Genomic DNA, 72089 nt, shown 5'->3' with positions numbered 1-72089 from the left:
AAGCTTTCCGCCTTATTCGCAATTAAGAAAAGGCGAATTTATCATTCTTTGTCCTTCTAACAAATGCCAGTCAGTACAGAGTATTGCTATAAGATCCAGGCAAGTTTGTACTGATGTGTCCTTCAAACAAATGCCAGTCAGTACAATTCATATTTTAATATGGTTAATAATTCATATAATTAAGATTTCTTTCCTGTAAAGGTTTGTCAAACTCGTTAATTAAATTGATTTTTGCTTGAACAAATGATGTTTTAATGTTAATTATGCTCCAATGATGAAACTGAAAATTATTCAAGGTTAATAACATTCTTTAGTTCGATTGAAGTATTTTGCTGTAGTAAGGGATTTGTGACGTACATATGTACTAGAAGTGTAATACATAACGTTCTCATTAAATCAATTCGACAAGAAACATCGGTCCAATTTCAACAAAATATAGTCAAAATTATCTTCATCTTTATTCTCAATAAACCATATACATAGGTTTAAACAATAACAATCAAAACCAAGGAGTAAACAAAGACTCACAAAACCAAAGGACATTTACATTAACAGTTATAAATAATAAATAAGTAACAACACCAACTCCACTAAAAACCGGGAGTGAAATTAGATGCTCCAGAAGGGTAAGCATTTCCTGCACCGTATACGGCACCCGTCGTGTTATTTCTTTGTATAGTTCGGTAATGATGAAAGGTTATTATGACTGAGGAAGAACATCGGATATGATTTCTGATAGAAAAGACGCATCACTGCTATTTACCGTATACTTAAATAAAACATGCCCACTTACTGAAATATGATATTGCCTTGAACACAGAATAGCGCGACCAACATAAATGAATCACAATTTATCAAGGACACTTTCGTGGACCTAGACTACTAATTTACCAATCTTAAGGAATTTCGTCTGGATACTTGTGCATGCTTCTAATATTTAATTGGTTTTTTTTTCACATAAAATAGATTGATATATTTAAACGCCCGCACTTTTGTTATAAAGTGTGCAATTTCGTATATTAATATTCTGTACTTTTGTCAGATTTACCAATAAAAGTCATACACCTTTTGGGCTCAATTGACGTTGATGCATATTTGTTTTGTTTCATTTTATTTTAAGGACATGAATCGCTACTGCTTTCCCAATTACATGTTAAAGTACAGATAATTAATGTCTACGGTTTTTGATTGAGAATCATTTTTTACATATGCTATGAACCAATTTGATCAAAACCATTTTTGTCAATTGCTGATAACTTGGTGATTTCAATTTTCGACTCAGTTTACATAAACATAATCATTTGTCTTATTCCTAACTATTTCATTTGCCGTTAAATGTAAAAAGATAGTAAACTGTCAGCAGTGAAAATTTTAGTAGCAACAGTTATCGCGGTTGCAAACATGTTTTTGGACAGTTCTCCCCAAGGTCGCTATTGGGTATATCTTCATTAATAAGGTGATGAAAACATAAAATGGAGCAACAATATTAAATAGAGATTGTCTATATCGGTTGGTTTCGTTTTATCTATTTATTTGAACAAAGTTGCTTTTTATTTTAAACCATCAACAAAATACGTTATCGATTTAACTTTTTTTTCAATTTTTTAGAAAAGTTTAGAATTTAACGCCACAGAAATGCTTTAATTGAATGGAAACGTTTCAGTTATACAATGATTGAAATGATATAACAATGATTTATCAAATGTATTTATTCCATTCATTCACACAATATCCTTCATCAAAACTCATCAGTTCAATCAAAAGTACCTTCCTACTTTACAATCAGTCTGTATATATTATATATCATACCTTTACTAAACTATATGCAATTAAAACTTTCAATCATAAACACGTGTTTCAGGATCTCGATATTGACGAATTTAGGTCTAAAACCACTGACTGCACCTGTACTAGTTTTCTCATGCACATGTAATCAGGTTGGCAAAGTTATAATTGGTACCCTGAACATTGTCACTTACACGTCTTTGCAAAATGTGCTATTCAAAAGCAAGATTCACCATGAGCTCAAATTCATTAATTGGAACACACTTTCAAATACTGATGGACTCGGTAGAGGATTATACTGGGCAATTAATGAACATAACGCCAAAAAAGACATAGATATACTCTGTCTTTCCTAATTCGTAGTGGCTGTGATGTTCGATACAAATTAGACTTAAAAAAGAACTGAAAAGGACTATCAACAATACCCCGATCTTTGAAGTTATAAATGTTGCTAAGCAACTGACCTACCGATATGACAAAACAAATCCCGCAGATTAACTCACAATCAACTCCATGTGTATTTGTAAATCGTATTAGATAAATGAATAAAGTATTTACAATTCATTTGGAAATATAACAAGACGACACTTACCAATGAGATTAATCCTGAAAAATCATAGGTATGTACTATGCTTTTTTAAAATATCGAAGATGCAGATTATGGTCTCACTTCACTATATTGAATAAATGAGTTACATAAGTGTCATTACAGAGTTAACTGTAACTGTGGTATCCTTTTTGTATTGAAGTTACACGAACAATATCTGGGGCAATCTTGATCAGCTAGAAAATAGTCGGGGTATGAGACATTGAAACACATTTTAATGTAACCTTTCTGTTTCTATGTGTGAATATGAAAGGATGTACCAATAGTCATGTCTTCAAATATTTTATCAAATAAAAGTACAATCAATACCAGAATAAACTCATCATAGATACCAGGATTGAAATCTTATATTTACGCAAGACGCGCGTAATTAATGCTGTGTGAGATGCATTCAAAAACAAATTATAAAAAGTAAAATTTGCATGGTGTTATATAGATATGATCTTACATTTGTATTTTTCATTAATATATCGGAGTTCTTTGACGAACACTATCGATGTTCGTTAAAATCAAGAGTATATTTCATATACTGAAATTAAAAAAAAAATCCTTATGATATCAGCTCTAGCAAAACATCTCAATATTCATAAATTTAAAGTGTCGGTTGCTTTTAAGTGTATCATAGTAATACAAAACTAAATGATGTACTTCGAGTCGGCAAAGTACACAAAAACAAGGGCATAACATAAGCTCTATTAAGCTTTTAACCGACATAAGTTTCAAAAGTTCACTGAATAAATTTGAATCAGTAATTTGTAAATTAATCAATGCATGATCATTTTATCGTTTTTTAATATTCAAACTTCTCAAAATTGCAAGGTCGGTCAGGCTAAATAATTTACTGCTTTTGAATTGGGTTACCAAGCGTTTCCTCATAGTTATATACGCACCTCTCACATTTGTTATCCTTATGTTCTGCTAATAAAAATAGTGTGTTTGTATTCCTTTTACGTCAATTTGAAAAATTTGAAGAAAAAAAAACAAATGGGAAATATATCATAATTATTAATATGATTGACAATTAAGTTTTAAAACGCTGACATTTCAAGGAAAGCGGTTAATATATTAAAAGGTATATTTTAACCTCATCTGTGAGGTCTGATGACCTTGGCAAACTTTATACAGTTGTTGACTGGGTTCCAAGAAAAGAACTGTTTTGTTTGACCTTTACGAAATACTGTTATCTGAAAAGATGCTTCATCAGGTCAAAAAAATTAAAGGCTTTTGTCTTATAACACAACCAAAAACTGATTTTTAGAGACAAAAAAGGTACTTGAAATTGAGTCCTTTTTTAGTCGATCAAATGCTTGAAAGTAACGGTCATTTCCTAGATTTAGATATTTCAGCTTTACATCGGAAACCATACACAAAAGTTTACGATAAAAGCGACGATTTTGATTTCCTAATGTTACTTTTGTTTATGTTTACCTTTTTTGTGTGGATGTTCATTTGGCATTTTATATCACAAATTGTTAGCTGCGTCTACGTCTGTTTTGACGTTTTTGATTTCAATAACATAATCTGTGTATTATTGGTAATTTTAATATCAAGCCCGTAATTTCGTTACCACAAATTGCTTAAAATCTTTACTAAATTCCGTAATTGATAGACAGATTTAGTTTGTTTGTTTGACTGCATCTGTAGAAAACTTTGTTAAATCGGGATACCGCAAACTTATTTTTACAGATAGGCTGTTTATCGAGTGCGGAAGTTGACATACATATTGGTAAACTTATCGATTCTTTAATTAGCCTTATAATAACTACCGATTCAACATTGAAATTAGATCTTTGAATGTTGTTTTTATTTTTAAAAGTGCTTTAATTCCAGATTAAATAATATTGTTATATAAATATTCGCATTCACGGTTCTAAAATATATCGATACCTGTTATTTGACATTGCACACTGTCATTTATACTCTGACTGTTAATGACGTCTTTGTACTAAGTTCATTGAAAAAGAGGGACGAAAGATACCAAAGGGACAGTCAAACTCATAAATCTAAAACAAACTGACAACGCCATGGCTAAAAATGAAAAAGACAAACAAAAAACAGCACACATGACACAACATAGAAAACTAAAGAATAAACAACACGAAACCCCCAAAAAACTAGGGGTGATCTCAGGTGCTCCGGAAGGGTAAGCAGATCCTGCTCCACATGTGGCACCCGTCGTGTTGCTTATGGGATAACAAATCCGGTAAATAGTCTAATTCGGTAGGTCACATATATACACAGATATATACCCCGTATGCAGGTGCTGCTGCAATGTTGCTACTTAGAAATGGAAAGTTCACAATTGGAAAGCTGAAATCATCTCTTTTGTCGTAAAGTTTTGTTTTCAACCGACCCTCATTGTCAATTTCTAGATGTAAGTCAAGATATGAGGCCGACTTAACTGTATCTGTGGTATCCTTTATCTCCAGCTCGATTGGATAGATGAGTCCATCAAGCTTCTTGATAATATCAGTTTCAGAGAATTTTTTGTTGTTTGAATCAAAGTGGTCCTTTACAAAGTAGGATTTATCCCTCCCTAAGACAAGATACTTGTATCTACGTTGGCCATTCTTTTTTATAAAGCAACGCAATACCAACTCTTTCAATTTGTCTCTTAGTTTGGAATGTGGAATACTAGTGTAAAGTGTAGTAAAGTCAAATGTTTTAATACTGTTACAAGATGAAAGAGAGTTAGAATGTTGAATGTTAAAGGTGTTCTGATTGATATCCAACTTGAAGTTTCAGGTACCTGATTCTTTATATTAAATGTTATTGACTTTGAACTAGCTGTCAGTAACTTAGTAGTACTCTCAGAACTGTACTTGTGTCTTGTATGTTGTTGTAAAGCTCTTTTCATTTTTTTATATATAGTTTGATCATATTATAAGCTGTTTGGTTCGCTACTGACCCCGACGGATCCATAGAGGGTTATTAAAATCCATAGAATACAATTTACCTTCTATGCTCCGTAGGGGGTTAGTAGTTAGCCGTTTAAAGATTTTATCGCACGCTGGACTTTTTCGTTTGCGTTTCATTGAAAACAAAACATTGAAACACGAAAACATTAATAGAAGACGTCACCATTAATAGTAGATGTGACGTCATGAATTCCTATGAAATTTACCAAACCCTACGGATCCGTAGGGGATCACCTTGTGACGGCTATCAACAAATTAAAACGTGATAAGTTACCTGCTGTGCGATAAGATGGCCTGATGCACCACTGTTCCATGTTAGGTTGAGGTGTTAGCGCCCACAAATTTTTTTCACCCCGCCACATTCTGTATGTGCATGTCCTATGTCGGAAGCTTGTGATTCAGTGGTTGTTGTTTGTTACATCTTTGCATATTTGTTTTCGTTCATTGTTTTGTAAATAAATCAGGTCGTTAGTTTCTCATTTGAGTTGATTTATTTTTGTAAATTTGGGACCTAATATAGCTGACTATACATTTTGCTCTTTGTTGAAGGCTGTATAGTGATCTAAAGATGTTAACCTCTATGTCATTTACTCTCAGTTGCAGTATTGTCTCATGATTAATCTCGATTAAAATTTTATTTCTACAGGGTTTTGTGTAGGTATGAGGTAAAATGGGTTCTTCTGTATTAATTAAGATATGGAGGCACTATATTTTGAACACTATAATATAGGACGTGAGTTTATAATGCAAGTCCTCTTAAAACATATGTGTTGACTGTTTCGTCTACTTAATGAAAGGTAAACCATGTGTAACTATCTTAGTTGGCTTCAAGAATGTTGTAATTTAGATATAGATCTCTCTATGTTGGGAAAATCTTACAATTTCATATAACCAAAAATAGCAAGTTGTCAAACAAGTTTTAAACTGTATGAAGAGATCAAAAAGATACCTCGTTGACAAATTTAGTAATGCAATGTAAAAGGTAAAACCACATCGTCATCATTAATTTTGTCGTTCTTTCTTGATCATTTTCCTTGTATTTCATTAAATGATGTGTATATCTTAATAGTAATCAAAGGTACCAGAATTGTAATTTAATACGCCAGACGCGCGTTTCGTCTACATAAGACTCGTCAGTGACGCTCAGATCGAAACAGTTAAAAAGCCAAACAAATACAAAGTTGAAGAGCATTGAGGACCCAAAATTCCAAAAAGTTGTGCCATAAACGGCTAAGTAATCTACTCCTGGGGGGGGGGGGGTAAGAAAATCCTTTATTTTTGGAACATGTTTCGTTTAATTTTGTGTTGATATATTTATCTTATTTCAGCCTAATGCTAATTTTGAGCAAAAAAAAATGTACAAATAAATATGTTTAACGTAACATATTCAAGTTTTGTTAAATGAGTTGGTGATCTTCTTGTGTTTCTTACTGAAAGAAAAACTACTGATTACAAAAACTCATAATAATAAATTAACTGTTAAGAAAACTTTGTTTTTTTTAAATTTTAAAGCTTTTCCAGCTCAAGAATAGATCACCTTAGCCGTATTTGGCAAACCTTCTAGGAATTTTTGGCCTTCAATGCTCTTCAACTTCGTACTTTATTTGACCTTTTAAACATTTTTTTTATTCGAGCGTCACTGATGAGTCTTTTGTAATTGAAACGCGCGTCTATTGTACAATTTTAATCCTGGTATATATGATGAGTTTATTTACACATTGAGTATCTTGAAGGGGAATATAAATGTGTGTTGCTTTAACCAAGTGAACAATGTTTACGATCTCAGTGTTGTTTTTCTTTCTAAGATGTCATCTTACATTGATTGAAGAATGTTGATGTTTCCCTAGATGATGATTGATACGTATACAATGTGATCTATTTTTATTTTATTTTTTATTTTTTGTTGAACCCAGGGTTACATAAACGCGGTTTTTATGTATATTTGCCTGTCTAATATTGATGTATTTCAGATATTGACATTACCGTTTCAGACTTATATTCACCGAATTTATACTTCCACAATGTTGGAGATTATCTTACCTTGATAGGTAAATATTGAAATGTGATGCTTCTTATTTGTTAGTTGGTTTGTGGTTCAAAGCAATTTTGTCGACATCGTAAATTTTCATCTGAAAGAAAATTGTTGTTTGATGATATATTTAGTCTGTTTTGAGGTTTTATTTGTCATATGATACCGATTTCTTTTAAAAGAGCTTAAAACCACAAAGGCGTTGCAAGAACAGCTAAAAACTGTCTGTGCTAAACTTTGTCTAAAAAAGGTGAACCTTTACTTTTGTACAATTATGAAGTATATGATCTGGAAATATACACATTGTGACATTTAATTCATGCCATTGCAGAATACAAAGTAACCAAAAGCGAATTTAAAAATACCAACTGTTCATGACTTTTTTTATGATAGTAAAAATCCTGTTTTTCGTCAAAATTTAAGGTCGCTTAGTGACATTTGTGAAGGATTGATTTGTTTGAATTCGCTGTTGAAAGTGTTTCTGTGTGATGTCATATTTTAATAGCCATTGTCATTAGTCGTATAACATAGTCCAAACATGCAGAAAATTCGCCTGGAAAGTTAGAAAAACTAATTGTACAAGTTTATACGTGATTCTCGAACATGTTAACACGTTGAAAGTATCTAATTTAACCAGTCTCTTACCTTAACTTATTACATGTAACACATGGTAATTATTTTAATTATTTCAAATTTACATTTTTACAAACCAAGGTGTCTTGAGTGCATATACATAAATTTCCCTAAAAAGTTTTCAACTTTAAACGCTTGGTATACATTTTTCACAAAAAAAAGTGTCGTTTTTTTTTCTTTCTTGTCATGCATTTCATTTAAACACAATTTATTTTGTCCTTTTCCTATCTATTATATTTTAAAATGTACATTTGGATCCTCTTTAATATCTTAAAACAACTTCATTTTACATTGTTACTTTAATCCATTTTTCAACAAGAACGGCTGTTATTATTAAGGGTTCTACAGCGATAAGTTACATGCAAGAAGAATTGTATGTATAAAGGTGTGAGGTGTTTGAGACAAACTTTCAACTACAAAAACACATTATAGGCCACACCTGTGTGATACTCATTGTCTTGTGCATGACACGTGTAACTGGGTTTACCGTTATCGGTAACAAACATGTGACCATAAAACCACAAAAGGCCTACAGAGAACAGCTAGATGTGTTTGAACGAGTTACCAATTTCGTCTTAGTTCACATACAAAATTAACTAGAAATTCAAAGACAAATTACACTATTACACTTTTGCAAGTACCACAGCACTCGGATCTTGATTGTTGGTGTCATCGGGGACATAGTCCAGTTGATGAGGAAGACAAGAATGATACGGATCTTGCAAATAAGAAATTTATTTTTGAGTCGACAATCGTCAGATTTCAGGCTTGATACCAAAAGTTTTGTTTGAGATCATAACATGAAATGAGCTGTCATATTGACAGCAAATGGAGTTTTCTGTATTTGAAGGCACAACCGAGAAAATGAGATGCTTAATAAGATTTGCGCTAGATATAAACAAGCGTAAACTTTATTGTACATTCAAATATTGACAATTTAACGAACCTATGTTGAATTGCATATATTTTTAACATGTAAAATAAATGCATATTACATAATTCTACAGGATATGTAAACCAGTGAACATTTATATCCGCCAAGTTCGAAATTTTGTTATAAGATCTTTTTTGAAGAAGGGGATTTTTACCAAAAAAATGTTTGAAATTTTAGAATGGTACGAACAACTCCACGACGTCGTCCTTGCATGTAGACAATGCTACGTACAATGTATAATGTAATTTGTGTCGTTCAGTTATGTAATCATGTAATTCAATTGTAAATTTCAAGAAAATCGAACGGATAACAAAACAAAATTAACCAATGAAAAACCATGACACAGGGGCTCAACATGTGTGGATACAAAATAAATTATTGAAAAATAAATATTTTATGAAAATTGTCAGCAAAATACAATAAATTCGTAATAATCATTTAATACAAAGATGAGCAATAAATTTTCTCTCGGAAAAACGATTGAAACAGACATCTTTAAACTTGACTGCCACTGTTTGTACTTTCTTTTATAAAAAAAAAATAATGGCCAACGTAGCTTGTCTTATGGCGGGATGAATCGCACTTCGTTACAAATCACTTTTATTCAAACTAAATATTCCCTGAAACCGATATTATCAAGATAACATATTTGTTAAGTTTGTATAACGTGTTTTTAAACAAACAATATCCTCTTTTTGTCGACTTTTTTGTCTTTATTCGTATGAGGCTGGATTCATACAGGAACTTCTTAGGAAGAAAGTAAAAGAAATTACATTATCCGTTACCTTCACTTTCTGCTATTAAGATGATGTCCTCCCACTTCATAGTTCAAAGTTCGGTAAGTATGTTTAACACTTCTATCCCATCGAAGTTGAAACAAAGGATACAACAGTCTACCTACCTCATGTCTTGACCTACGTCTAAAAATCGACAATGAGGTTTGGTTAGAAACAAAACTGTAAGAAAATTGTGAACTTTCCATTTCTATGTAGCAACATTTCAGCAAGGCCTGTGTATATATCTCCAACTTGGTGTTGTATTTTAGGGCTAGTTTTTCCTATTAGGATTTCTTTGATAGAGGGTTGCTATCTACTAAACCAAAAGTTCAAAGAGTTGAAGTTGAAATTACCCCCGGTATCCCTTCGTTTATTTTACGGATGCCATCACAAACTTGTTGACCGTTATATAATATCTGTTTCACATGTGACGACGGATATGTTCCGATTGTCGTAGCTACGATCCCCCTTTTTCCCTAATGTGACATACCGAATTAGTCTGATCACCAGGTTCTTCCTTACATGAGCAAACCGGCTGGTGTCACATATGAAGCAGGACCTGCCTACTCTTCTGAGACACGTGAAATCACCCTTGGCCTTCGGTGGAGTTGGTGTTGTTCACTCCTTAGTTTCCTATGTGTGCTTTGTTTACTGCAGTATGTCTTTTTGGTCTTATTTTCTATTTTTGCCATGGTATTTTGGTTTGAATTTCCCTTTAGAGTATTTTATATAACTTCATCTTTTTATTGTATCTTAATTGATTAATTAATATATGACAGAAAATATATTCACCAGTACATCAAATTGTTAGGCAGTAGGTAAACAGGTCACCTGTGAGTCTTAACTATTTCGCTCTCCTAACATGAATCGCCTTTAACGTCTGCACTCTGATCGGACATGGCTGTGTTTTTACAAAAGTGGGTGGCACTGTCAACAAAATTGACTTCCTATCGTCATTTGCGACATTACCGGAAGTCCGAGTTGTCCAACTTAAAATATATATATATATATATATATAAGTTAAGAAATAATATGTACGTTAGGCGAGTTTTTAAAATTCTGGGTAACAAAATTGGTATACTTACATCTGCATTAGATATTTACAAAAAAAATTAGATATACATAGATTTATTTTTCTTGTGACAGGAGTTCAAGATGTACTTATTAATTATTTCAAAAGCGTTTTTACTTTATTTGTTTTTATATTTTCTTGACAAGGATGCGGTTGATAACAAAGATGAAACATTATGTAATTAGTTTAGTACTATTAGCCTACAGTCGAGTAGATCACCACCTACAATTATATGCATTTTAAAGAAGTCACGTGTATCATGTGATTTTATCTTTCATAGAATAAAAAAAATTCCGACATTCTTCCATGATTGACCTCGACCTTCATTTTACTGTATATGCAAATGTGTATACATAGTATTATAAGGATTTATATGTCACAATAACATTATCTTTTAATTTACGAAAGGAATGAGGATAACTTATTGTCCCTAATACATAAACTTCTTGTTTTTGGATATTAATATAAGATTTTAACAGACATAAGACAAAAACATTGTTACGTTCCTATAATCTGCCGATACCTTTATTTTTTTTTTTAGTTTGGTGTATACTTATTGATATATTAATTCTTCATCCATGATTATTGTGTTAGTTGTTATTTACTTTCAACTAGCTTTCAGTTGATGCGATTTCTCTCATATCTGTATCTTTGTGTCTTTTGTGTTTGTATTAGTTGATTTTGTCTTTGTATCGATCTTATGAGTAAAGCCATTTCTAACTGATTTTCATAGTATGCTCTTATGTCACAAGACTGTCCTAGTTTAAGTAAGAGTTGGCGCGCTGGCAAAAATGCCCGCCATATTCTGTATGTGCCTGTCTTTAGTCTGGAGCCTGTCGTTTTGTTGCTGTTCCGCGTAAGATTTTCGTTATTTTTTTAATTTTTTCATAAACCAGTCCTGTAGATTTCTCGTTTAAATTGTATCATATTGAGTCCTACTATAGCGTACTATGTAGAATGTATTTTGCTCAAGCCGTACGGTGAGTTACAGTTGCCAACTTCTTTGTAATTTTGTCTCTGATTGAGACATAGGTGTTTGCAATCAACTCACATCTTGTTATTTTCATATTTAAACTGGTGAAACAATGGTAATGAGACACCGTACAACAATACAATTATTCTCTTATTCTAGACCAGCTAGTACGATACCCGGTTGAAATCTCTAAACATTTCAACAAACACTACTAAAGAACCTGATATTAATATTAAAATACAACACAATCAAGAGAAGAGCACAACCAAACATGACTAACATGACCAATGAGCTTCCAAATTTTGATGAATAGTTTATAAACTATGAGTATAGAAATAGCAGTAATCGTCAGGCGTCAAAAATATACCCCTCTCTCTACCGATACTTTGATATATAAAAAATTACAGCAATTATTTGAACAGTATAGGAAGACCCGATCTTGAAACTGTAGTAAAAAATATGTTATGGGAAAACAAAAGAAACCAATTTAACTTATATTTTTAAACACTAGGCTTTATGTGTATTTTTCTTTTTCAGGAGGAGAATAAATTATCGATAGAAAATAATAACGGATTTCCAGAGGGGATCGACTGGGATGAAGTACGGGGAATTTAGACCACATTCTCTCCATTTTCCGGTGTCTTTTGCATGTATGTATGTCTTTTTTCCATTTATGTAGAAAATAGATATCAGTTGTATCGGATTAAGGGTAATGCGTTTAGGAACCGTGAAAGGTCTTCATGCTGACTGTTACAATGCATGTTCGTTTAAAAATTAACTGAGCATGTCGATCTAGTATAAAGCAGGGTACATTCATGTTCAGCAGTCACGAATGTATTATCCAATAAATCAAACAAAGAACATACATAAAAACTATTTTGATTAATTTGTGGTAACGAAATTCATGACTTTATTTTACTTTCTATTTATATAAAGACCCCTTACAACATCCTGTAGATGTTATTCAAGGATACTGTTTATTGTGAAGTGATGTCTGTGTACCTTCTTTTTTGTATATTAATTGTATTTCATTATGATTCTAAAAATAAATCATTGTCTTGAAAACATTTTGTCAGAGACTTAAAACCCATCAACCAAATCGGAAGTGTAATTACCATCCCTACATAGTACAAAAGGAGTAAAATTCAAACAAACCCACCACACAAAGTAACATCTTCGACGAATGACTGGTTGAAATTAATTCAAGGCTAAATCAATATTTCTAGTGTATGTTCATGGGTAGCTGAACGAAGAAATATAATAACTGAATATACATTGTCTATCAATAGTTTCACATGTAATTTAAATCATCGATTCAACATATGAGTACTTTATTTGACGTGGTTGCTGAATTGGTCTCATCTTCCTGACTAAGTTTTAGGTAGAAAAGGTGTTTTTATTGGGTTTTTTTTATATATCTGAAAATGACGACTCATCGCTATTTTGTCAGGCTTCATGTTGTGCAAAATTGTCAGAGTTTGTAAAGATTTAAATACCATTAAATCAATGTTGATATATATATATATATATATGGTAACAAAACGACCCGATAGAATTTCAAAATATAAAACGAGAAAATACGTCTTTCAATCAACTGTTAGAAAAAATGAACAAATTTGGAACCACGGGACGTGTTTTTGCACTATAAAACAAGAGGTGTTTACTGTGCATTGTCGTAGATAACCAGACTTATTTCCCTTGTATGGCTAAGTTTGTAAAAAGTATCAAATCAACCAAAACAGTCTTAATAATACTAATAGGACAAAATACATATGTTCCCCCAATTAGACAAAAGTCCTACAAATGAATTGCATTTCTTTCTAGAAATTTTCATTATATATTAAAGATCTATATTGACTTATTTCTGCTATTTTACCATCTTAGATTGCGTAAAGCACACACAAACTACCTTAATAACAGACAGGCTTATTCCACCATTAGATGGCATAATGTGCGTAAAAGACTATAATGAACATTATTATATCTCAACTATTTCTATTTTCCTGTTTCAAGGTTGTCGTCTGTAAAAAAAAAAAGGCGACTTAAAAGTAGATGTTGAAATCCAACTGGAAACTCATTAGTACAGTTTATAACTATACAAAAAAGAAATGTTTTATGACATTAATTTATGAACGCCTCAGTTCTGAGATATAAATACTATCATGTTAGTGACCCTCGTGATGTGTTTTTCCTCGGGTTATATTTGCATGACGTCAAACCACCAGAAATGATTTTTTTCTGTCATAATTGTCATAAATAATTAGCAAAAAATAAACAAAAAATGTAATAATAAATAACGAGAATCATACAAACTTCTCCACTTCTGAGAAAAGGAAGGTTAAACGCCTGTCAACATGTGAACGTTCCATAATAAATTATCTGGAAACTGGGTTATTATTGTATCCACCTGGATTAGTTCATTTATCAAAATGTTAATTAAAAGCATGTTGTATAAAAGAGAATGGGTTTTACCTTTTTTAGTTATTACAGTTAGGTATGTTTCAAGTAGTTTGTACATTTTTTTAAACTATTTTTGGTAATAATAATGATTTCTGCTTCTGTTTCTGTTGTCATTTTATCATTCGGTTTGTGTCACTAATAGTCCAGTAAATATGTAAAAATAAATGTAGAATTGAATGTAAAAACTCTAACATGAAAATAATTGAAATTTCCAATGAACTACTATTTACCTTTCGAATCCGACCTGGGAACCAGAATCTATACTTTCACATACTTGTACATACACAAAATTTCCGGAATCTTTAATTTGTTATTTCGGCCCAAAACACATTATAAATAAGACTGTAATTATTCAGTATTAGAAAATAGGTTAAAATGAGTGAGGAATCTGAAAATACATGATACAGTATAGATTATATAAAGGCAGTAGTAATATACCGCTATTCAAAAGTCAAAATTCGATTTTGAGAAAACAAATCTGGGTTACAAACTAAAACCGAGGAACACATCAACTATAAGAGGAAAACAACGAAACACTAAAGTTTACTATCAGAGTAACCAAATACTGGAAAAATGTAGCCAAAATGTTATAGGACAGATGGACGAATGGAAAGATGTTAACCAGTATTCTCCTTCTTTCAGAGAGGTGGTACAATTACTCGTAAGGTATGGAGAATCCCTTCAATTTTAGAGGGAAATGGTCTTTTGTAATTTATTAGTTCGTATAACCCTGTACCTTTTCCACAATTTATATGAAAAGATTCCCTCACCTTGAAAAATAGATTTATGCAACAAAATGCAACACAAGCAACGACCAAAAAAAACCAATGCGTTTTTATATATTATGAAGTAACTAAGCTTGAAATATGATCAACTGTTTACAAATAGATATTTCGTCATTAAAAATGATGCTATAAGGCAAAAATACGATTCTTTTTTTTTTTATTTTATTTAATTCGGAATTTTTTATTGATGTGAAAAATCTTCTTTTGTCATCTTAAATTACAAAAACCGATATTTGAACATAAAACTTGAAGCATAAACATTGTTTGTATAATATTTTGAATTCCTTTGCAGACTTTTGAAGACTTCATTGTCGTTTTCGAAATAAAGTGCTGAATTTTTTCAACAATTTTCTGCAACAATAAATGAGACTTCCTTATTCAATAACATTGTGCTTTATCACTTTTCGATTTGAACAGTTTCTGAATCCTATGCATTTGATTTGAACATTTATTGGATAATTTAAAATAATTCCTATTCATGATATTTAAGGACTAGGAAACATATACATTATTATCTATTGACTTTATCAACCTTGTTCGAAAAAAGACCAATGACGTAAGCATTATTCTTAATAATAGGATACACACTTCAAGACTTTCATATAAAAAAGGAAGACACAAAGGGATTGCGTATATTTTGTTCTATTTAAATCATAAAACTGCACTCGATCGTTAACGATTGTCAAAAGATATATATTTATCCCTTTCATTCCTCTTTATGATTGATTTATTGACGTAAAACATTTATACGTTCTAACCTTTTATTAGTTAATAAAATTATAAAGACTGTTTAGTAAATTATTGCTTTAAACAAAAAATATGAATGTATACCACTATCAGAATAAGATACAATATAAACAGCAGATAAAGACATAGGCAATGTTTTTAGTTTGATGTAAAGTAAAATTCAAGTACTCAATGAGTGAAATAACGACATGTATTACTTTCCAGGGTATATGTGATAAAGTAACCCCTTTATTTGCAGATAAACGATTTCCCGATACTTAAGTAAGCGGGAACATGGTTTATAGAGTATTTGTAATTGTCTTTGAACTAGCTCTCGGTCGCTGCGAGTACTCTTATTTCGATGTTGTGTGCGTATTGTTTGTCAACATAGTACCATCAAACTCAACCTATGTTTTCTATCCCAACTGTTGACAATAAGCACTGATTTTAGGTAGAATTCAAATAGATGTATGAAGATGTGGTATGGCTGCCAGATTGAAGCATGATTTCTTCAATTAACTACTTATAGTAAGCAACTTAGTAACCAAATATCTCCATTTTTTAAAGCTAATCAATTGATTGAGATCAGCAAAACATATACAAATGTGTCAACCAAAGTAGGCAAATGTCAGGAACAAGAGTACCCGACACCTGGTCTTACTCTTACTAAGAGGTCTAGAACCCAACACAGTTTATAAACTCTCACTATTTCAATGTGTAATTTGGCAGAAAAGATGCAAATTGGAATATTTAGCTTCCGATGACTGCGACTTTTCTACCTCAGGCATAGATTACCTTAGCTGGATTTGGCAAAACTTTTAGGAATTTTGGTCCTCAATGCTTTTCAACTTCGTACTTTATTTAGCCTTTTTAACTTTTTTGGATTCGAGCGTCACTGATGAGTCTTTTGCAGACGAAACGCGCGTCTGGCGTATATACAAAATTTAGTCCTGGTATCTTTGATGAGTTTATTTACAACCACTGGGTCGATGCCACTGCTGGTGGGGATTTATTTCCCCGAGGGTATCACCAGCCCAGTAGTCAGCACTTTTTGTGCTGACATGAATTATCATTGATATGGTTATATTTATATATTAAATTAACTGTTTACAAAATTTAGAATTTTTGAAATACTAAGGCTTTTCTACCTCAGGCATAGATTACCTTAGATGGATTTGGCAAAACTTTTAGGAATTTTGGTCCTCAATGTATGGCAAGCCGTTCTCGTCAAAACTATGTTTAAACCATTTTTCGAAAAATTTACACACTGAGAATTACAACAAAGCACACTGAGATTTTAAAACTTCAAAACGCACACTGAGAATTGAAAATTACACACTGAGAATTGAAAATTACACACTGAGAATTAAAAATTACACACTGAGATTTCATAAAGACGCACCGAGATTACAAAAATGAAAAATGCACACTGAGAATTGAAAATTACACACTGAGATTTCAAAAAGACACAATGAGAATAAATAAACTGAAAACACACACTGAGAATTTGAAATTACACACTGAGAATTTAAAATTACACACTGAGAATTTAAAATTACACACTGAGATTTGTGCGCACTTTTTATGCGCACATATCTAATTAGCATACTTAATCTGAATATATTACAAGCTTAAAACAACAAAGGGACAGAACTCGTTAGTCCTTCGATTTGGTCCCAAATTATTAATAAAAAAAAACTTTAGAAATACAAGAACAAGAAAAATACCCACTTACTCTTATTACAAAATATAACCAAATGGTGAAAAACTTGATTAAAATCATAAGAAAACATTGGAACAATCTGCAAAAGAATGCAGTGAAATTTTTACCCAAGTGTCTATTATAGCATATAAACGTAACAAAAATATAAAAGATTAACTAGCGAAACCAGGGAAACAGTTGGAACACTTTTGAAAAGGGACCAACGGTTTTAAGTAAAAAAAAAATCATCCCGATACACTGGTAGTAATGATCTGAATTATAGGCAACAAACTTATGAATATGAGCGATGTTAAGTCTTGAAATTTATTACGAATGTTGGTTGAAGGAATCGCATTTCATTATAATGACAAGAGTTCTTGAGATCAAGATATTAATCTGTTGAATTATTCATCTCCTGAATATTCATTAGTAATTTGCATATTAATCTCTGTGTGTATTTTTGAAATCTCAGCGTGTAATTAACAATTCTCAGTGTGTGTTTTTCAATTTATTTCATCTCAGTGTGTCTTTTTAAAATCTCAGTGTGTAATTTTGAATTCTCAGTGTGTGTTTTTTATTTTTTTAAATCTCAGTGTGTAATTTCGATTTCTCAGTGTGTTATTTTAGGTTTTTAAATCTCAGTGTGTATTTTTTTCGAAAAAAAAGGGTTTAAACATAGTTTTGACGAGAACGGCTTGCCATACTCAATGCTTTTCAACTTCGTACTTTATTTGGCCTTTTTAACTTTTTTGGATTCGAACGTCACTGATGAGTCTTTTGCAGACGAAACGCGCGTCTGGCGTATATACAAAATTTAGTCCTGGTATCTATGATGAGTTTATTTACAAATATTTTTAATTCGGCAATTTAGAAAAAAGTTAAGACACTTATATCAGGATTTGATTACCTAAGCCGTATTTGGCACAATGTTTTGGAATTGTGGGTCTTCAATGCTCTTCAACTTTGTTCTTCTTTGGCTTTATAACCAATTTGATCTGAGCGTCACTAATGAGTCTTATGTAGCTGAAACGCGCGTATGACGTGTTAAATTATAATCCTGGAACCTTTGATAACTAATAGAACCTGCCATCCTTTTCCAAACATAAATTCTCTTCAACAAAAATATACTTCATAGCAAATGGAAATAAAAGTAACAACAAACAATCAACTCTAAATATATTATCCAATCCGTTTATGTCAGATAGTATATCCGACATAACCTTCCAATCAACAGCAACATCAAGCATTAATTCACACTCATTTAACTGTTCATTTTTTTCAGTTCTGATGTTCCGATTAACCTCATCAACGAACTTACAAAAAAACAAGTCAGTACCAAAGAAACATTTAAGAATTAAAATTTTCAACTGTCAAAGTCTCGTATACTAAACACAAAAGTTAACTCAACTTAACCATATATTTTCATAGGCAAAGAACTATAACGAGATTCAAACATCAAAGCAAGCGAGATAATCCATGATTACCTTAACTATGATAAAGAACATAGTGATCGCAAAAAAAGACATTCATGGAGGAATGATTATTGCTGCTAAAAATCATTACAGATACTTAAAGCAAAGACATAGAATTGATGACTGGATAAATACATATAGAAGGGGAAAACAAAATACTCGTATGTGCTTTCTATCGCCCTCGTGATAATAGTTATCAAAGGTACCAGGATTATAACCTGATAAAACTGACGACCAATACCTGTACAAAACGAAGATTGAAATTAAAAAAAACCATCAGAATGAAAAAAAACAGAACCATCATTTCTTAATTGGGGCTACCTCAAACTGTCAGACATTAATTGGTCAGAAAAACAATAGCAATCAGACAATATCTGATAAGGACCGACCAAACTTTCTTGTAGATCATAGCTGACAATGGATTGGAACAAATTGTCGACTCAACAGCAAAGACAACACTCTTGAATATATGATTTAAAAGTTACCTCTTATACAAAATTTAAACTACGATACATACCATTACCGTCGATGGAACAACCCATAGCATGCAGACAATATCCAATAAGGACCGACTAAACTTTCCTTAAAATTCAAGCTGACAAAGGATTGGAACAATTTATTTATACTCAATAGCAAAGACAGCACTCTAGACTTGATACTTACCTTTTATACAAAATTTAATCTACGATACATACCATTTAGGTCAATAGGAAAAACCCTAGCCAGCAGATAATATTTATAAGGACCGACCGAACTTTCTTGAAGATTGTAGCTGACAATGGATTGGAACAAACAAATTGTAGACTGAACAACAAAGACAACACAATATATAGACTTAATATTTATCTCTTATACAAAATTTACTCTACGATGTCTAAATCTAAAACCCGGGTGAAAATACAAATCACAAGTTACTCAGCTCAATTTTTAAAATTGAAGTTTGAAATGTTCGTCAGTATTGGTTTCTTGTTGGGTTTTTTATTGGATATGGCGAATAGGTTTTTTGATGTATGTGTTAGGCAAATTTCGATTTCATATTTCAATCTTCACTACGCATTTGCTATTATTTTACACTTAAATATCATGTTCATAGTGAAATTTTAAAATATTAAGCACATTAATTAAGCAAATAAGAATACACTTTTGTTTTGTAGTTAGGGGTTACCGTTCTTTCAAACAAATTCATATAATTGAGGAAACCATTATGAATAAACTCATTATAGATACCAGGGGCCGTGTCAATGAAAGTGTCCTAGGATATGTCCTAAGATAGGTCTTAGGACATTATTGAGGATGGTCTTAGGACGTGTCTGAGACATGTCTTAGGATGTAAAACAAAGCTGTCCTAAGACAGTCCTAACTACGATGGTCCTATGACCATCCTAACATTTATTTATTTGAAAAAAAATATGTAGAAAATTCAATGACATATATTTTGTTGTATTTACTATATGTGTAAAGGAAGGGAGGATGACTCTTTTTTTTATGGAAAACAAGTTACGCAAAATATTTTTTTAACGTAACACTAGTAGATACGTTATTATACACGATACAAAAATATAAAAAAAATTGCATACAACAAAACTAAATAGTCACACAACTTTTTTATATGAGATATTCGTGCTACAATTTATGGTTAGTATGTAAATTAGTTTTGTCTTTTGGTCCCCTCGATTTCATGACATGTATTGAATAAGAATTAAGTAGAAGGAAGTAATTTTTCCCCCATATTTACATTAACATTGCACCGTTTGGTTAGTTGCAAAAAAATGTTACTCATGATGATAGTATTTTTAAGGCAAAAAGGACAGCACCATTTATTCTATATAAATGTATGAGCGTAACGATATTACATACTTTTTGGAGAGTTACTATTGATGTCCATTTCATATAATTTGTGTACAGAAAAGCAATTTTAATTTACAGTACAGTACTTCACCAAATGACAAGTCGGCAATACCTCAATGTATTTAGATATGTACATTAAGTTAGTTCAAGCACACCAACACACATTTCTTGTAATATGCTTATTATTCCAAAAAATCAAACTAAATACTATGATTGCTTTTTTTTTAAATCTGGAAGTATTTTAAATATCAAATTTGTCTACAAATTGAAAATAATGTTACACATTTGAATCTTTAACAAATATTGAAAATTTTTGTTTAATTAGTTTATTTTTTATAACATCATAATAGTTTAGTATTGTATTAGTATTTTTATTAATGAATTTATTCCATATTTGTTGTTTTTATTTCGTTTTAGGACATCGTAACTTTAGGCTGATCCTAAGACACCTATTTATATATCCTAACTTTGTGACCAAATTTAGGACATATCTTATTTTAGGACACCTTCGTTAACCTGACTTAGGACTAAGACATGTCCTAAGACCATCCTAAGACATGTCCTAGTCCTAGGACAGTTTCGTTGACACGGCCCCAGGATTGCAATTTTGTATTTTCGCCACACGCGCGTTTCGTCTACAAAACTCATCAGTGACGCTCTTATCAATAAAAGATAAAAGGCCAAATGAGGTACAAAGTTGAAGTGGATTGAGAACCAAAAATTCATAAGATTTGCCAAATACAGCTAAGGTAGTCTATTTCTGAGGGAGAAAAGCCTTTGTAGTTCAAAAATTCAAAGCTTTGTAAACAGTAAATTTATAATTATAACCATATCAATAACATGTCAACACAAAAGTGCTGACTACTGGACTGGTGATGAAATTATTGATATGTGTATTTACTATATATAGGGCGTCTCTAAAATTCGCTGGGGTCACATCAATCCCAACCTCTATTTCTTTAAGAGGGATAAAAGGATGGGACTCTATTTCTAAATTTAAGAAAGAATTAAAAAACGATAGTCTATTATGTAAAATTGAAACGTTTTATTTGTACGGACCAAGGAAATTAAATATAATCTTAACGCAATTGCGATGTTCCGCTTCATTCTTAAACAATGACCTATTTAGAGCTAATATTATAGATGATCCTTCTTGCCATTGTGGGTCCGATATTGAGGATGTCTACCATTACTTCTTCGTTTGCCCAAAATACACATTATGTAGAAAAACCTTACTCCATAACCTTAACTGGCTATCTGAAAACTTTGTTTTAGATACAAAACTATTAATTTGCGGACACTTGGAACTTTCGAACGAACAAAATATTCAAATTTTCAAACATGTTCAAAATTTCATAAAAAGGTCAACAGATTTCTTATACCTTGATAGAGCGTTATTATTACTGACACGGAACGTCATCATTGTCATCAATTCACAAGTCATCGTCACAGAATTATACGACTTTTCAAACTTTCTTTTTCTCTTTTTACTTTCTATCCTCTTTGTTCACCTATCAAAGCTAGTATTATATTGCATAAATTGTTTGTTTTATATACATGTCCATTATATTATACTATTATTGTAACTTTATATTGTATTATGGAGAAGACTTCATAAGTATGATTTACTTGTGTCTAATCCATTTTGCTTTAATTCAGCAAATAAAATATGTTTAAACTAAAAGGATGGGATTGATTTTGGGAGTTACAGCCTTCACCATTGAAGGTGATGCAAAACCAGTTGCAGTTGCTCACATGGGATATGCGAGTAAAAAAACCATTGGTACCCATTTACAAACTTTAACCAGGTGCTCCGCAGGGCGCAGCTTTATACGACCGCAGAGGTCGAACCCTGAACAGTTGGGGCAAGTATGGACAAAACATTCAAACGTGATACAGCTCTGAATTTGGATTGTGATCAAATTTTTGACATTACATGGTTTTTTTTTACACAAAACAAATGTCAAGTTTTACAAATCAATTAAAGATTTCTTCTTCAAACTTTTTAAATCTAAAATTAAATAGTTGACACAGCATAGGTTTCTGACACAGAATGAATGTGGTCTAATGAACTTAAAAGTTTTTTTTGCCTTTGAGCAATTCACTATGCTGTTCAATATTAATCCTCTCAAAAAAATGTTTGAAGAAATTTTCTTTTTATTTATGAAATCTGAAATGAGAAAAATTTAAACCCCCCCCCCCCCCACTTTTTTTCACATCCCCGTTTCCCTTTTTCCAAAACTGATATCAATTCAAATTTCTAATGGAGTTTGCAACAATAACTACTCTTTTAAATACATCATAAAATATTAAAATGTAAAATAAAGTGCTTGTTATCACTGAATGGTAAAGATTGGTTGGTAGTAAAAGTGAATATACATTGTTTATTGTATAAAACAATAAAAAAAACTTCATCAGCAACATTTTATATTGGCAAATTTCCAATGAAGTTATTTATATAAAGTTATTGGCAAATAAAAATAGAAAATGACATCATAGTCATGTCTGGCAAATGTCCAACATACATTATCTAAAAACATTTTAGATAAGATAAGGAAAAAAAGCTTCATCAGCAACATTTTATATTGGTAAATTTCCAATGAAGTTATTTACATAAAGTTATTGGCAAATAAAAATAGAAAATGACATCATAGTCATGTCTGGCAAATTTCCAACATATATTATCAACTACTATTCTATACAAAGAAAGATAACTCCAATTGAAAATTAATTGCTATTGCACAATATTGTGCAATTAGATATTTCTTGCTATTGTGCAATACTGTGCAATTGAAAATTTCTTGCTATTGCACAATACTTGATATGGAATCCTGATTTGGACCAACTTGAAAACTGGGCCCATAATCAAAAATCATATTTAGATAAAGCATATCAAATAAGCCCAAGAATTTAATTTTTGTTAAAATCAAACTTAGTTTAATTTTGGACCCTTTGGACCTTAATGTAGACCAATTTGAAAACTGGACCAAAAATTAAGAATCTACATACACAGTTAGATTTGGCATATCAAAGAACCCATTTATTCAATTTTTGATGAAATCAAACAAAGTTTAATTTTGGACCCCCATTTGGACCAACTTGAAAACTAGGCCAATAATTAAAAATCTAAGTACATTTTTAAATTCAGCATATCAAAGAACCCCAAGGATTCAATTTTTGTTAAAATCAAACTAAGTTTAATTTTGGACCCTTTGGACCTTAATGTAGACCAATTTGAAAACGGGACCAAAAATTAAGAATCTACATACATAGTTAGATTCAGCATATCAAAGAACCCCAATTATTCAATTTTTGATGAAATCACACAAAGTTCAATTTTGGACCCTTTGGGCCCCTTATTCCTAAACTGTTAGGACCAAAACTCCCAAAATCAAACCCAACCTTCCTTTTATGGTCATAAACCTTATACTAAAGTTATGGTGCAAAAACCAAAAATAATGCTTATTTGGGCCCCTTTTTGGCCCCTAATTCATAAACTGTTGTGACCTCAACTCCAAAAATCAACCCCAACCTTCCTTTTGTGGTCATAAACCTTGTGTTAAAATTTCATTGATTTCTATTTACTTATACTAAAGTTATTGTGCGAAAACCAAGAATAATGCTTATTTGGGCCCTTTTTTGGCCCTTAATTCCTAAACTGTTGGAATCAAAACTCCCAAAATCAATCCCAACCTTCCTTTTGTGGTCATAAACCTTGTGTCAAAATTTCATAGATTTCTATTCACTTTTACTAAAGTTAGAGTGCGAAAACTAAAAGTATTCGGACGACGACGACGACGACGACGCAGACGACGACGACGACGCCAACGTGATAGCAATATACGACCAAAAAATTAAAATTTTTGCGGTCGTATAAAAAGTCAAAGTGATTGAAATCACTCATGGATTGATTGATTGTTGGTTGCTTAACGTCCAGTGGCAAATATTTCATGCATATTCAGGATGAGAACAAGTTCACAATAAATACAATAGGTAGGTTGATACGATAGAGGCCATCCGGGATGATGGTCGGGGAAATTTGGACTACCACTGGAAAATGAGGGTATTTTGGACCCCTCAAAAGAGTTGTTGCAAGGGTTCTTAACGTGCAAAAAGCGTGGCACTCTCTTTACACGAGGCATCGAATTTAACGTCCCTTTCTGACCAGAGGTGACTGCGAACTTGATACATCCGCACAGCCAAACGGACGCTCCACTTCGGCAAGCGTTTTATTGTCGGTCGGGAGAAGACCAAGTGACCATATTTCTATACCCCAGTCACCCTTGGGGGGGGGGGGGGGGGGGGGGGGGGCAATCACTCATGGAAAGATTACAAGAGTAGTTGAAAAATTTCTTATTAAGGTATGGTGGGGGAAAATGAACATTAATAAAGCACTATTGCTGAAAATTGCATTATCAGCAGGTCTTTAGAAGGAAAGTGTTTTTCCAGTATGAGAATAAAATGAGCTCATTTAATAACAATTGCAAATCAAAAAATCTTCTTGTAAATGCTTCCATATATCATTGTAAGACATAAAATCTAGACTAACAGCTAAGAACTTTTAAAGTGACAACAAAAATAATCTAAATATGTTGTTTTGTGGCATTTTGTAAGTTAAAACATAGGTTATATGGCATTGAAGAATAAAAGAGAGTAAAAGTAGAGTGCCTTTTGATCAATTTTTAAAGTATTTCTCAAAAAAGGGCATTGAAAATGTACTTTTTTTTATCGTAAACAAATTAAAAAACTATTTTATTAAAATGTGAATTCTTTCTTGATTGCAAAAATATATATGCACTTCTAATAAAAATCTAAATAACTAAAATAGACATAATAATTGATGGGGAATAAATTAATAAACAATGGGTTGTTTTAATTAAAAATTTTAAAATTCTAAAACTGTTTCAAGCCAATTCCTGATGATAAAAAAAATAAGTGAACTAATCTAAAATGTTGATTAATTACAGATGATTATGGAAATTTGTCAAGTAAATTATAGGCCTTACTTGAATAGCTTTCATATATTCATATTTATATTAATATTTCATTTTTTTTTAAAAGATCTTGTTAATCCATTCATCATTTATCTTTCAGATATAATTTACAGAATCATTTTATGTATTGTAGATCAAAAGTAATAGGCAATAAATAAATCTATCATCTTTATATGTATCAAACATCTTATATACATTTGTGAATTCAATTATGAGGTCAAATATTTGTATATATATATTGAAGTTGTATATGGAAGGTTCTAATTATGTAAGACTGAGGTTGATAAGTAATGTGGTCAATTTGATTTACAGTTTAGGAGGTGAGGCATTGTAATTAAAGGTCCACCTTGTTTCTGATTGTTTGGTGATAATGACAGTTGTCAATCATTATAGTATTATATCAATACCCAATTACCTAACCAAAATTATATAAAAAAAAGCCTGCACATCAACACACCTTAGTTACATACATTCTTGGATGAACTGCTCCAAAAAAATGTCAGTTCATATGTGTATTATGTGCACATACATGAGAACTATAGGAAACTATATTTCAGTGTGAATTCATTTAGTAACAGTAGCTAACCTGTCGTTTTGTTAGGGAGGCCAGTGCCTTAGTAAAGATTTAGAACAAGTTCTAATCTTTCCAAAAATGATTCTTGTGTATTTTAATTATTTTTATCATTTGTTTTAGGGTTCATTTCATGGAATGCTAGATTTGGTTTGAAGTTAACCACTAGTTTGACTAATTTGGTAGTCTTTGGTGGCATGTTCGCCTGTAGAATGGATGGTGCTGGGATTTGTAATACAAACAAGGTCGAGCAGATGTCTCCACTCATCGAATATCTAAATATCATAAACGACAATATCTCGAAAAGTTTGAAGCTCTTGCAACAATATGTACATCTGATGGATGTTATTTGGGGGTTTATATAAAAGATTTTGAATTGAAAGTTCAAATAGTTTGCCTTATCATACAAATTTGCACTGCTAGTAAGCATATTTTTTCTTCAATAATAAAATAAAGAATATAAAATTTCACAATTATTGGTGTTTTCTTACAATTGTACATAAATAACAAATAACGAGACAACTGATATACTTATCCATGTTTTTTTTTTTCTTTCAATACTGAACAATGTATTTGTTGTTTCTTTTAAAATATTCTATATTTTTATCAAATGTATAAGGTGAGCCTACGCATTGTTGTAGTAATGGAAGATATCAACAGGCATAATAAAAAGAAACAAGCTACAATAAGTATTAACCATTTTTATTAAAATTCAAAACAGCAAACAATATTAACCAGAAAATAAAATTCTTTCCAAGGCACTCGTTACACAAGCTGCCCTAAATCACTTTCTCAAAGCTCAAGGTATAACAGCAAAAATATTGTCATGGAAATGATTTGTAACAGTATTGTTTGATTCTGAAGTTTTTTATCATTTAGATATATTTTATTTTACAATCATAAGTTTTACCAACCATATTTTTTGACTTTTTGAAATATATGATAATTTTAAATCCTATTATCATCTAACAAAGATGTCAACAGCTGTTTCATATTACTGGGTTGTCAAAAATGATCATTATTACAATTCTGTTTTACAAAGGAGTATGGACTATTCTATATAAATTACACATAATCATAATGAAGCAATATTGCTGTATGAGCCTGCTACAAAAATATTGCTGTCAAGTCAATGTTGCACATTATCCCATAACACATACAATCACTAAAATTGAAAAGGAAAATATTGTTGTCTTTATGAGCTACAATAATATGAACAGTATTTTGGACCATTTCTTAAAAAAATCATGGGCTCTATTTCTTTTACTGTTTATCTGGGTTTTTTAAACGAACTTGAACTATTTTCTTCAGACTATTTCTGCAAAAAAGTCAGTAAGTTCATACCTTAATTTTCTAAACATAATGAAACATGAGGCCTAGCAAGCATATTCAAAATTTAAATGACATAAAACCCTGTTTCTTTAATGATTAAAAGTATTTCTTGTTAGTTTGGTAAATACCAGTACTTATATGCAAGGAGTTATATATTACTGTTACATAAGTTTTTCAAACATGAAAAAAGCTTCAAGCAAATGCCTACACAGTCAATTGAAATAAGATTCAATAGTGTAATGTTTAATCTTAAAGGTTAAACTTAATACTATTCAATAATGCTAATTCTCATCATTTATATATGAAAATAATAATTTATTGCTGTATTAATACTGGGAACATCTGAACAAAATGTTGTGAGCAGTAGATTCTGTAAGCAAGTCTCAATAAATCAAAGCATAATGAATTGACAATTTTGTAATAAGACAAACATTACACATGAAGAAGATCAAATATATGAAAACAAAAAAAAACATTATTTTAACAAGAAATGAAACAATACCTTGAGCTAACAAATCACCTGGGTCCATACCAAACCTTTCTTTTAAAACCAATACAACAATCAGTTTATGAATCTCATTACCCGGTACTATACACATTTTTCAAGTTCACATAAAAATCTCCATAATTTAAATTTTTATAATTGTGTAACAAAATACTTAAATCAAATAAAAAAAAATACTGCCTTACAATCTAATACAGCTTTTTAAACCGTATGAAATCATTTTTTTTTTTTAAACATGAACTATTTATTTCAATATGAATCCTTGAAGCACATGCCACAAGTGATCATTGTATCAAGAAATAAAACACATTTATATTGGAATGTTAGTGTAATAGGATAAACAGTGAATTCAACACCATGGGTATGGATGTATACCATATCTTAATATAATAGTCTTAACATGTGAACTTGATTCAGACAAAGCCTATCAACAAAAGACCTCAAAATTAATGTTTTACATAAATACTTTGTTTCTACCAAATACACCCACTTATTCAGATAGTTATATACTATATTCTAGAATTTTGAAATGAATTAATCTTTTATTTTAGAATTGAATAGATATCTTTACACTTAACCAAAAATTTACAAGTTTGATCAGTTAAACTTGCATAGAAGGAGATATTTATCTTCAAAACTTGACTTCAGGTACAAATGTCATTTTAACCAATTAAATATCCTATGGCAGTATTTTAATAAAATATTTTTCTCTAACCAATACTGATGGATATTAATATGATAATCCTCAGTTTGCTAATAAGCCACTTTTGAAAAAAAAGTTTTCTTTGTACCATACTAGTTAAAAATTAAATAGAAATAAATTTGATTGAATGAAATTAATAGTTAGTCCTACAACTATTATTACTCTGACAGTATTAGACAAAAGCTGGAATAAAGCATTAGTATTTATGTGGAAGTGGTAGAAATAAAAAGTAAGACAAATTTAAGAGGTCTTTTAAAAAAAATCTTTTCAGTACTCATCAAATTCAATCTCAGTCCCTCAAAGGGAAAACATTTTTCAACAAATAACACCAATAAAAATAATAAACATGAGATTCCAACTATTTCTATGCAAATCTAGTATACAATAATAAATAACAACTAATATAATAATCACAGCTCTGCCTTAGATCAGGGTATTACAAATAAACACTCAATTTCTAAATAATTTGAGACAAATATTCATTTTCATTGATTTAAAATTAATGTTTTAAAAATAAGTACAACACTGTATTGCTTTCAATTAATTATTTTTGCAACTAAAAAATCAAAAATAGTTTTAATCTCTAAATTTATATAACACATGTTCTTCAAAACACTATTCAATTTCATATTTTACTCATATATAAATAACCAAAATCATAAATATCACTTGATTTGGACGATATCTTTACATTTTCAATTTTTACAAAGCTGAAGCGTAAATAATTTTTTCTTTGTTGAAAAAAAAATTATGATAAGTAAACAAGTTAAATGATTACTACATAAACAGAATGTCCTTATTAAAGGGACATATCCTACAGTTTAAGAGGGATCAGAATTTGATTTGGTTTTTTTGTAGAACATTTATAAAAGCTAAACATTAATGTAATTTTCCCCTATAAGCAGTAAATTTGGTCCAATTTTGTCAAAATAAGTTTAATCGCATCTCTGTCAAGTTTTGCAAGTCAAGTCAATCATTCAAGTCATATTAATCTGTATTTATGAAACCTTCCATTTCAACCTTTTAAACGAAATTTCAAACAAAGACTACCAGTCTTAAATATATTCCATGTATTGTAATTGAATATCAGTCAATAAACATTATACTGTTGTGAACAGTATATACAAAGAATCAATTGACCATACAAATTTACCCCAAACCCATTATAAATGTTATTTCATTCTACAGCAATAAAAATAAAAACATTAAATATTCAGAAAAATAAAAAATTTGATTGTCATTTCATTTTGAACAAATTAAAATAAATAAAAATATATTTAAGGCAAACAACTTTAAACATTTCTTCATTTCAAGAGAACGGATAGTGAGAAAATATGAATGTCTTTTGCAATTCTCACTTATACTTCATTTTATATTAATATTTTCACTTGATCTTATTTTTCTCTAGAAATATAGAAATTATGAATAAATCTTTCAACTGTTTTAAGATATATTTATATTTGTTGTTAATAAGAAAATTGTGGTAGTTTGTTATGGCTTTAATGTGATTTTTCCACTTTAGTTATTTACTACCAGTCTATAAACCCAAATTTTGTTTTTTTTTATTGAAAAATTTATTATGGTAAGACACCTATGTATGTCTATCTTATAATATCCTTTATTTCAAATTTGTCAGTTTTATATGTTGATGAATCCAAACTACACTTTCAAATATTTCATGTTTTAAATCACAAACAAAAAGTAAATGTAATTTAAACGTTTCCTTGTCAAATATTTCTAACACAAATTATTTATTGTCTAATATCCTATTGACCTTAAATATATTTTGATTTCATCATAATTTGTATTGCATTAATCATTATAAAATTTAAATCAAAACTGTATTGTAAGCCCTTTAAAATATCTCAATTTTTCAGTCACATGATATTTGATTTATATAAAGGCAAACTAATTCTTCAAATCAGTACTTTGTAACATGCAATATTTTCATGCACTTTGTAAATATACAACACAACCGTATATATGAGATCAACATTATTTACACCATTAAATGATTTAAATACAGTTTTATCAACTTCATTAAAATCAAATATCAACCCAGAAGAACAAAACTTTTGAAAATTCCGTTTCAAATTCTTTTATGTTTTTTGGTATTTGGTAGAACTTTGTTCTGTGTTAATTTTAGTAGCTAGTACAAGGATTTCTAAAGAAGTAAAGTAGAAAAAATAATTCAAACTGTAATTTTCATTAAATTCTAAATGAGGCCTTTCGACTTTTTAATGATGATAACAACGACAGATTCATATGAAAATACCATTTCAACATTCTATTAACACCCTGATCATTTGCAGCTACAATATATCTAGTTTATTGTGATAAATATTCACTTTTGTCATAAAAAGCTACACACTTCTATATAAATATTGTAAATAGTATGGCATCTCTAGTAAATAAACACACAACTCTACAAAAGTGCCAACCCTTCACATCCAAGCTGTTTAATTTATTACTGTAAAATGTTTAAATGAGTTCAAATTTTCAAACATAATAGGTTCACCTTTTTCAATTTTTATCTAAGAAGTTGTATTCCTTTAAAAATATATATTTCATCGCAAGATGCATAATGATTTTGCAATTTTCATTTTCTATAAAATTCAAAAATTTCAGACTTAAAGAGAGAAATAATTAAAAACAGGCTTTTCCTTAATTTAAAACACTTGTAATGAAGATATTCTTTACTTGAATCCAAACATATTTAAGAGTTAACCCTAATGAAAGCCTTTGCCAAACTGGTTCTATCTGTGATCATTATTATATTGAATACGTTTGATAAAATGGCATTTAAGTTAAAGAAAGTTGTAATGCAACTTACTTAAATACATTTGAATAAAACTTTGACACAAGTTGGGGAAATATTTTTCCTTTAATTGGAAACATAATCACTTAAGATTATCTGGTTATAAAACACTTTGAGTATTGAAGATGATGGTTAGATTTGAGTGTCAAACATTACAAAACAAACCAAAATGCTATCCATTCTGAAGTCTTGCAAGATATCTTTTAGGATTATAATACCCTATTGCAAAATTTTAAGAAGGTCAAAATGCAGATGAATTACAAATGGAAAAGCAGACATTTTTCAAATTTAGCAAACAACTTTACTGCTACAAAGTGACAGGGTTGGCAACATTATTTCTACATAGTAAAAAAAGAATGTCATAATAAAAATTCTAGCCATTATACTATAAAACAACCATTATATTATCTAAACCTGACTATTTTATTTCATAGATTATGGTAATGTGACTATAATATATATATTGTGCTCCTTCCAACAAAATACAGAATATGTGCATAGGTAGAATACCAAATCATTTTTAACAAGTAGAAAAAAACCTTGCATAAAATTATTACACTTAAAAAAATATTGCAACAAAGGTAGAGAAAATATAACATTAATGCTGAAACAATGGATATAGATATTTTAATTAACATACAGTAGAACTGTGTCTTTTATTGTGACTATGCTCAACTAAACTAAAAGCAGTTCTAAATGATAGTATATTTGAAATAAATAAATCAAGATGATTAATTTTAAAATATTTTATTTTTCCATCATTTTGAATAATAAAAACTTTGGATCTCACTTACAACAAAATTTAGTTCCGAACTTCTCTCAAATTCAACAGAGAAGTGCTAGACAATTAAATGCTCTTAAAGAACTGAGTAATATTATGCACAAGATCAAGTGAATTTGTTACATTAAAAGCCATTTAAAGTTTATATACTGAAGACAGCATCATCTATGAAATTTCAGTGTAATGATGAACAAAATTTAGTTCTGGGAGCAATTATTCTTTAACTTTTCTGATTAAAAAACAATACTTTTATTAAAAATTTCTTGCTATTTAGTAATACATATTATAGTTTTCTGCTTTTAAGATTTTCAGAATCAGCAATATACCGGATCTGTTCAAATATTAAAATAATTATTTTCTGGTCTATCTATGAATAATATTTTCATGATTATTCATGTATTATATTATCTATATAACACACCTAGATAATGCATTACATGTAATACTTAATTTTAATACAAGCCAAAACACAGACTTCTCTTACTTTTAAGAACTTATTTTCTCTTTTTCTAACCTGATATCAAACATGAGCATTTATATTTACTGAAATAATGATAAAATAAATGGTTTCTTAGAAATCAGTACTAGTTTTGTTTCAGTGGGTTTTCTGCAGCAGAAGCTATTTTTACATGGATATTCATCATATTTATTGAAATTTGGTTAATGAAACAAGGAAACCCATATAAATTCCAAACTACTTTATTTTCATTAAGTGGTGGCAAGATTTAACAAATTCTTTCGATTGCATGGCATTTACAGTTTTATTTTTTAATGGGCAGTATACTACATGATAATTTTGATTGATTCAGAGACATGCCTCTTCAATAAATACATGTTACTTTTAAACATAAATGGGCTAATCTCATATTTACTACAAAATCAACATCTACCAATAAAATAAACTGTTTATTCATTACTATATCTGTACAACAACTAAAATACTTGGAAAATTGGCATCTACAACTTGACCAACTGATGTCTAATTATAAAAATGAAAATGGTAAACACCAACTATGTTAAAAAAATTCAATAGAAAATAAAACAAAACAATCTATTTATATCCCCAACATATTAATTTGGATTGTTTAACCATCCATTTAATCCAAAATATAAATAAGGAAAAGTTAAATTCCTATTCATTGCAACTTTACAAGTTTGAATGATTATGTTATGACTGATAACAGATCCCAGATATACAAGATTTTCAACATATCTGATTTGTTTTCAATTCCTCAAACATATTAAGAGAAACTAATGTTAAAAAGGGGGAAAAAGAAGCCTATATGGCATTTATTTTTTTAATAGCACAAAATGTGTGCCCAACACAGAATAATACTGTTACATTATGAACTTGAAGACATAGTGATAAATATTAGAATGAAAGACTAGAAATTTGATGCACCATGAACAAGATTGATGAACTCTCTTCATTAACTGTGTATTTACATGTTTTATTTAAGTGCTAGTCTTTGTAAGAAGCAGCCAATTTAGGTAAAAATCAAAACATGATCAGAAAAAACCCACTGAGCTAATCATGTTATTTAATACTAACTATCATCCTGAGTTAAAAATTATTAGTCTTTCGTTTGTGTGTGTCTTGTAATATCAAATAACTCGGTTAGAAAATTGGTTAGAATGATAGCAAATTACAGAGTTATCTCCCCTTATTCGATCATTTCTAGTGCATTTCAACCAAATTGTATCTTCTATTACCAGAACAGAAAACAAAAATGAATGTTATTTTTGTGCATAACTACATATTATGAACTGAAATCAATGTCAATTTGGGTGGGGTTTTTTGGTCATGTTTTCACCACTGCCTGATTCTTAGGCAGACTGGCACTTAATCTTACAAAAGAGATATGGCACTTATACTCTTCAAAAATAATATATTGAAAAGAAATTAACTCAAATGCAAAGTTTTAGAACACAGAAGATATATTGTTATTTTTTATGAACAGAAATAATGTAACCACAAAATCTGTTTTCAATCTTTTATGCTTCAACAACATACTATGTGTTATTACCAAAGATGAAAAGAGAAATTATGGCAGTATTAAAGATATTTACATATTAATAAACTATATGATTACATGCCCTGCTGTATAACTTCATAAAAATTCTACTTCCTGCTTATTATGTACAAAATGATAAATAATACTATTTGATCTAAATAATAAACATAACTATAACAGCTCTTTCAGATTCATAACAGCAATTTTCGAAATATGTTCATTTTCATTTAAGACTCAATAAAAAAAATTTTTTTTTAACATCTGCTCATTCATATTTCAAGTTTTGACAAATTCCAATGACCCATTTCTGGCCATGGCCATAAGGTTGGTTATCTGACCACAGATATATTTGAATATGAGTTCAAACAACTCTTATCAATTGTTTATTACTATAAATTTTCCATAATTTTTAAATGGCTATATGAACATAAAGCAATCACCTTTCTAAGCTGCTGAATACAAAAAGAAGCTGATTCAATAAATATGCACCTGATATGAAATATCATTTCTAAATAACAATAACTTAATAAAACTAGTAAATTTACATCTAACTATGTTAGGGAATGATGAAAGACTATATACATACACTTTAAATGCTATGAACTATTTAAATTCTAAAGGCCAAAACACAATTTTATTATAATATCCTGATGGGCAATTCTACATTACTTGTTGATAGAATTAAATTAGTTCTACATAAACATGTGTCTATATTAACAGACAGTAAAACAGGAATAGATGCACAATACCTGAGAAAATATGTAAAAATTAATGGACTCCCTCCCCAACAAGTATTAGTCCAAATATCAATTCTGTTTTTGTAAAAGCAAATTTTATGAAGTTTTTTTCAACGATTATTTGTGAAGCCAAAGAAGAGAAAGAATGCGTCTGAATCAATTGTATGGATAATTACCTTTTTAAGGCAAATATTCCTATAATCAATAAATGAGTTTATTCAACTGCAATTTCGAAGGTTTACTGTTTCCAGAGGAAAGAAAACATAATAAAACCAAACATAAAAAGATTTTGCATGTATTTAAATTAATATGCATTATTTCTGAAACTGAATTGTCTTTTAAAATGCTCTTTACCTGATCCAGCTTGGTCCTTAGACAGGAAATACTGTCAGTGAGCATAGCCAATGTGCAATGTCTATATATGAAATCTTTAATAAAAAAATAAACCAATAATATTACACTCTGATTCAACATTTACCACTGGCAGGAACTTTAATACAAACTATTCATAATGCAATTCATGACATCATGCAAGTTATTAAAAATCTACAAAAGTGTTCTAAAATAACATCAAATAATATTAATCTTAACTTTGATTACAAAAATAAAATAATAATGGCCACCTAATGTTCTAATATCACAACCTACTAGTAATTTTCTGATCAGTATCTCTCATGATTATGACTGAACTTAATATCTACTATCACATAATATTTCACACATAAATGCCAACTGTTGACTATTCCTCTGATATTTCTATGTCTTATCTTTACCAGGAGATTCTCCTTGTTTGACTGTTGTCAAGGATTGTATATCTATTCCATATTTAGTCAGACAAGGGTTGTCCTTATCAGCTGCCTGGAGGGAACACCATTGTGCAGTTCTGGCCCTTCTGGTTAATTCTGACAATTCACTAATGCTTGCTGCTAAAGCAAGAACATCTGAAATGGTTAAAGTGCAAGATGAAATAATTACATAACATAAATGTGTCATAAGGATTTCATAACTTTTTGTAGTAGATCACAATCTCATGTTGATTTCCAGTGATGTTTTATGTCCTTATTTTATAAACATCCATGACTGCACATACACTTCCTCACAACAACACATCAATGTATGTATAAAAAAAAAAGTTTATTTATGTATTAGTTCTAAGATTTGAATAATTTCTGTGGGGTAGTTTTATATGTTATTCATAAAGGTATGGATTGTGTGAACATTTCTAGTAACTGCACATGTAAATAGTTACAAAATAGCCAAACCCGGATAAAAGTGTATGAACAATGTAATTAGGCCTATTCTGTTTTATTTTTGTACTATCAATTCCAAGTTTACTTTCCACAGCAGTCACTGAGACTCAAGAGTGAGAGTGAGCGAAGGTATTTCACTTCGTATCTTATCACCTATTTTCCTACGTAAATTCTAGGAGGAACCCCATTCCTAACTCTTTAAATATTTAATTTCCTTTGGGTCAGTGATCATGACTCCTTTCCGTACACATTTATCGGTTTAAATTGCATTCGTTTGCTAATATAATACGACGTTTATTGACAGAACGAGCTAATACTCGACGTCTTGTTTAGGTTCAGAATTCACGGAAGATACCCCCGGGAGGGAGACAACTCGAAACGATAATATGGAAGACTCCATTTCACCTGAAGGGGTGTTCTACGATATGGAATACATTTATTTTAATTTAAATGATGCATATGATTTAAAATTATGCAACAACAATAACCCTCAATAGCAGACATTCATAGAAAAGATCCCATGAGTTATAAATTAATTAATTGAGTGGGGAATCCAGAGCAACCATTCAATCTAAAACCCCTTGAAGTCAAGAAAACTATACGCATGCGCATAATTTCCAAAACAAACCCAGGGGCAAGATATATTAAATGTCTATTAAACGACCTAGATGGTTCTCTATTTCTTTATGGAAGTACAATCTCAAAAATCAGTTTCATAACGGTAACATATAAGAAAAACTCCACTTCAGTTCTTATATGACAGAAATAGATTTATCGGTATTCAGAGAACTCTGGCATTTTATCAAAACTGGGAATTCCCTCTGACGTGTTTCTAAATTTATAAAAACACTAAATATAAATACTGCTTAATTCTGATTTTCCGTGTTGTTGAAAACACGCATATAAGTCAAGGGAATTATCAAACATGAAGATTATGAAAAGAACATTATAGGAAAGTTGATTAAGTTCAATCCCTTTGTTTGTTTTTACCTTTTAAAGCAAGACAATCATAAGAATCTGAGATGTTCCTTCATGTTTAGAATAAAACGATTGACGTGAGGGCAATGCTCTGAGCCACCGGGATAAGTCTACAGATTGCTTGAAAGCAATCGTATCCCAAAAATCAGGAAGGCATTATAGTTTCATGAAATAAAAAATTTAATCAAGTGAAGATAGAGATATGTCACTCCTGTATGCAATTTTGTTAGTACATTGTATAATGCTAGACTCAGGAAGCAGGGCCAAATAATCTTGATGGAAATTAGATATGCCCATGCTATAATAACCCCCTACCATTAGTGTTCCTCTTAAAATGACCTTATCACCAGTGATATTGTTGTCTTTTTTCAAAACTACCTCTACCGTTTTTTATTGGGAAAAATGCATATTTTTTATTGAAATTGGGAAATATTATTCTAACCACATCTCCGATTTTTTGCTGACCTTTGCTGTCTTTTTTGCACTGTTTTTTCATGTCTATTTTGGTTGTCAGACATTTTCAACCTCGAAGGTACTTTTCGAAGAGGGAAAAAAACAGAAGCAATGATGGTACTTAATGCATTGAAAACTTCATGTGTTACAAACACCATGATGATTCTGATCAGAAAACCGTATCTCTAAAGTGCTTTATAATATCAAAATAATAACATGAATACGATATTTACAAACATTACTACCAATGCTATCACTGTTTGGGGAAAATGTAGACCTTTTTGGGAGGAATTTTAAGCCATTTTTTTTAGAAATTGGGAATTTTCTCTAGGGGAAAAGGCCGAATTTCGGCTGTTATTTGAGGCAAACAATATCACTGATCACATACTTTAATGTGTAAGACATGAAAAATTATTGAAGCTTGAATAAAGAGACAGGGTCAAATAATCTCTATGGAAATGAACTTTGGCAATGCTAATACATCTGGCTTTCAAATATCTAGGACTTACCTGAAAATGTTCCTCTTAAAATGATAAAAAAAAAAATGGGGAATGTGTCCATGGGATACAGATGATGCCCCCTCTGCGTATCAGATTATGAAGAGACAGACATCAACAACTGTAAAAATGAAGTTACCAAAATGTGAACTTAATCTGTGTTTTGTGGTAATAAACATTGTGTATAAGTTTCAAAACATTTGATTGAGGCAAAACTAAGTTAGAGAACAAAAACAAAACCAGATGCTCTGCAGGGCGCAGCTTTATACAACCGCAGAGGTTGGACCCTGAACGGTTGGGGCAAGTATGGACTAAACATTCAAGCTGGATTCAGCTCTAAATTTGTATTGTGATTAAATAGTTGACACAGCATAGGTTTCTGACACAGAATGAATGTGGTCTAATGAACTTAAAAAATTTGTTTTGCCTTTGAGCAATTCACTATGCTGTTGAATATTAATCCTCTCAAAAAAATGTTTGAAGAAATTTTCTTTTTATCTATGAAATCTGAAATGGGAAAAATTGAAATCCCCCCCCCCCCCCCCCCCATTTTTTCCCCCCCTTATTCCAAAACTGATCTCAATTCAAATTTCTAATGGAGTTTGCAACAATAACTACTCATTTAAATACATCATAAAATATTATTGCGAACCCAATTGAACCTTTCCATAGATTCACCTGATAACTACCTGTCCATTTAAACTTTTGGCAGTTCTATTGTCCCATCTAACAAATACAACAGGTATTGTTCTCTGTATAGTTTATTCACTCAGACCTTTAAATTTCTTCTAAGAGAAATCTATCACTCATTGATTAATCTACCCGAGTAAAAAATCAACTGCTAAATTAGATGGAAAAAACATGTTTACTATTTATAAAAAACAGTATATGAGTTTGAATGTATTATATTTTCAATCTGTTGAATGTAAACACTGAATCAAACATTAATAAAAGTTGATTTCTGAAAAAAATCAACATTATTCCTATTTCGAAAAAAAAAATTGATAAAAAAAACCTAAAAATGTTGATGTTTATATATTAAGGCCTTCTTAAAAGTATTCTATAATAACAAAAACTAAAAGATGCAAATTTTCATACGAACAATACTTTTTTTTTTTAAAACAAACTTTTTATGATTAAATTATTATTTATTTTGAACAGATTGAAAAAAAATATTTAATTTATTTTAATAAGCATCAAATCACAGGCATTTTTTTTTATGTGAAACATGTAATTTCCATCAATTTAGCAGATAAACTTTTTACTCTGGTAGATTAATTAATGAGTGATAGATTTCTCTTAGAAGAAATTTAAAGGTCTGAGTGAATAAACTATACAGAGAACAATACCTGTTGTATTTGTTAGATGGAACAATAGAACTGCCAAAAGTTTAAATGGACAGGTAGTTATCAGGTGAATCTATGGAAAGGTTCAATTGGGTTCGCAATAAAATGTAAAAAAAAGTGCTTGTTATCACTGAATGGTAAAGATTGTTTTAATTTATCAGTTGGTAGTAAAAGTGAATATACATTGTATATTGTGTAAAACAATGATTTAAGTTGATTCAACTACTATTCTGGACAAAGAAAGATAACTCCAATTGAAAATTTCTTGCTATTGCGCAATATTGTGCAATTAGATATTTCTTGCTATTGCTCAATACTGTGCAATTGAAAATACTTGCTATTGCACAATACTGTGCAATTGAAGATTTCTTGCTATTGCGCAATACTGTGCAATTGAAAATTTCTTGCTGTAGCACAATACTGTGCAATTGAAGATTTCTTCCTATTGCTGAATACTGTGAACTTGAAAATTTCTTGCTATTGCACAATACTTAATATAATAATTTGGGATCCTGATTTGGACCAACTTGAAAACTGGGCCCATAATCAAAAATCTAAGTACATGTTTAGATTCAGCATATCAAAGAAGCCCAAGAATTCAATTTTTGTTAAAATCAAACTTAATTTAATTTTAGACCCTTTGAACTTTAATGTAGACCAATTTGAAAACGGGACCAAAAATTAAGAATCTACATACACAGTTAGATTTGGCATATCAAAGAACCCCAATTATTCAATTTTTGATGAAATCAAACAAAGTTTAATTTTGGACCCCAATTTGGACCAAATTGGACCAACTTGAAAACTGGGCCAATAATCAGAAATCTAAGTACATTTTTAGATTCAGCATATCAAAGAACCCCAAGAATTCAATTTTTGTTAAAATCAAACTAAGTTTAATTTTGGACCCTTTGGACCTTAATGTAGACCAATTTGAAAACGGGACCAAAAATTAGGAATTTACATACACAGTTAGATTCGGCATATCAAAGAACCCCAATTATTCAATTTTTGATGAAATCAAACAAAGTTTAATTTTTTACCCTTTGGGCCCCTTATTCCTAAACTGTTGGGACCAAAACTTCCAAAATTAATCCCAACCTTCCTTTTAAGGTCATAAACCGTGTGTTTAAATTTGATAGATTTCTATTTACTTATACTAAAGTTATGGTGTGAAAACCAAGAAAAATGCTTATTTGGGCCCTTTTTGGCCCCTTATTCCTAAACTGTTGAGACCTCAACTCCCAAAATCAATCCAAACCTTCCTTTTGTGGTCATAAACCTTGTGTCAAAATTTCATAGATTTCTATTCACTTAAACTAAAGTTATAGTGCGAAAACCAAGAAAATGCTTATTTGGGCCCTTTTTGGCCCCTAATACCTAAACTGTTGGGACTAAAACTCCCAAAATCAATCCCAACCTTCCTTTTATGGTCATAAACCTTGTGTTAAAATTTCATAGATTTCTTTTTACTTATACTAAAGTTATAATGTGAAAACCAAATGTCTTCGGACTACGACAACGACGATGCCAACGTGATACAAATATACGACCAAAAAATTTTCAATTTTTGCGGTCTTATAAAAATGGCAATTTTTCCATTAGTTAGGGTCACAACTCTAGAACAGTAAAAGTTAGGCCAACAAAATTCAAACTTGATCTATGTTTTGCGGTAATAAGCATTGCAAATAAGTTTCATAACATTTGGTTAAGGAAAACTTAAGAAAGCGGACGGTAACATAAATTCTGCAATTTTTCTGTTTGTAAAGGGGTATAACTCTAGAAAGGCAAGAGTAACGCTACCCAAATTCCACCTTGATCTGTGTTTTATGGTAATAAGCAAGGTGTATAACTTCATAACATTTGGTTGAGGCAAACTAGAGTTAGAGAACAGAAACCAATTAAAGAAAGTACAGACAAGGGTAAAACTGTAGGAAAAAAAGCCACAGGAAAAAAAGTCACAGAAAAAAAGTCACGGAAAAAAAGTCACAGGAAAAAAGGTCACAGGAAAAAAAGTCACAATATATATTTTTGTATGAAATAGTCATATGGTCTGCACATACATGTATTAACAGGAGAAACATTCCAAATAGATATTTTGTATGGAAATGGACATTTTTTTAATTCATTTTAAAAGACTAGCGTTGGAAATTTAGATATAAATCACAAATCATTTAAATGAAACCTGTACATGCTGGTGTACTATTGATACATGTTTTCAAGAATTTGTTGTAATTATTTTGTTTTATATCTCTTATGAAAGAGATGTGATTTAAACAGCAACAATTTCCTCTGATTTCATTTTGAATTCAAGTAAGAAGTACAGTTTATGACTTGACCACATGTTATTTGGATTTTTGAAGATAAGTATCCTTTATTTTAGTGTTAAATATTAATTATATTAGCTTAGTATTTATAGGGACTGTTGATATTGATGTGTGGCTTCTTGTGGCACCTTCCCCCTTTGTAGACCTTTCACTTCCTGCCTCCGTAGGAAGCCATATACCAATGAAATACAACTTAGGCTCAATATTAAACTAGAGGCTCTAAAGAGCCTGTGTTGCTCACCTTGGTCTATGTGCATATTAAACAAAGGACACAGATGGATTCATGACAAAATTGTGTTTTGCTGATAGTGATGTGTTTGTAGATCTTACTTTACTGAACATTCTTGGTACTTAGAATTTTCTCTATCTATAATAAACTTGGACCTTTAGATACAGTGAAAAATATTTTGTAAAAATTTACAAAAATTTACCAAATTAGTGAAAATTGTTAAAAATTGAATAAAATGGGCAACAACTCCTTAAGGGGTCAACTGACGATTTTGGTCATTTTGACTTATTTCTAGATCTTACTTAGCTGAACATTATTGCTGTTTACAGTTTATCTCTATCTATAACAATATTCAAGATAATAACCAAAAACAGCAAAATTTCATTAAAATTACTAATTCAGGGGCAGCAACCCAACAACAGGTTATCCGATTTATCTGAAAATTTCAGGGCAGATAGATCTTGACCTGTTACACAATTTTACCCCTGTCAGATTTGCTCTAAATGCTTTGGTTTTTGAGTTATAAGCCCAAAACTGCATTTTACCCCTATGTTCTATTTTTAGCCATGGCGGCCATCTTGGATGGTTGGCCGGGTCACCGGACACATTTTTTAAACAAGATACCCCAATGATGATTTTGGCCAAGTTTGGTGTAATTTGGCCAAGTAGTTTCAGAGGAGAAGATGTAAAAGATTACTAAGATTTACGAAAAATGGTTAAAAATTGACTATTAAGGGCAATAACTCCTAAAGGGTTCAACTGACCATTTCGGTCATGTTGACTTATTTGTAAATCTTTTTTTGCTGAACATTATTGCTGTTTACAGTTTATCTCTATCTATAATAATATTCAAGATAATAACCAAAAACAGCAAAATTTCATTAAAATTACTTATTCTGGGGCAGCAACCCAAAACCGGGTTGTCCAATTCATCTGAAAATTTCAGGGCAGGTAGATCTTGACCTGATAAACAAATTTACGTCATGTCAGATTTACTCTAAATGCTTTGGTTTTTGAGTTATAAGCCAAAAACTGCATTTTACCCAAGGTTCTATTTTTAGCCATGGCGGCCATCTTGATTGGATGGCTGGGTCACTGGACACATTTTTCAAACTACATACCCCAAAGATGGTTGTGGCCAAGTTTGGATTGATTTGGCCAAGTAGTTTCAGAGGAGAAGATTTTTGTAAAAGATTACTAAGATTTACGAAAAATGGTTAAAAATTGACTATAAAGGGCAATAACTCCTAAAGGGGTCAACTGACCATTTCGGTCATGTTGACTTATTTGTAGATCTTACTTTGCTGAACATTATTGCTGTTTACAGTTTATCTCTATCTATAATAATATTCAAGATAATAACCAAAAACAGCAAAATTTCCTTAAAATTACCAATTCAGGGGCAGCAACCCAACAACGGGTTGTCTGATTCATCTGAAAATTTCAGGGCAGATAGATCTTGACCTGATGAACAATATTACCCCCGTCAGATTTGCTCTAAATGCTTTGGTTTTTGAGTTATAAGCCCAAAACTGCATTTTACCCCTATGTTCTATTTTTAGCCATGGCGGCCATCTTGGATGGTTGGCCGGGTCACCGGACACATTTTTTAAACAAGATACCCCAATGATGATTTTGGCCAAGTTTGGTGTAATTTGGCCAAGTAGTTTCAGAGGAGAAGATGTAAAAGATTACTAAGATTTACGAAAAATGGTTAAAAATTGACTATTAAGGGCAATAACTCCTAAAGGGGTCAACTGACCATTTCGGTCATGTTGACTTATTTGTAAATCTTTTTTTGCTGAACATTATTGCTGTTTACAGTTTATCTCTATCTATAATAATATTCAAGATAATAACCAAAAACAGCAAAATTTCATTAAAATTACTAATTCAGGGGCAGCAACCCAACAACAGGTTATCCGATTTATCTGAAAATTTCAGGGCAGATAGATCTTGACCTGTTACACAAGTTTACCCCATGTTAGATTTGCTCTAAATGCTTTGGTTTTTGAGTTATAAGCCAAAAACTGCATTTTACCCCTATGTTCTATTTTTAGCCATGGCGGCCATCTTGGATGGTTGGCCGGGTCACCGGACACATTTTTTAAACTAGATACCCCAATGATGATTTTGGCCAAGTTTGGTGTAATTTGGCCCAGTAGTTTCAGAGGAGAAGATTTTTGTAAAAGTTAACGACGCCGGACGACGACGGACGACAGACGACGGACGACGGACGACGGACGCCAAGTGATGGGAAAAGCTCACTTGGCCCTTTGGGCCAGGTGAGCTAATAAAAGGAATCAGCTTTCTCTGTTTGTTAAAAAGTCAATTTTGAAAAAAGAACATATTCTATTACGCTTTTATTAGTTTATATATCATTCCTTTGGTTTTTAAAAATTATAAATTTACCACTAACATATATATATATAAATAATCTGATACAAGTATATTATGATTTTTTTTCTATGCATTAAAAAACTCCAGATTAATTACTTATTGCATACATGTATATATACAAAGTGACTTTTTCCTGTGCATTCCAACATACTTCTGATAAATAATTTTACTTAAACATATTGTGACTTTTTTTCCTGTGACTTCTTTTCTTGTGACTTTTTTTCCTGTGACTTTTTTTCCGTATTCCAACTTAAAGCCCCCTTCTCTACACTAGGTTTTCTCACCGTATTGAAGACACATTGGTAGACTTCGACTGTTTTTTGCTTTTTGGTTGGGTTGTTGACCTTTAAGATATTCCCCATTTCCATTGTCAATTTTATTGGTAAACTTTATACACAATATTTACGCACTTTAAACTTTAATATAGTACCTTTGTCTTCTTGATGTCTAGGACCTCCGTTCCTATGACGATTTGTGGCATTAACAATCTCTTCCTTTCGTCTAGCTTGGACTTTTCTTATCCCTTCCAGCCATCTTTCCATGGCTGAATGGATGTTAGGATGAACTGTTATATTTCTTAACCTCTCCATTTTATCAATCAGTGTTAAAATCTGTTGAAATAACAACTAGTATATTACAAGAGTGCACATGCTGAAATGTCTCATCTTTTTTTACCAATTATTGACATTATGTTGATAGTCCTAAATATAAAGCTTTATTACAACTGTCACATAAACTCATCATTAATCAAGAAAACTAAACATTGATCAATAAACCATGAAAATGAGGTCAAGGTCAGATGAACCATGACAGGCAGACATGTACAGCTAACAATTCTTCCATACAACAAATATAGTTGACCTATTGCTTATAAATTGAGAAAAACAGACCAAAACACAAATACTTAACACTGTGCAATGAACACTGAAAATGAGGTTAAGGGTAAATAAAACCTGCACAATTGACATATAGATCACAAAATATTTCCATACACCAAATATAGTTGACCTATTGCATTTCGTATTAGAAAAAATAGACCAAAACTCAAAAATTTAACTATGACCACTAAACCATGAAAATGAGGTCAAGGTCAGATAACACCTGCCAGTTGGACATGTACACTTTACAATCCTTCCATACACCGAATATACAAGACCTATTGCTTATAGCATCCAGGTGTTCCACCTTCTAAAATATAAAGCTTTTAAGAAGTTAGCTTACGCCGCCACCACCGCCTGTTCACTATCCCTTTGTCAAGCTTTCTGCAACAAAAGTTGCAGGCTCAACGAAAATCAATCCCTGCATTTTTACAGTTAAATAAAAGACCAGAGTTCAAATAGTCCAAGACCACAATTATTTCGTAGTGCATTTCTTTTTTAGAACATAAATGAAAATTAAAAAAATCCCACCTGCGCTTTCTCAATGAAATTTTTACAGTGTGTTATACTACTTTTGGGACAAATTATATCAAAATTATAGAAAACTTCATCGGCTCTAACTCAAAATATGGACAATTTTATGTTCAGGGCGTCTTGAAATCTTTTAACAGCTTTCGGAGTGCTAATTTTTAACCTTTTTCAGCTGGACCAAATCACTACTTTCCTTTAAAATTCTGGACCCAAATTTTTTACAGTGTAATTTCACCCCCCTACTTGCAATTTGTGGCATTAAACATGGAGAAATAAATTTGGAAGGGGTATAAAAATAAATGGCAGGTAACCCACTGTCGACACTAGGTACTATATTCGTGAACAACGAAAATCAAGGGAGGGCAATTGTGGTCTCGGACTAAATGCCCCTCCCACCCCCTTAAGTTGCACATCTTTTATCTATAAAAGTACAAGGGAAATAACCAAAAAAGTAGCTCCTTTTGAAGGAATTAAATGCTTATAAATGTAAATTTCTTCCATAATGTAAAATAAATTTCAAATGAGTACCCTTGCATGTTCCTTAAATGAGTCTACTATGAGCCTGTCAACTCTAGAGGGATTGGATGGTAGCCTTGGAACAACTATATTATTCATACTCGATACTCTTTTTCCAGGATTTTGACGTGCCAATTCCGCCTCAGTCTGTAAATAATAAAGAACAACAGTTATTAAATTTAAAGCTAACAAGTCAGAAAATGCACAAAATCATTCTATTTTTGTCAATTTCTCATTCATATGTTGATTTTGGGGCCTGTAATATGGTAATATACTATTATGATATCATGAGATTTATTTGACCTAGCATTAAGTCTTTTGAAATTGAACCCAAATGTTGGCCCTTATCATAATTTATGATTAAGTCGAAATTTAATGCAATATGTTGCCAAAAGTGAACCCTGTCTTATAAACTTCACACTTTTTGCCTTTTCCCTTTTAATGGAGGTATCACATTTTATTCTTAGCTAGAAGGAACAACATTTATTTAATACATTAATTTTCGTTTTTACAAATATATGGTTTGTGTTTTTGATGAACAGAAATTGAAAATGTTAGCATTTAGACTCATAGGTAACATACCACATCTTCTTATATATATTGGCATTGCTGGTAATGTTACCTTTTTTCTTTCTCTCTCAACATTCCTGAACTGTTCATAGCATTCCTCCAACTTAATATGTAACTCATTTGATGGACCAGTTCTCCTAAAAAAAAAGAACAACTTACACTGCAAAAAATTAAAGTGCTTGTGAGCACTGAATGGTAAAGAGTGTGTACATATATAAACATAGCAATACTTTAAGCTGGTGAGAAAAAAAGTATTTACATCATAAATTCTTAATAACTAATGCATACATTGTTATAAGGGAAATTGGATATATTCATAGTTTTATCTTTATCAATCATAGATTATTTGCTTTCTGTTTCTCAGAAGAAAAAAAGACATCACAATTTGAGAGCAAACCAAGAATGACATATTCATCTCTTGCAAATATGTGCCTGACTCGTGTCAGGAGCCTGTCAAACAGTGGTTGTAGTTAGTTGTTGTATATCATATATGTATTTGTTTTTTTATTTGATCAGTCATTAGTTTTTCCTCTCAATTGTTTAAAATTGGTCCCTTCCGGGCCTTTTAATACAGTCTAATATATAGTATGGATTTTGCTCATTGTTGATGGCTGGAAAGTTGTTCACTTCTATGTCAATTGGTCCCTGGTGGAGAGTTGTTCCATTGGTAATCATGCCATGTCCACATTTTTTTAAATTGACTTTTATTAGGTCTCTTTTGGTTGTACATGTTGTATAGCCCTTCAAATGTTTCAGTACATATACATTCTTGGCATTCAAATATTTGGCTTTAACAATTCCTGATGAAAGTAAAATCAAGAAAAGCACAGCAGACGCATGCAGTTTAAATGTGTTATTTTTATTTGTTTATGGATAACACTATATATATGCTCTTGTCACTTAGTGACATAATTATAAAATCATGTCTTTATACTATTAGCTGGGTAACAGGTAGACATTGTAACATTATTGTCAACAATAACTTACTTCAATGGATTTCTTAAACCTGGATGCATAGGATGAAAACCATACATGTAATTCTGTAAATCTAAATACATCTCTGGTCTATAATAAGCTGGTATCAGCCTTCCAAATTGGTCCACTGCAATGTAATATGCACATGAAGTAAAACAAACATTAAACTAAGAAAGCAGTTAATGGCCCTGAAAATCAATCATTTGGAACTGGGATAGAATTATTTCTCCCCATTACTAGCTGATTACGGTACTGCAATGCAATTTTATTATAATTGACTGGCAGATTTTTTATTCTCTATATTAGACTGCAAAATTTCAATTACTTTTTCATACTAGTAGCCCTCTCCCTGTTTTCTTGGAGAATTCATGAAGGTTCGTGACTGGCATTTAAGAGAGAAACATTATTTTGAGTATCACAATAGGGTCATTTTTATAAACTTCCTGGTTAAAATGGAAAATAAAATTTGGAACTATTTACTCCAACAATTTTCCACCCTTTACATTTCAGAATTACTTAGAACTTAACAGAAGTTGAAAGTTTAATGAATACCTTTTGGATATACTACAAATTAAACATGTTAAAGCATCTTTACAAAATTTTCGTCTCCGTAAAAATATTCCATTATGTCATAACTGTCATACTCCTTTTACAATTAATGAAAACTAGAAGTGTGGTTTTTGAAATACACATTCTACGTGTTAAAACTTATATTTAACCTTTAGACTTCTTTTCAGATCTGGTTGTTGGTTTCGCTTTCCCACTGAAATATAACCTATAATCCCTATAATATATAGCTATTCATAAACATACCTGCAACATACTCTAGGGGATCTGCTGCTGGAAAGGCTCCTTGTGGCATGAAAACAGGAGGCATTACAAGATTGTGGTATTTCAAAAATGCAGGATGGATTGCAGGAGGAATATTGCCATACTCATCAGTCAAAATGAGGTCTCTCTGATTGACATGATCTACCGAGTGATCGACCATTGGAGATAAAAGCATGTCATGGATGTAATTGTCAGGTTGTGGTAATTTATGGGAATCAAAGTTTCCAAGTCTGTCATGGCGATGAAGTTCTGGAGGGGGATGAGACAAAATGTTATGGTTAGTAGCAAGCTCTGCCAACTGTCGAAGCTCTTGTGAATTACCCATTACATGATGTGGTGTCCCTATTTCAGGTTCTCGAAAACTTGATTTGTTTTGTGATGATGAGACAACTGGTGAGCTATATGGATGATGCTTTTGAGATTGCAAACGAGAATGAAATCCATTGGTTTCAGACAAAACATGGTCTTGTATGGCTGTATTGCTTGTTGTGTAGGAAGCTGGGTATCCCTGTGTAGTTGTGAACACATCTTGTGATCTAGTCTGAAATGCTGCAGCACCCTGAGATAAAGAACATTTTGGAGGAAATGTTTGAGACATGTGCTTTAAATCGACTCCTGGTTGAGATGATTGCAACCCAACATTAGACTGCTCTGTTTGGCCAAAAACCAAGGACCTTCTAGCTTTCTGTTGAATTTCTGGTCTTGTATCATTTCTGTGACCATAAATAGGTGTGCTGCTAGCTTGTGCCCTTGTACTTTGAATAGGAAACTGATTTAAATTGTCAAATGCTGAAAGATCTGTGCGTTGTAAATCCTGAATCAAACTCTCTAAGGCTTTGGATTGTGCAGACTGGCTACCTTCCAGAACATCGGAACTTTCTGATATGAAAGATTTATCTTCAACAGGAAAGATATTATTGTTAGGATTGTTGGAAAGATTAAGTAAATCATTAGCTGTACTTCTGTCCCAAACTTCAGAAAAACTGAAACTTGTTGATGAACTTTTAGGACCAAAATCATCAGTTCCTGAAGACCATGCACTGCTTGGTGTGGTTGGTGAGCTGAAACCAAATAAAATAATAACTTATATATATGACTAAAATGAATATGAACAATCCAAATGCTACTATCACGAACTAGAAAACTGATCACGCTTGCACATTTTTTTTTTAAGTGTAATAAATATCTATAATGTCTATAAGATATAAGCCTGTAATATATCAGTACCAGGTGTTCTTTTTTATAATTTTGTCTAATGAATATAGGCGCTAAGGCTTCAAGCATCCTTTTTCATGAAATTAGTGAACAACAGTAAAAAATGTCAATAGCCTCATTTTCAGACCTTGTCATTAATATTTAGATTCTAGTGCAATGTAAAGCAACAGCTCTACCTTAAAATATATTTTGCTTCCAACTGTGCAAATAAGTTTACTATTTTCTTCATTTTTGGGGCCAAATAATGGCTCTTAAAACCCTTCTCCTTTATGATTTTTGAACAAACGAACTAGAGGATCTAAAGAGCCTGTGTCGCTCACCTTGGTCTATGTGAATATTAAACAAAGGAAGCAGATGGATTCATGACAAAATTGTGTTTTGGTGATGGTGATGTGTTTGTACGTCTTACTTTACTGAACATTCTTGCTGCTTACAGTTATCTCTATCTATAATGAACTTTGCCCAGTAGTTTCAGTGGAAAATGTTAGTAAAAATTTACAAATTTTATAAAATTTGTTAAAAATTGACTATAAAGGACAATAACTCCTTAGGGGGTCAATTGACCATTTCAGTCATGATGACTTATTTGTAAATCTTACTTTGCTGTACATTATTGCTGTTTGAAGTTTATCTCTGTCTATAATAATATTCAAGATAATAACCCAAAACAGTAAAATTTCCTTAAAATTACCAATTTAGGGGCAGCAACCCAACAACGGGTTGTCCGATTCATCTGAAAATTTTGATAAACAATTTTACCCATGTCAGATTTGCTCTAAATGCTTTGGTTTTTGAGTTATAAGCCAAAAACTGCATTTTACCCCTATGTTCTATTTTTAGCCATGGTGGCCATCTTGGTTGGATGGCCGTGTCACGCCACACATTTTTTACACTAGATACCCCAAAGATGATTGTGGCCAAGTTTGGATTAATTTGGCCCAGTAGTTTCAGAGGAGAAGATTTTTGTAAAAGATTACCAAGATTTACGAAAAATGGTTAAAAATTGACTATAAAGGGCAATAACTCCTAAAGGGGTCAACTGACCATTTCGGTATGTTGACTACTTATTTGTAAATCTAACTTTGCTGAACATTATTGCTGTTAACAGTTTATCTCTATCTATAATAATATTCAAGATAATAACCAAAAACATAAAAATTTCCTTAAAATTACCAATTTAGGGGCAGCAACCCAACAACGGGTTGTCCGATTCATCTGAAAATTTCAGGGCAGATAGATCTTGACCTGATACACAATTTTGCCCCCTGTCAGATTTGCTCTAAATGCTTTGGTTTTTGAGTTATAAGCCAAAAACTGCATTTTACCCCTATGTTCTATTTTTAGCCATGGCGGCCATCTTGGTTGGTTGGCCGGGTCACGCCACACATTTTTTAAACTACATACCCCAATGATGATTGTGGCCAAGTATAATTTAATTTGGCCCAGTAGTTTCAGAGGAGAAGATTTTTGTAAAAGTTAACGACGGACGACGACGACGGACCAAGGACGCCAAGTGATGAGAAAAGCTCACTTTGCCCTTTGGGCTAGGTGAGCTAAAAATGTTATTCCAAACATAATACAATGTAATAAGCATAACAACTGTACAAATTTCATTGGTGTTCTACATATCATTTGAACTTTTTGCATTTCAGGGATGTCTTGCCTTGAAATAGAAGAAACTAAATATCCTTAAATTTATGAGGGAAAACAAATATTTCTGCTTCTTTTTCTTGTTTATTTCAAATAAAGAGTTTGGTAAAACATCTCTACATGCTACAAAGTATAATTTAAACGTGTGAATGTCTGGCTTTGGAAAAGTAACAAGAGGCTCTCAAGAGCCTGAATCGCTCACCTGAATTTTTTTGGTTTAATCTCTCATCAATGATTATTTTGGCTTTTCAATTTATTTAAATGTTCTTTGAATCGTCCTATTTTCTTCAAAAGCAAAAAAAAATCATTTTCTCCTATGTTCTATTTTAGCCATAGGAGCTATGTTTCTTGACATACAAGGAAATGAAATGTAAAATTTATACTAGATACTCTGAAACTCATTTAGCCTAAGTTTGGCTGAAATTGATACAGCAGTTTCATAAGAGAAGATTTTTTAAAGTAAGTCAACATGATGAACAAATTGTGAAAAAAGTCTTTAAAGGGCAATAACTCCTAAAGAGGTCAATTGACAATTTTGGTCAAATTGACTTATTTGTAGATCTTACTTTGCTGATCATATTTGCTGTTTACAGTTTATCTTTATCTATAATAATATTCAAGATAATGACCAAAAACTGCAAAATTTCCTTAAAATTACCAATTAAGTGGCAGCAACCCAACAATTGGATGTTTGATTCATCTGAAAATTTCAGGGCTGATAGATATTGACCTAATGAACATTTTTACTCCATGTCAGATTTGCTCTTAATGCTTTCGTTTTTGAGATATAAGCCAAAAACTGCATTTGACCCCTATGTTCTATTTTAAGTAACGGCGGCCACGTTTTTTGACGGATCAAAAATCAAAGCACACACTTTGTGCAGGATAATCTAAGGAACAACCATGCTAAGTTTTAACCAAATCCATTCAGTAGTTTCAGAGGAGAAGATTTTTTAAAGTTAGCAAATATGATGAACAAATTGTGAAAAATTGTCATTAAAGGACAATAACCCCTTAAGGGGTCAATTGACAATTTTGGTCATATTAACTTATTTGTAGATCTTACTTTGCTGATCTTTTTTGCTGTTTACAGTTTATCTTTATCTATAATAATATTCAAGATAATGACCAAAAACTGCAAAATTTCCTTAAAATTACCAATTAAGTGGCAGCAACCCAACAATTGGATGTTTGATTCATCTGAAAATTTCAGGGCTGATAGATATTGACCTAATGAACATTTTTACTCCATGTCAGATTTGCTCTTAATGCTTTCGTTTTTGAGATATAAGCCAAAAACTGCATTTGACCCCTATGTTCTATTTTAAGTAACGGCGGCCATGTTTTTTGACGGATCAAAAGTCAAAGCACACACTTTGTGCAGGATAATCTAAGGAACAACCATGCTAAGTTTTAACCAAATCCATTCAGTAGTTTCAGAGGAGAAGATTTTTTAAAGTTAGCAAATATGATGAACAAATTGTGAAAAATTGTCATTAAAGGACAATAACCCCTTAAGCAGTGATGTCGTTAGAAGCCGGCAGCCGGCGATTTTCGCCGGTTATTGTCCTTTTCCCGCCGGCTATTTTTGCATGAGTAAAAAAAATTAATAAGATAAAAAAAGATAATCAGGTTAATATTAAAAAATAATTGTTCAATGCATCAGCTTCCACGATTAAAGTCGCGATAAACAAGGATGTAAATCAGTGTTTACCTTTGACTAAATATAGTTCACGTAAATGCAGTCCGCTGATTGGTCGTCTATTTAAAGTCGGTAAGTATTGTAATGTTTGCAAGGATAAAAAGAGAGACGTTCCGATGGACATTATGACCCTGTTTGGTTTTTGCTTCAAGAGAAGGAATAAGCCAAAGATGACAATAGCATGTTATGGAAATTAATATATCAGTCAAATAAAAGAAAGTATAATATATATAATGTTGTCAAGAATCTGGAAAACAGCACCTTTTGAAGTTCACATTTCAAAGCCCACGACCACGTGGTGTCCAGAGAATGAAGGTCAATAACGAAAGTAGAATATTGTCGACCACAAATAATTTTTAAAAATATCTTTTATAGTTCAAAAGGATTTTAGTTTACTGATTACTGAACAGTTAACAAATAAGAGAAAATAAAACGACATAGCTTGACAACATGTTTGAAATACGTGTACAAGTCTTATATGAGAAAAAAGGGGGTCATTTGTCACTAAGTACGTACGCAAATAAATCGATCAAGATATTTAATAAATTCGATTATTTTTGAAATAAAATTATAATATTTCACCTATTATTTCACAGGCACTTGCCTGTGTATTATTTACATATATTCAAGAACAGACTTCCTTAGTTGTCTTACAAAAGACACCTTCCCAGAAAAAAATATTATATAGATTAGCCTTGCCAGGACTACGGATTCTCATTTTAAAAAAAACCAGGTGCTCCGCAGGGCGCAGCTTTATACGACCGCAGAGGTCGAACCCTGAACAGTTGGGGCAAGTATGGACAAAACATTCAAGCATGATACAGCTCTGAATTTGGATTGTGATCAAATTTTTGACATTACATGGTTTTTTTTTACACAAAACAAATGCCAAGATTTTACAAATCAATTAAAGATTTCTTCTTCAAACTTTTTAAATCTAAAATTAAATAGTTGACACAGCATAGGTTTCTGACACAGAATGAATGTGGTCTAATGAACTTAAAAGGTTTTTTTTGCCTTTGAGCAATTCACTATGCTGTTGAATATTAATCCTCTCAAAAAAATGTTTGAAGAAATTTTCTTTTTATTTATGAAATCTGAAATGAGAAAAATTTAACCCCCCCCCCCCCCTTTTTTTTCACATCCCTGTTTCCCTTTTTCAAAACTGATATCAATTCAAATTTCTAATGGAGTTTGCAACAATAACTACTCATTTAAATACATCATAAAATATTAAGATGTAAAAAAACTGCTTGTTATCACTGAATGGTAAAGATTATTTAAAATTTATCAGTTGGTAGTAAAAAGTGTATATACATTGTATATTGTATATAACAAAGATTTAAGTTGATTCTGGACAAAGAAAGATAACTCCAATTAAAAAAAATTCTTGCTATTGCACAACATTGTGCAATAGGATATTTCTTGCTTACTATTCTGGACAAAGAAAGATAACTCTAATTAAAAAAAAATTTGCTATTTCACAATATTGTGCAATTAGATATTTCTTGCCATTGCACAATACTGTGCAATTGAAAAGACTTGCTATTGCACAATACTTAATATAATAATTTTAGATCCTGATTTGGACCAACTTGAAAACTGGGCCCATAATCAAAAATCTAAGTACATGTTTAGATTCAGCATATCAAAGAGGCCCAAGAATTCAATTTTTGTTAAAATCAAACTTAGTTTAATTTTGGACCCTTTGGACTTTAATGTAGAATTTGAAATTTGAAAACAGGACCAAAAATGAAGAATCTACATACACAGTTAGATTTGGCATATCAAAGAACCCCAAGGATTCAATTTTTGATGAAATCAAACAAAGTTTAATTTTGGACCCTTTGGACCTTAATGTAGACCAATTTGAAAACGGGACCAAAAGTTGAGAATCTACATATACAGTTAGATTCGGCATATCAAAGAACCCCAATTATTCAATTTTGATGAAATCAAACAAAGTTTAATTTTGGACCCTTTGGGCCCCTTTTTCCTAAACTGTTGGGACCAAAACTCCCAAAATCAATACCAACCTTCCTTTTATGGTCATAAGCCTTGTGTTTAAATTTCATAGATTTGTATTTACTTATACTAACGTTATGGTGCGAAAACCAAGAAAAATGCTTATTTGGGTCCCTTTTTGGCCCCTAATTCCTAAACTGTTGGGTCCTAAACTCCCAAAATCAATACCAACCTTCCTTTTGTGGTCATAAACATTGTGTTTAAATTTCATAGATTTCTATTTACTTAACCTAAGGTTATTGTGCAAAAACCAAGAAAAATGCTTATTTGGGCCCTTTATTGGCCCCTTATTCCTAAACTATTGAAACCAAAACTCCCAAAATCAATCCCAATCTTTCTTTTGTGGTCATAAACCTTGTGTCAAAATTTCATAGATTTCTATTAACTTAAACTAAAGTTATGGTGCGAAAACCAAGAAAATGCTTATTTGGGCCCTTTTTGGCCCCTAATTCCTAAAATGTTGTGACCAAAACTCCCAAAATCAATACCAACCTTCCTTTTATGGTCATAAACCTTGTGTTAAAATTTCATAGATTTCTATTCACTTTTACTACAGTTAGAGTGCGAAAACTAAAAGTATTCGGACGCCGGACGACGACGACGACGACGACGACGACGCCAACGTGATAGCAATATACGACGAAAATTTTTTCAAAATTTGCGGTCGTATAAAAATCAATGTGATTGAAGTCAACAACAAAAATAAGAAAAAAATTAACATTTTCCCAAGCATCTAAATCACTCTCAGGTATGCTCAGAATGCAGGAATTTTAGTCTAAATTTTCAAATCTTTTTGGGGATAGCCAAGGACGTATATTATGTTAGTTATACGTCCTTGGGATAGCATACGATTTTATAAAATATAGCACCTCTGTAACAGTTTTAACTTTGAAATCGAAGCTCCAGCTGACTACTAGTCAGTGAATATTGTTTTTAATTTTGTAAAAACAAAACCAACACTTTTTTAATATAAAATTAAAACATAATGTTCTCAATGTCACAATTACAATTTTCATTTAAAACTAAATTATTCAAGTGATAATTCAAACCAGAGACAATATGTTTCTATTCAAACTAAGATTTTTGGATTCTTTCAGTTCAAAAATATTTACTAGCAGTCAACCTGCAGGAAAATGCACAAAAATGTATATTGGTCCATCAAGATGATCAATGATGTGATCACATGTACAGAAAATTTACCCATCATGTTGCTAATTTTAGTTAATCATTTACATTATCTTCAGTAAAAAATGATGTTTTCAGAGGTCTGAATAAGGGTCTAGGACACCCCCAGAATGCAGGATTTTGCACCATTTAAAAAAAAATTCCTGGGGCCCTTGAGCGGGCCCCAGACCCCCCGCCGTAGTAGCGACGAGCAAGCTCGTCGACGCGAACGGCTTCGCCGTCCGCATGTACTTGCCGCCTATTTTAGAAATTCAGCCTGCTTCTTCAAAACTTAGTGACATCACTGTTAAGGGGTCAATTGACAATTTTGGTCATATTAACTTATTTGTAGATCTTACTTTGCTGATCTTTTTTGCTGTTTACAGTTTATCTTTATCTATAATAATATTCAAGATAATGACCAACAAGAGGCTGTCACAACGACAGCAAACCGGATTTATTTACATTTATTTGTGTCCTGGCAATATCACAAGAACCATTACTGATGAATGGTGAAAGTGAAAATCATCAATATCAAATTTGACCTCCATTTTGTCATCAGTATCTACATTTTGAAACAATAATATTTGAAAAGCTTAGATTGAATGGTTCATGAGTAAATGCAACAACGTGAATGGAAACGCCATTTTACGATCTTTCAAGAACCATAACTCCTGAACAGTAAAAGTCAAAATCGTCATTATGGAACTTGACCTCTATTTTGTCATCAGTAACAACATATTAAAATTTCAAAAGCTTTGGTTGAATGGTTCATGAGAAAATGCACGGACACGACGGGAAACACCATTTTTCAATCTTTCAAGAGCCATAACTCCTGAACGGTAAAAGTCAAAATCGACATTATTGAATTTGACCTCCATTTTGTCATCAGTAACAGCATATTAAAATTTCAGAAGCTTTGGTAGAACAGTTCATGCATAAATGCACGGACACGACTGGAAACTCCATTTTTCAATCTTTCAAGAACCATAACTCCTGAACGGTAAAAGTCAAAATCGTCATTATTGAACTTGACCTCCATTCTGTCCTCAGTAACAACATATTAAAATTTGGGAAGCTTTGGTAGAACAGTTCATGAGTAAATGCACGAACACGACTGAAAACTCCATTTTTCAATCTTTCAAGAACCATAACTCCTGAACGGTAAAAGTCAAAATCGCCATTATTGAACTTGACCTCCGTATAGTTGTCAGTAATAACATATTAAAATTTTAAAAGCTTTGGTTGAACGGTTCATGAGTTAATGCACGGACAACATTTGATTGCCGCCTTTCAAGAACCATAACTCCTGAACGGTAAAAGTCAAAATCGCCATTATTGAACTTGACCTTCGTATAGTTGTCAGTAATAACATATTAAAATTTTAAAAGCTTTGGTTGAACGGTTCATGAGTTAATGCACGGACAACATTTGATTGCCGCCCGCCCGCCCGCCCGCCCGACCGCCCGACCGCCCGGCCGCCCGGCCGCCCGCCGTACATCCCCAAATCAATAACCGACATTTTTGTCACAAAAATCCGGTTAAAAACTGCAAAATTTCCTTAAAATTACCAATTAAGTGGCAGCAACCCAACAATGGTTTGTTTGATTCATCTGAAAATTTCAGGGCTGATAGATCTTGACCTAATGAACATTTTTACCCCATGTCAGATTTGCTCTAAATGCTTTCGTTTTTGAGATATAAGCCAAAAACTGCATTTGACCCCTATGTTCTATTTTAAGTAACGGCGGCCATGTTTTTTGACGGATCAAAAATCGAAGCGCACATTTTGTGCAGGATATACTAAGGAACAATCATGTTAAGTTTCATTCAAATCCATTCAGTAGTTTCAGAGGAGAAGATGTTTGAAAAATTGTTAACGACGACGACGACGACGACGACGGACGCCAAGTGATGAGAAAAGCTCACATGGCCTTTTAGGCCAGGTGAGCTAAAAATACAATTTAGTTGATTTGTTTGTACATTTCATGCTTTAACATCCAACTATAAAAATATGCTCATCGTGTACTATTAGAGGATTAATAGATTGTTAAAGCCAAGCCAAATGTTGACTCTTTAAAAATCAACACAAACTGTGTGAATAAATGTAAACTACTGTGTTTGAACATCAGGACAACACAAATATTTCGACTTGTGAAGAATATCAAATCTACTGAGTTTCAGACAATGAGTCATATGAGAGACGACTATTCTAGAATAACTCTTGTTTTATACAGATAGGTTACCTTTCAATTCCATATGTATGTTGTGCATTGTCCAAGCTATGGTTAAATGAGTATAACGAATTCTCATCATCAACAATTTGTGAAACAATATCATCTAATGTAGAAAATTTATCTCCACTGGTGTTCATACAATATCTGTCATTGAAACTTGTCGGTTCAAAAAATCCTGAGTCAAGATGTTGTCTGTTGTTTTTAATGGTATTAGCATTAACATCACTCCAGAAAAGACTAAAATCAACAGGTTGTGGTCCATCCCTGCCAGCAGTTGGATCTTGACTGTTGTTATCTGTTATAGAAACCTGTAAAATAGGAAAAATACTATCAATAGCTTACACTTTAATATACATGTACATATACATGGTAAAACAACAAGTACTTTTGAAGATTTTAGCATGAAGTCATACACAAAGAAATAGAGGTACCAAGGAGCATGTATTTAACCTGGTTTATATTTTTGTATAAAACTGATACAATGCACATGATGCAACAAGAATATTTGTGTAGAATGGGAGCTTGTGCTGGCCAAAATCTTGTTGAGAGTCTTCATTCTTGCTGATATTTTTTGCTGGATAGAGTTTTAATCCATCTGTTATAGATGATTATTGACAAAGTTTACCAAATTATAGGCAAAAAAAGAGAAAAAAAAATTAAAACTGTGATTCAGGGGCAATAACTGCTGAAATGATTGATTTATTTGTAGATTGCTATCATTATTGCTGCTGACAGTTTTGTTCTATAGACTTTAGTTTCGACATGTTATGTAAAAAGGTTAAACTATTTTGATTTGAAGCAAAAACACAAAAAAATAAATAGGGGTCACCATCATGACCAGTCACCATGCTTTGTTTTGGTTTGGTTTTTCTTATGCTTCAAAAATTAGATTTTCTAAATTTTTCTTCATAAAATTCAGTTATTTGAATGATCTCCCCTTGTATAGTTCAGTTATAAAAAAATAAAGAATGTGTCTATGGGACAATATTTTGCCTGCAAAAGTCAATGCACTGTACTAATTCAAACATATTGACTTTAATTTATTTTATCTGAAACTTTAAGAGGCATTATGCCGCATAAAACAAGAACGATGAAAGTAACACTACCCTGGTCTGTGTTTGTTGGTAACAACTTTGAATAAGCATTGTCTATAAGTTTTAAAACATTTGGTTGTGAAAGGAAGAGTTAGTGTGTAAAATGATATATTCAACTATTTTATTCAATTAAAAAGGGAAATTACTTGAGAACAGAGAAAGTGTTGCCAGATAAATTAGAACTTGATCTGTGTTGAGTGGTGATATTATATGAAGCATTGTGTATAAGTTTCATAACATTTGGTTGATGCAAACTAAAGTTAGAGAACAGAAACCAATTTTGAATGGTACAGAAGAACAGACAATATAAAATCTAAATCAAACAAATATAACAAACTGTATTCGTAAAAAGAGCAAAATGTGTCTGAAGACATGAATGTTCCTGCTAAAGCATGCTTTTATTTAATGCATGGAATATCATTACTCCTATACTGCAATACATTTGGAAATGCCTTCTTGGAAATATTTGAAACATTTTGTTTAGTAATGACAGGCATATCTTCCTTCATTAATTGTTACCTGTCCATTTTTGTGTGTCTCATCAAAACATGACTGGTTTGGTCCAAGAAAATTGAAATTCAAGGACCTACTTTCTTCTGTTGATTTCATTAAATCTGAACTTGCAAAATGGTCTGGAACCTATAAAAAAAATAAGACCATCTTTCAACATCATGAGATTAATTTAGATTAAGACCTTCTAAGAGGAGAATTTCTATAGGTGGGAGGTATAGGGGGCAGTGTTCTCCCTAGATATTTCATTTAGCATCCTGGTAAAGAGGGGAAATTAAAATGCCATCTTGTTTTTAAAAATTAAAGCATCACATTCATTTATTCAATTTAATCTATAAGAAAACCACTTCAGACACCAAGGCATAACCATGATGTTAAAAGGCCCTGGGGCAGAGTAGTTCATCATAATTTGGGGTATTTGATCTTATCACTAAAAACTATCTATAAAAGACAGTTTTGAGATTAATTTGTTTGATTCTGACCATTTGTTGAAAAACAATTTTTGTTTTTTTCGATGAATAAAAAAATAAAATTTAAATCCTTCTGTAAATGCTATTTTTCCCCAAAAATTGGATGAAAATCCACTTAAAAATTTCCATTGGCCTAAGCCCTTATTGGTCATGTTATTTATTCCATTATTATTATAGGAACGATTTTGCATGTTCACAATTTACAATTTTCATTTAATTTTTGTGAGAAAAAAATCTACATTTTGGTTGATGATAGTTTGGCCTTAATAAAATGCTCCCTTTTTCAATTTAATGGTCAAGATAATATCCTTCCAGCATCAATGTGTATGTGTACATCAAATGTACACTCTGAAAATAAAATAAAGTCCAAAAAAATTATATAAACTTCTTTCCTTATTACTTCTTTTTTCAGCAGAATTTATATATATATGCACTTCATCAAACCATTTCAATGTTTAATAAAACAAATAACAAAAGTGATTTGCTTGAATTCTTTAAGACATTATTTTTCTTTGACATGTTTGAGTTGTGTATTAGGTATCTATAGGAAATATGGGAAAACAGCTGATCAGCCATGACCCCAAGTGCATGACCTCACTGTTGGCAGTCAATCAAAACAATAATAGTCTGGATTTCTTTGATAGTTTGAGAAAAGAAAAAAAAGTAATTTGTTTAAAGTGAATAATTATTTTTTGTAACTTAAATTTGTTTATTAATAAGCATAGTAAGGAAAAGAGTACCACGTTTGCACCAGCTGGGGTAATTTAAATTTAAAATACAAATGACGTAATAAATTAGGTCAAGTAAAACTGTATTGTCATTCGGTCCCTTTGTTCATTTTTTACCAGATAGACTTTATCTATACCTCATATAAATAAGCGAATTTTTATACATCGTCCAATGATCATAACAGATACTTATCTCGTAAACAGGTAAAATTATGAAAACTTCGTTTTTACGGGAAACCCAGACGATCAAGATATAAAAGCAAATTACCTGAATACCCTGATTTAACAAGAAAATATGAATGAAAAATTAAAAAAACAAATAAATACTTGTAAAATTTCTATTCGACTTGACAGACGTCTGTGTTTTCTTTTCTTTTTAATGAAATTCTTCTGAAAAGGAAATGCGTTTCTGACCAGACGAGCATACGACAGTTTGCAGCATGTGCAAAGAACCGAAATTGGCAGTTGTCATGCTAAAAATATGACTGAAAGAATTCAACGAACAAACCTGCAGACCAAATTGAATGTTTCCATTAGTTTTCATCGATTCTCTTATTGCATTTTCCTGGTTTTTCCCTACTGTTAGACTTGGTTGCGCCATTTACTTCTCATTGTTGCTGTGTGTATGCTAATTAGAGCCTTCGGAACCCCTCTTGACATAACCTACTGTTAGATCGCATAGCAAGCACCTGCGTGAAAGCGGACGGTTTCCCTGTTACGTACGCTATAGAAAATACATGTATCTCAATTCCTTTAATAAAATTTTGAATGAGTCTTTTCTTTTAATGGATTACACAACGGGTGGTGGGCGAGGGATCTATATAAAAAAAAAAACAGGGGAGAAAAGGGGGACCTTCCAAATTTGTTAGTTTGGCCGCTAAAAAAAGGAACATATTTAAATAAATTAGAATTCACTGAAATTCGGTACCTACAAAGGGCAGTATAGTGAAATAGATATTTATTTAAGAATAACCATCTTAGTATTCACAATATAATAAAGATCTTTAGTGGGAATCCACGGTATCCGGCTTCTCGTTGCCATGATAGCGCATGCAATTTCCCGTCCGTGTACCACTGGACTTCGTTCACCGTTTTCACGCTCAATTGTACGACTTTCACGTGTCACGCTGTAAAAAAATCAGCCAATCCTGCATCACGCTTAGACCCCAAAGATACCTTCTATTAAGGGCACACAAGTGGCGTAAATTGTCCGAAGCCGACTTGTTCTTCTAATATTTTTTTCTGAAAAAAAAAAAATATTAAACATATTTTCTGAGGTAATAAAAATTGGAAAAAAATCATTCAATAACTTGTTCCTTTTAGAATAAAGGACATTGAAGTTATTACATAGACATGGAAATGACATGGATATGATGTCCTAGGAAAACTTAGTCTCGGAAAATAGTTAATTAAAAAAATATATAGACAACTCTTAAAAAATATTACATTAGGGACGACATCAAAAAAAGAGGGACGAAAGATACCAAAGGGACAGTCAAACTCATAAATCTAAAACAAACTGACAACGCCATGGCTAAAAATGAAAAAGACAAACAGAAAAACAATAGTACACATGACACAACATAGAAAACTAAAGAATAAACAACACGAACCATGATGTCCTAGGAAAACTTAGTCTCGGAAAATAGTTAATTAAAAAAATATACAAAGTTCAATTAGGGATAAAAAAAAAAAAAAAAAAAAAAAAAAACTTAATTCACATAGTTTTTTCACTGACCCACCACCCCCTCTTTAACTTAATTTGGGAAAAATTGATTGACCAATATGGCTATATAAAAGTATATATATGTAAAAATCAATGTCGGATAAACAAAACTTGCAGCAGTTTAACACCACTTTCCCAAGTTTTTTTTTATCATACATCTTTTGATGTCGTCCCTTACATTACATTTATATTTGCTTTTTGAATTAAAGGGCATGGACGTTTTCACCTAGGCATGTAAATGACATGATAGGGAGCAGGTCACTTGGTTCACTGATTTCGAAATATTATGAAATGGACGGTATGGACCACGCTACATATACAAAAGTGTGGGTTTTTTTTCTCACAGTTTCTACAATAATAGAATATGCATCCGGCTGTAAACTAAAAGAACAACTCAATAGCAATAAGAGTAAAACAGTGGCAAAATTTATCATTGACTGTTCAATTTTGAAAAATCCATCTACGTAGTGTATATATAAATTACCAAACCTATTTTATAAGTCAAGTTGTAAATGCGTTAAATTTTTCTTTCATGTTAGAATGTTGGAAACAAACTTAAATTTTGATTTTAAAAATCTTCTAGGAAAAAAAGTCTGGGAACAAACATTTTATTAAAAATATAAATACACAACTCTTAATTAAAGGGGCACTACTGAGGTACGAGATATATGAAAAAGTTTAAAGTCAAATCTGTGAACATGAATTCAGGGATTTTCTATAGAAAGTCCCTGATGAATTTGACACCTAGTGCAGCCAAAAGGTTTAATTGAAGTTCACATAAATACGGATTCAATGAGATCGAATTATTCACTTGCAAGTGAAAAATAAATCATCAATGTTTCTTATCTTATTTTTACAAAATTGAAACAGACTGGCTGCTAAAAGCGAATAATTATTTTATTATTTCCCTTTCATGATTGAACCAAAAAAAACTTTCATATTTTATTTTTTTTATATATTTCTGAGATAGTGCCCCTTTAAACACTTTTAAAACGTAACATTTACAGCCGATTGCATTGAGTATGTTGTTAAAGTAATATCTTTGGTTAGCTTGCTTGTCCATTACAAATACCAAAAAGTAGCTAAAATGTATTGATGTCTTAAAATATATTTCTTATGTTGTACTGTTATCATGACCACTGTCCCAGGTTAGGGGGATGGTTGGGATCCCGCTTACATGTTTAACCCCGCCACATTATTTATGTATGTGCCTGTCCAAAGTCAGGAGCCTGTAATTCAGTGGTTGTCGTTTGTTTATGTGTTACATATTTGTTTTTCGTTCATTTTTTTATAGGCCGTACGGTGACCTATAGTTGTCAATGTCTGTGTCATTTTGGTGGACAGTTGTCTCATTGGCAATCATACAACATCTTTTTTTTATATTGTTATGTTTCAATATTTTTAGGTGGACAATTATTTTCGAGAGATGAATAGCTGTCGTGTACTTCAGAAACAATGTCAAAGGAGGATCATGCCCGCATAGTGGGGCCATACAAAATAAAGATGATCGTTCTCTATTTCTACTCGCTGGAAGTGCCTATTTTGGACCAAAGATTATTATATGAAAGTATAACAAAATAGAGGCGGAGCTTATTATAGAAACAACTCATAAATATAACGACGTAACTAGAAAAATAGACAAAAATGGCGCCTTCTTCAAATTCGAAAAAAAATCTATAATTTTACAGTTACTGGACACATCTTGTTATTTTTAAAGGGGTTTCATATCTAAGGATTCACCTTTGCATGACATTTGACAGAATATTTACTTTAAAGACAGAAAATCGTCCAATTTCTAAATCTACCGAACATACAAGGAAAAAAAAAAAAACAAAAGTGAGACCCTACATTAAAGATGGGGGGAAAAATGCCCTGGGTTGAACATCCTTGTTCTCTAATTTTTGCGCTATTTTCCATTTCTTGATCGGTGTGAGAAAAATATTTCTCCTCACTAGTGAAAAATCTGTTCTCGGCAAATGATTGGTCGATATTTAATTGTGACGTTAAACTTTCTTGGTTTCTTCTGAATTTTCCTATTGTGACGTCACGAAAAAAGACGACCATGCCTGATGACGCCACATAAAAAGTAGACAGGTCTGTTCAAATCTTTGAAAAATAAGGATAAAAATCATTAGAGAAACAGATTCCACCACTATAACTCGTGTATTACGATATTTCTCCACTCTCGACAGTTAAATTATAATTATTGAAAAAGCTCGGCAAGCCTCGCGCTTTATTATTAAAATTTAACTGTCTCGAGTGGAGAAATATCGTAATACACTTGTTGGAGTTGTGGAATCTATATTTCTTTACGAATTTCGATGCCAAAAACTCGCGACAATAGGATGGAATTTTTTTTCGAAAATCGAAGGATAGGTATTTTTTTGTTCCCATTTTTTGTGTAGCCAAATGAATTTAATCCTACAACAGTGCAGAAAAACAACATCCGAAATTCTATTTTCAGATATAAAAAAATAAGATTTCCTTTTATTATATTGTTCGAAAATGAAAATAACACGTAAACTCATATATTTTTCTCATAAAGATATGCTTACAACAAAAAGTACTTATCGTCGGTGCATAAAATTTCCTCAGGCATAGATTACCGTAGCTGTATTTGGCAACACTTTTAGGAATTTTGGATCTCAATGCTCTTCAACTTCGTACTTTATTTGGCTTTTTTAAAACTTTTTTGGATTCGAGCGTCACTGATGAGTCTTTTGCAGACGAAACGCGCGTCTGGCGTACATATAAAATTTAGTCCTGGTATCTATGATGAGTTTATTTACATACACAATTACATGTACGATACAATCTGACAGTCTAGATTGTAAAAAAAAATGGTTTGTAGTATATATCTATACGAGAAATAAATCATCTAACTCATTTTGTCTTGAATAAAAATGATTCTCATTGTAATGCCGATTGTTTGTGTCATAAAACACATCCTACAACGGGAAAATGTCTTACCAATCAGGATTTCAAGCGACTTGGGATAATGTCAGAATCAGAGAAATTTTTGTTTGAATCAGAGTAGGTTTTTTTTACAAGGGATGACTTATCCCTAAGTAAGAAAAGAAACTTGTACATATCTTCACATATCTTAATTTGCCATTCTGTATTGTAAAACAAAGCAGGACCAATTAGATCTTTAAATTTGTCTTTTAGTTTGGAATAAGGAATATTTGTGTAAAAGGTAATACAAGAGGCTAGAGACATTGATTGTATGTTTTAGATCTATTTAGAGTCCATATCTTATTCGTATCGCCACTGTAGTTCATTGTAGGTAGTTTCACAATAACTTTGAAGCCCAATCTTCATTGCTGATAACATTTACATTACTGATTTAGAAGAAGAAAAATTCGTCGTAGCACTTGTAATTTAGGTATTAAAATTAATACAGCTTTGTTACAGGCCCAAAGAAACATAGACCTGTGATTAATCAGGATTTCTTCCTTCGTTAGTGTCGTGGAGAATATGTTAAGTTTCCATTGTGAATACTGATTTCTTTTGTCAATCAGTGCAAGTTATTTACGCACAAAATTATGTTGTTTGGGGCTTTGTCTGTGGGTAAAACAACATAATATTGTCATGGAGGTAAGACATGTTCTTAGTACATTTGGACCAGAGCCAAAACTTATACACATATGTGAACCAACGACTTAGCCCATTCGGTAAGAGTATATATGACTTCTAGTCCATCGCCTGGCATACTAGTAACCCTCGTCTGAATCCATCATTATTTGGAAGTTGTGTTTCTAATACCGCAGTCCCACTAGACCACGATCGCACTACGATCTGTTAAAAAAGTGCTAATTTTGATGATCGTAGTACGATCGTGTTGTAGATCGCAGTAAGGTCGTATCACGGTCGTAGTTAGGTCTTCAAGATCGTGATGAGCGTGGCCAACTTTGAACATGTTCTGTTTTGAAAACTTGACACAATCGTGGTCGTGGCGAAATCAGGTCGTAGTAGAAGTGTAGTGAGAGCGTACTAAGATCGTAGTAAGATCGCAAAGGTCGTTTACCATCGTAGCGAAAGCGTGATTCTAATCGGAGAGACTTCGCTACGATCTCACAGCGACGTTATTACGACCTCACTACGACCACCACGTTCTCACCGCGACCCAACTACGCTTCCACTACGACAATACCACGCTGTTTATGACCATAGTACAATTCTAGCTCGCCCTTGTCGTCCTCATCACGCTCTTCTTACGACCTGACTACGTTCATACTACGACCATCATACTCATTGTCTTTTTCACAAAAAATATATAAAAAAGCTCACTAGATTTTGTTAGTCTGTATGTAACTAAATTATCCATTTGTTTTAACGGCTCAACCATGCTTCTCGTTTTTATATAGATTAGACCATCGGTTTTCCCGTTTAGTTGGCTTTAAACTAGTAATTTTTGGGACCCTTTATAGCTTGGCCAACGCTCCGTGTTGAAGGCCGGAACTGGCGTGTTATGGTTTACTTTTATGAATTGTTTATTGGATGGAGAGTTGTCTCATTGGCAATCATACAAAATCTTCCTATATCTATTGACTAATCTGTGTCATCTCTGCTATCGTTCACTTAAATATCGTCATTTGAGCTTTATGGACCAGTAATATGTTGTAATTTAGGTTGAATTGATCAGGATTCGTTACTTTGCTCCATCTGCCTCTACACCAACCTCTAGCACCACGCCCACATGTTCTAGCAGATTTTGGTGGCATGACTGTATTGTTTCAGGGAAATCTGCGTATTAATCAGAAATGAAGGAATGGATCTGTTTTGATATGGAACACGATATTGACGTTATTGCTAGGAACGTAGTAAGATCGCGGTATGAACGTAGTATAATCGTGAAAAGAACGTGATATTATCGCAGAAGAAGCGTGGTAAGATCGCGCTGCAATCGGATAAATCGTGGTATGATCGTAGTAAGAACGTGAAGAGCGTAGAACGATCTTGATCAACGTAGTAAGGTCGCAGAATAAGTGGTGAGAACGTGGTATAATCGTAACGGGATCGTTGCTGAAACGTAATGAGGACGTCGTAGCATCGTGAAATCAACGAACATTTACATTTTCATGCCGCTCATACCGCGACCTTACCATGAACTGAATTTATTTTAGATCGCGGTAACGGCGTGGTGCGATTGTGGTCTTGTGGGACTGGGGCTTAAATGATGGACTTAAGCTCGCGATAATCGGGGTTTTGGATAACACGCTTGCCGGAATAGAAGTGTTATTGACAATGTTTAGATCGCCAGTAATAACGTGACCAGTTGTTGTAATTTTATCATAAAGCCTACCGTTGGTGTTTTTAGTTGTTTTACATTTTTGATATCGGGCCTTTTGTATCCAATTATATCGGGTGCATGTGTTTTGTTCAGTGTTGAAGGCCGACGGTGACCTACATTTGCTTACATCCACTTCATTTGAACTCTGGTTGATAGTCTCATTGGCACATCTGCTTTTGTTTATTCTGTCATTAGGACTAACTGAACATGTGGCGTGATTGTTGCGTTTCCGCCTGAGGTTGAAGTCATAAAACTTTGCTCAGTGCTCGGAACATGATAATTTAAAAAAAAACATGCTTGAAACAGGAAATCCAGCATTTTGATTTGTTGTTTTTTAAATACTTTAATCTATTTAGCTGAGAACCATTTCTATATGTATAATCAAGGAGGTTATATGAGATATATAACCTCCTTGGTATAATATAGAAAGAAGAGTTGCATTATTTTGATAGAAAAATAAATGCTAGACATGCCATTGTCACTGAAATATTTTAATTAAAGAATAATTATCGAAATTTCAAACTAGAACCCGCAAACTGAACGTATTTTTCTCTTCAGTACCATTATATTTGTGGTTACTTTTTTTTCGTTGAAATATGGATATTTTTAATTTAAAAAAAATATATATATTTCATTTTACATTTTAAAAGAATATATAAAAATTTCTAAACCACAAGGTGTGTCGTCCCTTTTTAAAGGCCGACATTACTTGAGAAACTAAAATAGGACGAATTGATAATCTGTAGGTCAAGGACATTGTCTTCATCATCAATGTGATTTATAAAATCGAAATTTTATACTCTCGTATCAAAATGTAATTTGATTGGATAAAGATAAAGACGAACTTCGATTGCTAGGAAAATTAACATAAACAGAGTTCTTATTCATCATTTTTGTTTATCTCTAAACTGCACGAAATCGCCATATGGGAAAGACAAAGAAGAAACGACAAACCTAGTAATGTTTACATCGGTACTGCATCATTTCATCTGTTTATTTGAATCTCTTGTCATTCTTTATCTCTTTATGTCTCATTGACATTGTTACAATTATACTACACATGCCCATCTTCCTTTAACAAAATTTGGAGGACAGATCTTGCAAAAAATTACAAATCTGTTTTTTTACTTTATCTCTTCAAGTATGAATCATACATTTTCTAATGTTTAGATGCATTTAAAACATGTTTAAGAGTTTTGTAGATGCAAAATTACCCAGGAGGCAAATGTGAAAGGGCAAGGATCCGTATATTTTTCACCCAATTTCGGTCATTTTCATCTATGGTGCAGTCTGGTGTATCCGCGCACCTAAGACTTATGACTTCACTTCATTCAACTGATAAAACCAATAATTGGATAAAGTGTGAACACATTCATAACATACTTTTATTTCATAAAATATTCTGTTTGTATGGTTTCATCCCCTAGATTTTGTGTAATGTGTGTCCAAAATTAGGGAAACCCCTGTTCTGAGAGTTCCTCCAGTGTCTGGTGATTTCGTGCATGCCTTCCAAAAATAGCTTATTTTGAATAAAGAAACAATTTTATCAATGTTTATACTACGAAATATAGCTGAGTTTGAACCAAACATACTGTCAAGGATGCAGAACAAAAATTATTTTAATCTGATATAAATCAGACTTAAATAAAACAAATTTTATCTGAAGATGTAATTTTTTTTTAATGGAAATAGGCCAAATATAGTAAATTATGGGATTGCAGTCATTAAGAAACTCTTAAACTTATCAATTTTAGTCTTTTTTATCCCTTCGAAAGTCTAAAACAATAACAAGAACGATTTTGTTTGTGTTGCTGTGTTGATATGACGAATGCAGCTTATGCGCGATATGCGCGGACACCGGGGACTCCACTGTAACTTAAAAGTTGGTGCTCCTTTTCAAAAAAAAAATTGTCAAAATCTCATTACTGCATGAGTATGCTCATACTCGTAGCATCAACAAACTTTTGTCAGTGTTGCTGCTTGCATTGCATTTACTTCATGATTTATCCTACCATTTTCCCAGAGCAATTAAGGGAAGGCAAAATTTTAGAAATAAAATGATTTTAATGACTCAAAACGAAAATTTTCTCAGTCATCCCTTACGTTTCTTTTGATTCTGAAGTCAAAATTCAAACCGGATGTAATGTCACAATTCTAAAACAAACAATTTTGGACTCATTTCCAGGATTAGTTTTGTTTTTCAAATTCACAAGAAATCATCAGGTTTTTTAACAAAACAAAAATATGTTCAAAATGGTGATTTTACAATACGATCTCAATGAAATGACCAAAATTATTGCTGTTGAAAAATAAAATTTGACCTAAATCCCAACTACACATTAAGGACAAGACTGGCATATATGACAGTTTCAGGACCCTTGGTATAGGGTGCGAATGTGTTAAGGGAGTTGATATATGATTTTCAAAAAATTCCACAATGTAGCTTTTATCATACTTTTTCGAAAAGGATGAGCCATCATGGTCATAGGTTGTTTTTGTTTTTTTAAAGATACATGACTGTATCGGGACTCCGGGATCAGGTGTTTTTAAGCTTGGGATTTCAGGATTGACCTTTTGGGGATCCAGGAATTATTTTTATTTTGTGTTTTTAAAATAATGTGTTTCTTGAAATGAAAAATAAAAGTCGTTGTCAAAGGACTCATTTTTATGCTACATACATTTACATATACAAAACAAAAAAGGTAAATTCAGTTACATTATTGGTTTATCTCCCCTTAAATGGCAAAGTTGAAGCAAATTGAATTAAACTTAATATATTCTATGTTTGTAAAGGCAGCCATGAAAATAATATATACGATAAAACACATAATTTTTTTAATCTAGAATTTTAGATTATAAAAGTATTTATTAATAAATTTGTGATATTATGTTTACACAGGGCTAGGATGGCAAGTTATAGTCGTGAACTTTACTCAGGGAAGATACCAGAGGATATTCCTGTGCTGGAATTAGACACGTTGGATGATGAAATAACAGCAAGTTACACAGGACCAGATGATGGCTTAGCATTTCCTGTCAGAGAACAAAGTATAAAGATGACATCCTCTTATAGTTTTCACTTGGTTACAAAAAATATACATTCCATGATTTGTAGTTACAATCTACTCCAATATGTCTCCATTATGTATCAATACACTACAGCCCAATTTTATGACTGAATCTGTTAGTTTTCAACCTACTTCTGTTTTGGAAAACATTATGTTTTAGCTGTCTAAGGCCACACCAATTTAATTTCTTGTTCTGTGGATTTTTGGACTCCAAAAATTTGGGCGAGCGAGTGATTTGTTTTTTTTTTTA

At 31.8% G+C, this 72089-nt stretch overlaps 2 protein-coding genes across 3 annotated transcripts in view; one reads left to right on the top strand and one right to left on the bottom strand.

Annotated features, from left to right (window-relative positions):
- Positions 1-26970: 26970 nt before the first annotated feature.
- LOC143064323 (uncharacterized) lies at positions 26971-62389 on the bottom strand. Its single transcript, XM_076237078.1, has 9 exons — positions 62261-62389; positions 60564-60683; positions 58960-59258; positions 48940-50018; positions 48139-48253; positions 47204-47288; positions 46594-46728; positions 45087-45267; positions 26971-36117 (listed from the first exon to the last, which is right to left on the bottom strand). Exons 1-9 carry the CDS (start codon positions 62351-62353, stop codon positions 35933-35935), a joined length of 2292 nt encoding a protein of 763 aa, XP_076093193.1. The 5' UTR covers positions 62354-62389; the 3' UTR covers positions 26971-35932.
- Positions 62390-69555: 7166 nt separating this feature from the next.
- The window catches only part of LOC143064317 (PP2C-like domain-containing protein CG9801), a 19945-nt gene continuing 17411 nt past the window's right edge, over positions 69556-72089 (top strand). The window contains exons 1-2 of one of the 2 annotated variants that reach the window (XM_076237063.1): positions 69556-69728; positions 71671-71819. In XM_076237063.1, coding sequence (XP_076093178.1) covers positions 71678-71819 — 142 coding nt within the window. In that variant the 5' untranslated portion in view covers positions 69556-69728; positions 71671-71677. Of the gene's footprint in view, positions 69744-71670; positions 71820-72089 lie in introns of both variants that reach the window. The other variant, XM_076237062.1, reaches the window with a different exon arrangement.

The sequence above is a fragment of the Mytilus galloprovincialis genome, chromosome 2, assembly GCF_965363235.1.
Source record: "Mytilus galloprovincialis chromosome 2, xbMytGall1.hap1.1, whole genome shotgun sequence".
In the NCBI taxonomy this organism is placed as follows: Eukaryota; Metazoa; Mollusca; class Bivalvia; order Mytilida; family Mytilidae; genus Mytilus; species Mytilus galloprovincialis.
This window is presented reverse-complemented; position numbering and strand designations above follow the sequence as displayed.

What these genes read in the sequence shown, in the direction of transcription:
- LOC143064323 (XM_076237078.1), bottom strand. Translation starts at nt 62,353, where the DNA reads ATGGCGCAACCAAGTCTAACAGTAGGGAAAAACCAGGAAAATGCAATA. An exon ending in AGACACACAAAAATGGACAG is followed by an intron (nt 59,259 to 60,563) that starts GTAACAATTAAT and finishes CCTATTTTACAG; the next exon opens with GTTTCTATAACAGATAACAA. An exon ending in CATTTAAGGAACATGCAAGG is followed by an intron (nt 45,268 to 46,593) that starts GTACTCATTTGA and finishes TTATTTCAACAG; the next exon opens with ATTTTAACACTGATTGATAA.